The sequence below is a fragment of the Anomalospiza imberbis genome, chromosome 1 (assembly GCF_031753505.1).
Source record: "Anomalospiza imberbis isolate Cuckoo-Finch-1a 21T00152 chromosome 1, ASM3175350v1, whole genome shotgun sequence".
In the NCBI taxonomy this organism is placed as follows: domain Eukaryota; kingdom Metazoa; phylum Chordata; class Aves; order Passeriformes; family Viduidae; genus Anomalospiza; species Anomalospiza imberbis.
Genome location: NC_089681.1, coordinates 8,213,644 through 8,285,732, shown reverse-complemented (window position 1 = coordinate 8,285,732; position 72,089 = coordinate 8,213,644). Strand labels below are relative to the sequence as shown.

Sequence of the window (72,089 nt, the reverse complement as noted above, 5' to 3'; positions counted from 1 at the left end):
ATGGCCTTTGGTCATGATGATGTTTGCTCCTTCTAGTTTTCCAGCTGCCCAGGGAAGACCCTTTGATTTCAGCACTGGCTAAAACTCAGTGAACCTCAGCTGAGAGCTCACTGCCCTCAAGGACAATTAAGACAGTTTTGCATCAGGATTCCTGACAAATCTACTCACTCTTTGAGAGGCTGGGGTGTGACTGGGTGTGGAGAATGCAGTGTTCCACAGCACAGATTTTGATCATTACAAAAGCTATTATTTTCTTTGTTTAAGGAGACCTACTTTTCTTTCCTGTTGTTATTCCTCATATATTCTGCTATCATGGCCTGAGAGGCAATGCCTCAGGACTTTATCTTTCCTGCTTCTTACACAATCACTCTACGGGCAGTCTGGTGAGCACAAGTCAATCTAACTGACAGTATCTTCTAGGCCTCTGATGGGAGTCAGATGGGACTGGATATTTTTAAATATTACAGCTGTTTTTCAAAGCTGACTAAGGAACTCTGTAAGTCAGATCCCACTAACCTGTAGGGAATTTGGATGCCCGGTTCCCATTATGGCTTTGGAAAACCCACCCAACATCTGTGCAATGGTCAGTGCTCATTTAGGAGCCTTTTCCCTTTCATGATGAGTGGATGGCCACAGACAAAAGCACCAATGCAATTAGCAGCAGTTCATTGACTCTCAAGGGGAGAATTTAGCTTGTTATTTAGCTTCCCTGGTTCAGAATGAGATCTTTAGCAAGACAGACCAAAAAAGCTTCCTTATTTTTGTTTCATGCGAATAAGACAGCGGCCAGTTTTCAGGGGCAGACAGCATTTTCATGACCATTATTAGCATACAGGTACTGTCTCACACAGAGAAGTAATGCACACCTCCAAAGGGACTCACATAGCCCTGTTTTAAATTCAGGAAAGAATTCAGACGAGTCACAATCAGTTTACTGCAGCATTTTATACATCCCACTGAAAGCAGTGATCTGCTCTTCATGTGTCAGCTTAAGTGAAATGAGAGCCCAAGTTCAAGAGCAAGCTCAATGTTCTTCTACATTATGCAATCACAATTGCTCAGATACATCAATTTTAAATAACAGAAGGATGATTTTTCATAGAAAAGTCTTTTGTTTAAAAGATTTTGGCTGGATACCTCAAAAACAGGATACCTAGGTAAGACAAGGCTTTATTCTGGCTCTGGAGAGTTTACTCAGTACTTGTATCCTAAAACATAAGGAATACAAGCATGAATTGATAGCTGCTCTTTGGAGTGGCAATTCAAAAGTCAGTGGTTGGATGCTGGCTACCCGGGAGATTCAGCTCTAACCTAAAGGCCATGTTAAGGTGAAAGATCACTCAAATAACTAAGGACTGGCTGCTTGGTTTATCATAGGAAGAGGCCGAAGCAGCATCATTTATATTCATCATCTCAGATCAGCCTAAAGTGCAAAGAAATTTATGATGGGTGTTCATTCAAAATGCTACCTTGTAGCAGAGTAAGGTGTAGGGCAGTTGCACAAATCAGATCCTGTTTCTACAGGGTGTAGATCAGCCTGGGGTGGTGACCAACAGCACTTAGTTCAGAAGTAGTAGGATGTTTCCAGCAATATTCACCACAGGGGAAGGATGGACCTCAACCTGACTCTTCCTTTCATCCCAAAAGGAAGCAGTCGCTTCCCACCATGTGCTGAAGAGAGCTCTGTGTCATCTCCCCATTCTCTCCAAATTCACAAAGCTATTTAGGCACCTAATTTAGCACCTTGGGAGCTAGCTAAGCTTAACGCCTGCAGTCCTACCCTTCATTATTGTCTGTAACTCCTAGAAGACGTGGGTATGGAATAAGACTTTCAAGAACAGCCAGAGCTGTGCCTGACAGCCTGGTTTCTGTGACTCCAAAGCTCTGTTTTTTCACAGTTTCTGTTGCTGCCTCCCGGGCTGTCAGAACTTGTGGCTGTGAGATGAAGGTTGAATCACTTGGACATGATGATGCAAGGGCTGCACACCCACCCAAGGGACTCCTTAAGGGACTCTTCAAGGACAAGCACTCTCAGGAGACAGGCTCCCATGTCTGTTAAAACTTCACCCTGAGAAACTGTTTCTGGCCCAGCCAACACAGTCAAAAACCCTGTAGCAAGCCTGACTGCTTTCAAAGACAGCAGCTGGCTGGCAGGAGAGAAGGCAAACTCTGACAGACGTGTTTGCTTCAGATCACTTACATGGCAGTTTGCTCCTTTCACGCCTGGTAATAAACACCTCAGCAAGGGCTGAGGCTCTTGAATTTGGCAGAAAAGCCGTGGGCCTGCCTTTCAGTTGATGTCAAAAATGTCATCAGAGCCAGAGGCTGCAAGCTGCACTGATTCAGAGCAGTGGCACTCAGAGTGGTGATTGTGTTTATGAGGGAATGGATTATTCCTTTGCCAAGATGCCACAAGTGCTTCAAAAGGAGCACTCTCTCTGAGAAGCCATTTTTCATCAAGCCCCTCCCCACAACCTTCCACCCTGGAGTCCAGCTGCAGATTTACACCCTTTTTATCACCTTTTCTGGAATATTTTAGTATGCTAAAAATAGATTCCTTGGGCTATGCTTAGCTCACAGTAAGGCCATTGTCTCACAGACTGGAGCTCAATGAAGCTTGGTGGAAGACTAGAAAGCTAAATTTTGAGTATGATTCCCAGGGATCAGGTGCTTGGGATCTGCCCAGACAAATCAAACATACTCCTTTAATCCACCACCTATTTTTTTGCTTTGCTTTGTTTCTTATTTTGAATTTGCCTTTCCTGTTATTATTCTCATTCCTTTCCATTGCATGCAGTTCTCCATAGCTGACCAGGCTGTTCTGGTGGAGGACCTCATACTCCCCCCTTTATGTGTACCTGTCAGTGACCCAAAGCTGGTGACAGTGGTTTAGCTTCATTTCAGCACCAATTAAAGGCTGGCTGTTCCAATGTAAGCCCCCAAAGACATCTTCATGGGTTTCTTTTATCGTTTGCTTGAATCCTCTTTTTCTGTCACCTCGTGAGGGCTGCAGGATGGGGCTGGAGTGGAAGGGCAGGTAGATTTTAAGGTGCAGCAATGTAAGAAATTACCCTCAGGAAAAGGTAAACTAGAGGAGACCACGTTCCTACCCTGCTCATGATGCTGCCATAGGTCAGGTTTGTGTGAGAAAAATGTCTTGTTTGTGAGGACACTGGAAATGGGATAGTTATTCCAGACAGGTCCTTCTGCTCTAATCAGTTTACACTAGTGGATGAGCAGTCCTATTGCTTGTGAAACTCCAAAAAAGGAGCACTTTTCATCTATAGTGGTGATGCTTTTGCCAGCACAGAGGTGTATCAAGAATTCCACATTCCCCAACTGATTTTGGTTTCATCACAGCCCCTGAGCTAACAGGAAATACTGTCCTGGAAGAGTCCTGTTCCTTATCCAAAGCCCTCCCTGGGCTGCTGAGCCTGAGCTTGCCAGCACTCAGCCTCTTTCCTGCCCACTCTTGCTCTTGCCCCCTGCAGCTGCTTTTGCTCTTCCCTTTAACCCCTAATTATTTATTTCTACTCTATCCCATTTCTTCTCACTGTCTATATTGGTTTCAGACAACTCTTCTCCCTCACCTTCAAGCTGAGCCTCTGATGCAAAGCCAACAGCTGGGGTGCACTGCAGAGTTCCAGCCAGGTATTTGCTCTCCAGGTGAGAATCCTCACTTAGCAAGGACTCCAGTCCCTGCCCATTCTGGTTTCTGTGCTGTGATTCTGTCCTTAAATGCAGCAAACCCTAACAGAATTTTTTACCTGCTGTGAGTAGAAGCTTGTTGTGCTTCTGCTATAGGGAACTCAGACCTATTCTACTTCCACTTTTCCTGGGATTTACTTAACATTTCATGATGACTGAGAATAAAAAAATAAAATAGAGGGAGGAAGAAAATTTAAAATAATATAGTGTTTTAATCTTAAAAGGTACCTGGGGACTTAGTTTAGTGCTGATTAAAGGAATGGAGCTCTGCAGAAAGCAGATGATTCACAGCCCCTAAGAGGAACATTTAGGAGTAGTAGATAAAATCTAATGGTAATAGTATAAAAGAAAAAAATAATAAATTCAAACTGCACTGCAGTGCTGCCTGAGACATGTCTTTCATTCCCACTAAACATTTGCATGCAACCACCACAGTAAATAGGTCTGTGAATGAAAGTCTGCTGAGATAAAAGAACCTGCATAACAGCTGACATCAAAAGAAAAGTCTTTTTTTTTGCCTAATACATTGGAGACATTGTTTCCAACAAAAACAATTCATCCGAGTGAAATACTGGCCGCTTGTACTGCAGCCAGATCAGGAACACTTCCTGCAACTGGCCAAGAAAATGTCTGGCCCTGGAAGCAGCCTGAAGTTCTTAGTACTTTGAAAAAAACAGAAAGACAAATAGAGCTGAGGTCTTCTCCCACTGAAGTTCTTAGTACTTTGAAAAAAACAGAAACACAAATAGAGCTGAGGTCTTCTCCCACTGAAGCCCACAGCTAAAATCTCACTGGCTTCAAATCTGTCTTCCCCGATGAGAGCAATGGACAGGGAAGAGCAAAACAAACCTGCTGACACTGCGAGACCACCAAGCCCCAGCCTTAGAAAGGGGAGTGCTGCAGGGCTGAGCCTGGTCCATGGATAATTTAGAAACAGCTGGGGCAAAACTCCGACCTCCCCACAACACCCTGTGGGCTGCACTGCAGACAGAACCAGGACAAGAGGTAAAAGCATCAAATATCAGATCATGATCTTTGATTGCTAACTTAGGTGTTGAGTTTTTGCTAGAAGGACCAGAGATTTGCAGGGACAATGAGAGGGGGACAGATGTCCCCACTCAGAGCACATGTCAGAGCACCAGCTGGTGCTGCTGAGGAGAAGGAGGAGAAGGAGGGCCAGGGTTAAGCAGGGTGAACAGCTGAACACAAAATGCTCCCTGTCTGTGCAAGTCTCCTTCCAGAGGTGTGCATCATGAGGCAAACCAGAGACTCAATGCAACTGAAATATTGCTATGATTACACAGGGAGGTAGGAATAATTAGCTATTTGCCAAGTCTTCCTCTAAGTGCAATGTGCAACAGCCATGTTCCATGCTACTTGTTAGTAACTTTTAAACAAAAGTCCAAGGCAGACTATTTTCAGCAATTCTTGGGCAGGAACGGTGTGCTAGTCTCTGTTAGGAAACAGTACATTTTTTATATACACACATACCCACAATATTTTGTCACCCTACTAAGATACACTGTTAATTGGCCCTCATGACTGTGAAGACTTTACACAATTTTTAAATGCCCAGCTAACAGCCCAGAAACAGGACTTTCTGAAAGCTTTCTCTTCTGCATCATCATCTCCTCATCTTTCACAATGCCAGACCATCAAATTTACTCTCATATATTTGTTTTGCCCTGGTGGCTGCAGCCTTCACTGGGCACTGTTCTTTCTGGCTGTGGTCTGAACCTGTAGAGTCAGTGGCATGTGAAGGGCATTAATTTTTATTACAGCTCTGGGTCAATCCCTGCAGACAGGCAGCAAATATGATGAATACAGAAATAAGTTGCAGATGCTGAGAGCTGCATCAAGACCTCTTATCTTAAATTCCCAAAGTACAGAGTACCATTCGTAGCTGAAGGGAAACTTTAAAAGCATTTAGCAGTGTCAGGTTTCTCTGTCAGTCTTCTAGACAGCACCACTCTACTTGCTTATGCCTGCAGAAATTGCAGATATCACAGAGTTTCATAAATCCACAGCAAAATCCCGGTGAAGGAACTGGGAGGCTCTGCACCAGTACTGGGGTGAGCTGATGAGGGCTATGAAGCCATATATCTTTCCACAGAGATCTGATGAGTTTTCTTGTTATTCCAGAGTCTTCTTGTGAACAATTATTAATTATTTAATTATTAATTATTAAATGAATGTGTTAAGTTACTTAAAAATAATCAACAGAGTAGTGACTAAAGCCTGGACAGACAAGGTTGTTGGCAGTCTCAAAAAAGCATGTATCATCTCAGGTATTAATGGCCAAAACTGTCAGGAGAATTTAAAACTTTCCAAATTGTCATCCAGTAGCTGGTGAGTCAGACACAGCCTTCAGATGAAGAGCTGAAGTTTTCTTTCATTTTTCTTCTCTGCTGAAGGAATCCAGACATTCAAAACTCTGAAAGGGCTCAAGCTACCATTCAGGGTTCCTTTGGGATAAAAGGTTGATCCTCAGTGAAGAAAAATGAAGTGTTGATAGAACCAACTGCTGCATAAAATGCAGAAAAAGGAAAAATAGGAAGGATATGGCAATGTATTCCTTCTTGCATAAGGCCTTGGCTGTCTGGGGTGATTTTGTTGTGGAGGATGCAGTCACTTCCACCACAAAGACCAAGGCAGAAATTTGCAGTCTTCAGGATATTAGTTTGAAATAGTAGAGTACTTTCTATATTCAGTTCCAAAGAGCAAGAAGCACACTAGGGAATTAAGTTTCTGTTTTCTTTTTCTCTTTAATTGACCGAAGAAAAATGTCTGTCCAACAAACAGGAGTCCCTGTATCATTTGCTTTTGTGAGCTACTCAATGGCCCTCATTTCATCATCCCTCAAGAAATCAACATCAGTCTGGGGCCAGGTGTTTCACTACTACTCCAAATGTCTGTGACTTCAATCCTTTCTGATCTTCATCGACAGAGTAATTTGAAATGTTTTATCCTGACCAAAAAACATTTATCTTGTCTCTTTCTGTGTTCCCTGATATTATTTATTGTCTCTCAGAACTAATCATTCTGAAAAGGAGGATGATGTGAAGTGATGGTGACAATTCAGGGCCTGGAAACACGGGAGAAATTGCCTGTCTTGCACAGAGGATTCATCAGGGTAGGAAGTCAGAGAGAAGTTCCAGCTTTATTTAATTCACTAATATGGCTGTAGCCACTGTAGATAATGGAAAGAAGTAACTACAGAAAACTACAGTTTCTAATATTTACTAATAACACCTTGTTTTTTCCCCTTATAATTTACAAAATGTCAGGAGTAAGTTGTTCTGGAGCATTTTGAAGGGGATGACCACCCACAGGTGTTGGCTGAGGATGTGCCTCCAGCTCAGTAGGCTCCCCTCCAGGAGAGACAGAGCAGCCTAGGGCATAGTCTGAGGACTTCTTCCAGAGCTGATGCACCTCATGGATTAGGTGTTTCATGGCCTAAAATTCTAATAACCCATTAGCAGCTACTAAGGGATTCTTGTGAAACACCCCAATCTGGCTTCAGGTGTCTCACATGATGTTAAAATGTTCCTGTGAGCAGAGGACTTCCCAGTTCAGTTTGTCTCTCTTTTGGGATGTATTATCAAAATGAAATCCTAATAGTCCCATCTGCTGTATGGACTGCACATGCCAGTCCAAATGTTACCTATCTCCAGTTCCCCCTTCCTTCACTCTCCTGAAGACAGAGATTTGAATATATATTGAGTAAAAATTTGAAGTGACAGGTTTATCAGTATTTGAGTCTTTCAGCTTAGTATTTTTTTTTTTATATAAGAAGTTTTTTTTTTTTCCTTTGAGCTATATCTGAGTGTCTGAGACAGACTAGGAGCTAAGAAAGGGGCAAAGAATTGCAGAAAATACAACTGAAAGATAAATTTCCTGTTCAGGCTTTCTCCTGAAGATCAGTTTTGGAGTTTCTTCTTCAGACTGAAGATTCTCTATTACCCGACTACCCTAGAGATCAGAAACGTCAGCCAGTTTTGAATGTGTGATAACAAGGAGTTCTTATTTCTTTATTTAATCTCTGTTATCTACTGTAATCCCTTTGAGAGGAGCACTGGTTCCACACTGTTCTCACCAGCACAGCAGCCCGACTGCTCTCTGAGCAGCTCCTCTGACCTCTCTCAGCCTGAAGACGTTCCTTGCCACAAGCATCCCAAACACTCTCTCCTCATCCAATGTCATCCAATGTGCTCACATCAGGATTCCTGGCTTGAGGTATTTGGCTCAATCACAGCTGCTAAGATTTCTTGGAAATTCAACCACAGTGTCATAACTCCAAGGCATGTGTTCATTTTTTCTTTCGTGTTGAGATGTGAAAACATGGGTTTCTTGTCTGCTGTGATGGAAATTCCATCGTGCCGATGGCCATGTATTCCTTTTGTTCCCTAATCCCGAAAGTGCTGGATGCCTTGTGGTCTTCTCATGTGATAAAAACAGATGTATTCTCAATTATGCTCAGTGCCTGCATTAATGAAAAGATTTTAATTTCTTCCAGAGTTAACTTTGGATTTTTGCAAGAAGGCATTTTGTTTCTAAGTGTTATTAATTCCAGTGTGACTAATATCACCTGGAAACCTGGAAGCTGAACATTCCATTTACTCCAATTTTTCCCACAGCCAAGTTCAGAGAAACTTTTAGCAAAAAAGCAGTTGACTCTTAGATGTTTCCCCTTGTCATCATGTCAGCAGTGTTGATGGCTGTACCCAGTTACCTCTGGTAACAGGCGAGACACCAGTAATCCCATCCTGGCTGCAAAACCTTTCAGAACCTCATGCTGCTGTCAGATGGATTTGGTTGGGTGAATTGATAAACAGTGCTCAGATTTGTCAGGGCAAAGAATTTTGGAACTGAATAGCAATTACCTTTTTGAGGCTGAAGACAAAATCATCAGCCCTCCTTACTAAAGACTGAAGAATTTTAGGCCAGGGTCTCATTTTGATTTAAAATGTTCCATTCATTACTTCTGTCTGAAATCAATTAATCAATAAAGCATGATCCTACACATGTTTTAGGCATTTTGGATTTGGCTAGGAGGCTCAACAACACTTTTGAAATTGGATACTTTTGAAAACCCTCCTAATGAAAAACCTACCGTCCTTAAACACTTAATGTCTAATCATGCAACCTCAGCTATAATGCATTCTTCCAGGATAAGAAGGAAAATTAAATGGGATTTGTGACTGACTGCAGTGGATTCATTGACCTGTTTAAAAATGCTCTTTTAAAAAGTGTGCAGTTGTGGGGGCTGCAATGTAGGAAGGATATAGGGGTACTAGAGAATATCCAAAGGGCTGTGAGGATGGTGAAGGGTCCGGAGGGGAAGCCATAGGAGGAGCAGCTGAAATCTTGGTTAGTTCAGCCTGAATGAGTCTGAGGGGAGACCTTATTGCAGTCTGAAACTTCCTCAGGAGGAGAAGCAAATCTCTTCTCTGATCTCTTCTCTCTGGACACCAGTGACAAAAGGAATGGCCTGAAGAAAAGTCAGGGGAAGTTTTGGCTGGATATCAAGAACAGTTTTTACCCATAGGGTGGTTGGGCACTGGAATGGGCTCCCCAGGGAAGTGGTCATAGCTCCACATCTGACAGAGTTCAAGAAATGTTTGGACAATGTTCTCAGGCACATGATGGGATTGTCAGGATATTCTGTGCGGGGCCAGGACTTAATTGGCCCTTGTGGGTCCCTTCCAACTCAAGATATGATTCTATGGTTCTTTGAGAAGTGCTTCCACTCCCCAGGGTCCTAGTGAACAGGTCCAGTGATTTATTTCTCTTCTACACCTTTCCAGGAAAACTTGCTGAGGATAGTTTACATGCCACTGCTGACCCATGTGGAAAGACACATTTCTTGTGAATTGACAGACACTATCTTCATTCATTTATGCCGTCTAAGATATTATTTTTTGCATTTAAAAGTTTTAAATAACATAATTTCTATTTATGTGTCAAATATAGAATCTCAGTTATGGGGTCTAAATCATCAAGCAAACTATGGTTTCAGGATGCCTGATAGTTACCAGGTTTCCAAGAAGGCTCAGCTCACTTAGCCATTGCCAAAAAAAACCCAAGAAATTAAACTTTGGACACATTTAAATGACTTTTTAAAGTTATTTTTCATGCATTTTCTCTCCTTCAGAAGCTAGAGTTTTATGGCAATCTCTATTTACAAGTTATGAATGTGAAGTCTGTAGCTATATCTGCATCTTTGAACTATCCTTCATGAGGGGGAGGGGGAAGGGGTCCTGCAGAAAACATGTAGAGAGGAATTACAAGTTTCCCATTTGCAAAAGAAGGACACCTGGCACTTCTTCTTCAAAGCGTTTTCTAAGCTCTGAAGCATAGAATCATTGACATGATGAAAAATATGAAACAAGTGTCTACAAGAATCAGAGTCTGAACTTGGACTTCCTTCAATTTCATATCTCAATTATAAAACAATCTTTATTTTCCAGGCTGTGGTTAGACAAATATACTTTCACAAGGCTCATTTACCATTTTTATTCTTCTTGAATTTACACCCACCTTGTTTGTGGAACAGATTTTGTTTATAATCTCTTTGTCCAGCCAACTTTTTTTCTCCTCTCTCAATGTACACATGGAGGATCTGCTTTCCTGGTGATTCATGAGTTCTGGGACCCACTGCCTGGAGATTGCCACTGGCTGCTGGCCAAGGGCTGTCTTTGAGCTATGTTTGCAAACAAGGGTCAGAGTTCATGTTCATTTTGCAGGACTATAATTAGCACAGCAGGTTTAGACAGGAAACTGCTCCCTCTAGACCCAATTTCAAGGTAATTAAGGTTGAGCTTTTTCACCATGGTACTTCTGAGCTGGACTCTGTCTGTCCCACAGCAAGAATAACATTGGAAGCACCCATTACTGTGTATTGTTGTGGCTTGGCATGAGGAAAGAAAGGACATGTTCTATTAATACCTCAGCATCAGACCAGGGGAGATTGTGGTGAAGATTTTCAGTGGGTTCCTGTTTTCCAAAGATATTGACATGTATATGTACTTCATGCAATCACTTGCATGGGACAAAAAATCAATCCTCAGTTTTAGGAGGTGTTTCCATTGTGGATATACTGCCCTTCCAGTACTGCTCCAGCACTGGACTCTTTTAAGATGACCACGTGTGTTATAAGAGCTAATTTCATAAGTGAAATATTTTAACATCATTATCAGATCCCAGAGGGCCTTAACATCCAAAGTTCAGAAACAGGACAGGAATGAGACAGTGGAATTTGTCCTTGCACAGAGGACACACATTGTTTATGTCCACTTCAATGCTATTTTGGAGCACTTTTTCATGTATAGTGTCTGCTCTGCCCTTTAGCAAAGGTTGGTATTTTCTCAGAACATTTTTTTGCTGAAAGGCACTCCACGACTTGTGAGGGCTCTGTTGAGGGTATATAGAATATAATTAGGGTCACCTACAATAATTAGATTATGCATCTGTTATGCCTGTATTCCAAATAGTGAGCTACATGCTCTCTTCAGTCAATCCCAGGGGAAAATTGTTCTCATACTAAAATAGGTGTTTAAAATAAATTGGCTCAATCTCCAGTCCATGTCTTCTTCTGGTGACTCTGGAATGTCGACACAGGATGATTATCTCAGCTCAGACATCTTAAATTTTATGTAGTCAGATTAATGAACTCTGCCTTGATCTCCATCCCATGACATATTTAGCAAGAGTGGCAGGACCAGACTATCAAACTGGTAAGAATAGACCTGGAAGAAGAACAATGATATCATTAAGACCCATAATTTTTGTTTTCCTTCAAAAGACAGCTTTGAGTTCATGTGATTTTGCAAGGCTTTGTACTTTTAAATAAAAGTACATTTCTAACCCTCATGGTTCGGTTAAAAAGGCAAATTTGTGTAAAAATGTGGCAGGCAAATGACAACAGCTCCAAATTCTGCGTGTGGAGCAATAATAATATCAGATTTGTCCTTTAGTTTTTTAATCAGAAAAATAATCTGTTTACAGTAACATGCTCATCCTCCATGCCACGACTGAGATACTGTGTTTTAAAGATACTGTGATATTAAAGAACAGCACTTGGAGCATGGACAGCAACAAAAACTGCAATCATATCTTCTTTTGTTTTCTGGCTATATGTGATATTTAGCTAAGGGTGATTTTAATCCTAGTTCTTGAGCAAATTTTTGTGATTAATAAATATTCAGTAACAAGAGCTGTGAGATCATGGAGTGGTTTTTTTAGGAAAAAATATATTCACTGCACAGTAAAGAAGACAAAAGAAATACTGAAATCTCTTCTGGAACAACATGTTTATGGAATTAAAGCAAATATAATTACTCACAGATGAATCATTTGCCCAAATAAATACAAATCCAAGAACAATAAATCATAGAATCATATATAAAAACTCTCCATCCTATTCCCTATAAGCAATGATCCAGAAACAAAAATAAAAAGAGGACAAAAAAGGCTTGCCCTTAGTTAGTCTTATAATGAGAAAAAAGGGGAAACTTTTGCTAAAAAAGAGATTGACCCTTGGGTGTTTCCCCTTGTCATCACATCTGATGATTAGATCTTTCATGGTTTCAGTCTATGATGGACTTCTCATCCCATGACTGGGCTTGTGCTTTATTTTGGAAACCATGAGCTTGCTTTGGTTCCAGTAAACCCCCATAGTTTTGTCTCAGAATTTCAAGCTGGCAACAGAGGTTCTACTTTTGAACTTCAAGCCTGTATTTCATTTCAGGATGAAAGATTATTTTAGCCATCATGGGGCTTGAGTTGAGTAAAAACACATTGCCTGCCTTCCCACCTTTGTTAAACACTTCCTAATCATCCATAGGTTAATTTTTTATTACATCCTGCCCTAAGAGAAGAGACATTCTAAACCCCAGAACACAAAATATTTCATCACGGTCTTTGTTGTGTGTTCACTCTGCAGGGACAGAGGGCATCTTGTGTGAGGAGCAGACACTGAACATTTAAAGATGACAACTTACATAAAAGTTACACTCCACACATCAATATTTAGCCAGCGCAGTCCCCTATTCCAGTGTAACAGACATTCCATCATCCCACCAAGCATCCCAACTAGTGCTTTTTTAAATTTATAATTTTTTTAAGGAGAAAAGAGAAGGAAATATTTTGTAATCATGGAAGGACTGTTAACTGTGGAAGAGGAACATAAATTATCTGTGCTGCTGCAGAACAGTCTTAGCTTTTTGTCTTGCGAGACATCTGTGATACATATATGGAGGGGGAATGAGCACATCCATTCCTGGCAAACCAACCTCTCTTTGTCTTATGTCCTGTAAAAATGTGAGCCTCAGCTGACATGAAATAACACTGCCTCATGAAACAACAGGAGATCTTAATAAAGTGTGACCCTCTGGAATTTTTAGTGTCTACTCTAACTTGCCAGCAGTCATCAGGATTAGGAACACCAAGCTGGATTCAGACTGGTTTGTGTGGCTACAGCTGTAGTGTTAAAATAGGGGAATAGACCTAACTGTGCCGTGGTCATACCTAAAGTTTAATTGTCAGCACCAAAGTTGTTCCAGTTTTGTGCCATGCCACCCAGCACTCCCCTTCAGGTGTTAGTAGCAGCCTGTTGATGGCCTAGGGGTAGGCTGGCTTATCTGCCTCGGAAAAGAAATCCACATTAAAGCTCTGGGTTGTTGCTCCTTGTCCCAGTCAGTTTAAAGCATATCTGAATAACTACAGGCTATGTGGTTGTCACTTGATGTAGACATAGCTTACAGACCCCTTGAAAAAGGAAATTATCTTCAAAATTGAAATTAGTTTCTAGACTCAGTAGGTCTGTGGCAGGAAAAGTCACTCACTGAGGAAGTTGCCAGAACCAAGATACCATAACTTGGTTATAATAATTGTTTATTACACTGGATTAACCAAGGGCATAAATTTCTAGCAAAATGTGTACTATCTGTACAAAGATGTCCTTGGTTTTGGGAATCCTCACAGGTATAGTGGTTTTCCCATGAGCAGTCTGTCTACAGCTCAGCAGCTTGGCTGGGTGTGCTTTGAATTTCAGTGGTCTGGAAGTAGAAGGGTTAATCCACTGTGTCTCTCTTAGTCATGTTGTAAGACATGGGAAAAGAAAAACACTGTCTTTGTCAAAACAAATACAATTGTCAATAAAAGCTAAAATAGCAGCAAAGCAAATTTACAAATCCAAACACTTTACATTTACATGGTATTCAATTTGCTATAAACTTGGGTTACTCTCAAAGAAGTGTGTGTATGGTAAATACCAATTTACAATGAGCAGCAGGATGTCAGTGGAGAAACTATAATCTTGGACAAGGCCAGATGAACCAGGCACTAACAAGAAAAGCAAAGGCAATGTTTTAGCTCTTCTTCAACTGTTCTGCTCTGGGATGTTGTTCAACTGTGCTTCTCTGGGATGTGCTGCTCACCAGAGCAATGCCAGACTCAGGCTGGTCATCACGGAATCATAGAGCAGGTTGAGGTGGAAGGGAACAGAAGGATCTCCTTGTTCCGACCCCTCCTGCCTTGGGCAGGGACACCTCCCACCAGGCCAGGTTGCTCAAGGCCCTGCCCAGTCTGGTGCTGAACACCTCCAGGGCTCGGGCATCCACAGCTTCTCTGGACAACCTGTGCCACTGCCTCACCCTTCTTACAGTAAAGAGTTTCTTCATAACATCTAATCAAAATTTGCCCTCTTTCAATTTAAACTGGTTTGAGCTCACACCATATGAAAGCAATTCACACAGGCCAGGGAGAAGTGTACCCTCTGTGTGAGTTCTGAGCATCATATGCACATCATGTCCTGCTTACAGGACTGCACTGGAGCAGCTGAGCTCCTGTGGATGCATTCTCTCTTGATCTCTAGAGAATATTTTTTGCAATGCTCCCCATTACACAAAGGCAAATGTTTGCCAGTTACAGATCTGCTGTCTGCAGACATATGCCCAAATATCTTTATTTACTTTACTGCCTGGACTGAACATCCTCAAGCAGGAAAACAGCTGGCCAAGGTTCCTGCAACTTTCAAAGAAGGCTGGTCACCTGGACAATCCTCATGAATGCATAATGAGCTTCTCTCTGAAAGCTTCTCACTCCTTTTTTACTTTCTCATCCTCTGACAATGTAGGTAGCCTCAAATCAAAGTTAGTTCGGCTAAATGTGGACCTAAGTGATAGTTCAAAGTCACCTAGAAATCTTGTAAGAAAGTCCTGTCTCCTAAGATCTTTGTTTAGTGCTTTATCTTTGTATGTTTTAGTGGTAGAAGGAAAAAAAATCAAGGCCTAACTTAAGAGCTTTGCTAATAACATCACCATATTTAGGCTGCCCTTGAATTATTTGAATGTTATTGTAAAAGCTTGAGTCTATTTCCCAGACTGCAGTATTCAAATAACATTAAAGATCACTCAGAGCTAATGAAATACTTTCTGATTGACCCAAACTGCCTGGGTGGGGAGGGACTCTTCAGTCCCCGAGGGATCTCACTGTAAGCACAGTGCGAGACACATGCTGTAATATTTGAGCAGTGTGGAGTGAATTAGGGGCAAACTGGAAACCTTAATTAGGCATTTTCATTGCAGTCATGGGTTGCAGCCAGGCCTACAATGTTATTTAAACATAAGGTTTGTGGGTTTCTTTTCCATGACCCTTTTCCAAGGGAAATGATGGGATTCAAGTAACAGAGGATGCTTCTTGCAGTGTGTAAAGAGTATGATGCATCTCAAATAGCATTCCCATTACACATGGTGAAAAAAAACAGACTTTTTTTTTGTTGTTTGGATGGCTTTTGGGGATTCCAGGGTTCTATCACCATTTATGGACACTGGTATATTCTATACTACTGGAGGTGGCTGCTTAGTGAAAGATCAAGTGGGTTATTAATGTGTGTTAGACATGGATTAAAACATGTTGTTTGGTTATTTCAACTTTTAAAATGTTTACTATGAGTAATTTGTGAAGAATGAAAAGATTGAAACTCTCTTAAGCCTAGAGAAGTAGACACAGAAGACTCACATGGGAAGACTTCATAAGCTCCATGGACAAGGACATTTCAGGCTGCAGGTATATTAAATATATCTATTATAGCCATTCAAGGGTGAATATGTGCCCAGGGACAAATGGTGCAGAAACCTGGTGCCCACATCATTCAGTGCTGGCAATCTCTGGTTGTCACAGTGCGCAGCAGTTGGCACTGGTGTTTTCCTGGCATCAGGTGCTCTGTGCCTCTGAGGTATCATTGCCAACTTTTGTGCTTTAGCTCTGCTTCAGCTGTTCGAAGCAGTTTGTGGACCACTGAGTGCACCAGGGGTGTTTTGATGGAATGGCCATCAGACTACATGAGCTGCCTGGCAGGAATTCTTGTGTTGGAGGATGTTGGAGGGCAGGTGTGAAGGTTGGAGCTGCGTACATTGCAGACTTACTTGTCCTGTTTATTGGGAAGGGCCTTTGAGCTGAATTGTGCCCCATGAAAGGTTTTGTTTTTCAGGAAGAGACAGTTTACTCCAAAATAAAGTACAAGTTGCAATCAGTATTAAGTCAAAGTGAATGAACAAGGGACTGGACTGGAAGGTGTATTTTTGGTGGTGTTATCTGGCAGAGGGAATGCATCCCCCAGTATTCACTAAGGAAGAGTGGAAACAGACAAGTACCTCACTCAGGATTGGGGTCAACCAATAGGTCATGTGGCTCTTGCTGGTGTCATTCATATTTTTTATTGTGCAAGCTGAAATCATCAAAACATGAACTTAGGTATAAGACTAGTAAGTGGCCTCAGTAAAAAAAAACAGAGAGACAAACACAGAACTTTAGGTTGATAACATGTTGATTGCAACTCTTCAAGAGAATTTCCAATAAAAACATGTTTTCCAGCATCTTCTGAACAAGGCTCATTAAAAAAATTCTAAGGGCAGCAAGGAAATACAGCCATCAGTTTAAGCTTCCTATACAAATGTTCAATCTGTAATTAATTGGAATGATTAAAGAAATCACATTTTATAGTAGTTTCCTATAAACCGTTCCAGAGTAGAAGATCACAGCTGGTGGCACTCAGCCCTTGAAAGATCAGCCAGTGATAGCTTTATGGAGAGGAACATGCCCTGCCAGGAGTAATCCCACCATCTGCAAAGAAATCCTCCGCAGATTTCAGTGGCCTCCTCTGCTCCCTGTGTCTCCTGCACTGCCTTCACAGCTGGTAGGTCAGCAACAGCCTCAGTGGTAATGCAGCATAAGATTTGAGCAACACAAATATTTAACTTAACCTTGTCATGGAACAGAGAGAGTTATAGAGACATTTGTTAGACTTCCGGCACTATTCTAATCTTTCTGAGAAATGCAAGAAGAACCTTTCTGTCTGCTGGTCTTAAAAATTTCACTGCAAGGGAGGCTAGGGTTAAGAGATTTGCCTTTTTCTTTTATTATGTGAAATTCCAGATGTGCTTACCTGAGCTGAACTTTAGTAATAAAACCAGCATTTTTCTATCACAGGTGATTCTCAAGAAAATTCTGTGAGCCTGTTAACAATGCTGGAACATGAATTTGTGGCCACATATATTCATATTCTACACAGCACGTTCTGTGTCAGTAAAACCCCACTGAGAGAAGTACAGACACATAAAAGCAGGAGGCAAAAAAAGATCTCTGTGTAAACTCACCTGTGCCCACCACATCAGGCTGAGCAGCACAGCACTGCTCAACACCTGCAGGCTGTGGCTCAGAGGTTTCCTGCAAGGGCTTCAGACCAGCTCTGTCTCTCCTCTGGAGCTCCCGACACGGCTCGAGCTATGCTGCTGCTGAGTGTGGAGAATGATGCAAAAACATTGTGGGATTCTTCCCTTACCACAAAAAAAGGAGAAATCCATGGGAGCAGCATATTAGAAAACCAAGCAAACAAACAGCAATGTATGAAAAGAAAGCTGCTTTCTTCCTTCAGTAAAAATACCCAAAATTCCTGGGAAACTGCATATTAAAAAAGCAAACAAACAAGAGGAAATATGCAGATGAAAACTTTTTCATTGCTAGTTAAATCTTCAACACTTATGAAGATCAGATTTGTGATTGCATCTGCAGTCTTCACTGAATTTTTCTTAAACACAGATATTTATTATACAGTTTATTTAATGTTATCTGTTAAAGGACAAATGCAGAGAAAAAGTTGAAAGTGGTCACATAATCAGGTGGTGTCAGAGGTCAGCCAGTGGTCTAATTACCCAATAATCAAATCAATACCCTTTGCACTGCTCTGATGTCTTCTGGTAGATGCTTTAACAAAATCACCAATAGATTGCTTGTACTGATTTGTATTTTTTAGTTATTATTTTTGGATGCTCCATGTGTCTGTATGCTGGGAGTCTCCTCCTGAAGTTTCAAACCGTTTTTATCATTTGTTCAGCATTTCTCATAGCAGAAATGGAAACAGTGAGGTTTGCCCATAAAATCAATATCACAACTAAAAATGCATTAAAAGAAAGGAAAGCAAGAGTCATCAGGGTTAGCAGTTGGACTTTATTGATAAAAATGGTGTCAAAACATCAGAAAAGAAAAAAGAAAAACACACTAGTTTTAGTTAGAAGTAAAATTGGCAAGTAAAAGCAATAAGTGAAAGCAATTGAAAAATAAACAATATTACAAATGAAAAGGTTGGGAATGTGTTTTGGGATTTCTCTCTGATTAGGTGGTTGATAAGAGAAGATGGACACTATCCAGAGTTAAAAGGGCCACTGGCAAGAAGAAGGAGGGGTTTTTTAAGTGTATCAGGAACAACTCAAATGCTAGTAACAATGAAGGTGGCGTGCTTCCAGGCTGATTTGGGTGCCAGAAGGGTGACACACTGAGATCACATGAGGATGACAAACCACCTTCTGAGCCTGTAGTGGTTCAGAGAGCAAGAAACAACAGCAGGTCTGGATAACTTGGACTTGGGCATCTTAAAGTGAAGCTGGTGACATGTCTGGTTCCCTGATGCTTCCTTTTAATCTCACAATACTGGGGAAACTACAAATGACTGGGAAAATGTTATTTCTCTGCCAATGTTTGTTGGAGACAAACGAGACAATGCAAAGATAGGCTTGAAGCCAACAAGTGGTTTGTATTAAAAAGAGACATGTTCATAAATCAACAGTAGTGCTCAAGGCTAGGACTATAATTAATGACAGTTTATGACATGTTAATATGAAAATGGCTCTTATTTACCAAAACTGGCACTTTTTATATGGCAGTAAACTGAATAAAGAGACTGCATAGTTTGAACATGCTCTAAATATTTTAGGATTTTAGTACTACATAATTTTCTAAATAAACTACGATAAAATATGCCCTGTACAATACAGAAGCACAAATTTTAATGGATTAAAGAACCACTTAACTGTCAGTTATCAATTTATTTACTTTTTTTAGTGAGTAGATTTTATCAAGCAATAGATCTCTTAGTGGATTTCACATAGATTGGTCCAAACCCAAGTTTTATCAGCAGCTTTGGGGTTGAAACTAGATTTTCGCAATGGCATAAATCTTGTCAGACTCCTACATTTTTCCTGTGCTTAGGCAATAAGAAAGAGATGATAAAACATTTGGTATATTAGGGCCATTCAAAGTAATGCAAGTGAATAAAGATGGCAGCTGAGTCCTAGAAGCACAGACCAAAGCAGATCTAAAGATGATATTGGATGCACAGATGAATTTGAACCTTAAGGATGATGCTGGGGGAAATGACATCATCAGACTTACACAGGGGAGGAAAGTGAATAAGAGAAGGGATGTGATTTCTACCTGGTTTTGTAGCATCAGAGTGTACTGGAGCACTATACCTTGGCCTGATAACTCTGATTTTAAAGGGATGCTGAAAAATTGCAGAGGAAGCAGAGAAAAGCCATAGAAAAAACCCAAAAACAATAGGGTAGCAAGAAAATATCTCACAATGAAATAAGCAAGTTATTAGAAAATTTGGCTTCTGTAAGTTACTAGGTAAGAAGAATGAGATGCTTCTTGGATGCATGGAGAAAACACTGAGAGAAGTTGTGCAGAATACAAAAACTAGAGACAAGCTTAGGGTCGAGGTAAGATCTACCAGTCTCTGCAAAGGCAGACTGATTGTACTGCTGAAACAAGTCAGCAAGAGGAGTGCTGGCTGCTCAGTCTCCTGCTGTTTCCAGGGAAGGCTGGAGGCTTTTCAAGATATTTTTTTAACATGATCTGATTGCAGACAACTGGGTGATATTCTGTGACTTAGAATTAACAGAAGGGTAGTCTTAAATCCTGTAAAAATGTCCCTGCTCTGAGCAGGTATTGCATAATGCATATCTATATATTACTGTACAGAGATTTCAGAGCCCACTTCATTCATATGTGTATCATAGGCATATCTAGGTTTTTAGCACATTCATTTGTGCCATAGGTATACCTTGGTTTTTAACAAAGGATTATGAAGCAGGATCTATGAGTTGCCCAAATTTTCTCTGTTCTTTATGACCTATTTTTCTTCACTTATTGGTAGAAATTAAGCATGTCAAACCTGGCTGCTGGCTCAGACTCCCATGTGTGTATCTGGTGTTGCATATCCATCAATGAGTCATTTCCACCACCTAGCAAATTTCCTCATGGAAAAAAAAAAGAAAACAAACAAATTCAAACCTCCAAACCATTCAGTTCCATGGAAGGGTGACTTCTGCAGATTCTTACAGAAGTCAGTGAGTAGTTTGAGATCAAATAGTGCACATCCCTCTATGTGCCCAAATGAACTCAGGTTCCTGTGTGGTTAAACTTTGAGCCACCTGGTCCAGTGGAAGATGTCCCTGCCCACAGCAGACGGGTTGGAACTTGATGATCTTTGAGGTGCCTTCCAACCCAAACCATTCTGTGATTCTATGATTGTGATTCCATGGACAACCAAGCAGTAATGTGAGGTTGAGGGGATGGTTCACCTTCAGCAGCACACACCTGTGTGTGGATGGATAAACTATTTATGGATAAACTAACTATGAACTCCACTGGCTCAATGGGCTGTGACTGCAGACCAGACAGGTCAGGTGTGCCTCCTACCATGGCAGATGTTATGAATATACTTTTATTTGTCCTACAGATCTTCCCAATTGCTGAGGACTTGATATGAGTACCATAAAGGGCCAAACGGAATGCATTGCTCTGGCCTGTGTCGCAATTACTCTTATTTCATATGGTAAAGGAAAATTGATGTCTCTGCTATTTTAGGATACAGCCAAGCAAATTACTTCAACACATGAATAAACTGCATGCAAAGAACTTCATTCCATAGAAACTTTGACCAAACTGGGGGAAGATGGGTTTATATTTCTACCACTGTAAAATTGTCTCAGATGAAAAAATTATTCTAAACAATTGAACATTCAATCTTGATGCAGCTCTACCTGTCACTTGTTTCTTTTCCCTTTTTGCTCTCATCTGATCCTGGAGTTAAGGAACAGCTCCCAAAATTCTGGCCAACTGCACATGGTAATGTGATGATGTAATATAATTTCTTCTCCGTGGACCATATGTGCTAAGACAAAGACTATGCAGATATGCTGTATTTATAAGATAATGACAATATTTCCTAAAGCAGTATAATTTTTTACTGCTTGTGCTCAGTTTCAAGTCGTTACCACATCTCTCAAGCAGTATTTCCTTAACCTCATGATTAGTAGGGTCAGTGCAAGAAAGTGCTGCAAGGAATTGCTAAATATGAGAGTCATTTATACAAAAAGTCCTTTTTTTTTCCTGTTTACAACAAGAGAATGTGGCAGTCACATAATGTAGAGTTGACCCCAGATCAACATGTGCAGAATGTCAGGGATATTCAGCTCTGCTACATGTACTCAAGCTCACTGGAAAGGCAGCTCTCAATGGGGCACTGCTGCCTGCCAGCAGTGCAGCTGGAGGACGGCTTGCCCTGGACCCCAAATGCAGGGTCACATCTTCCACACAGTGACAAGTCTGAATCCAGGTTCAAGTGCCAGGGGCTGCTGGAAGAAGAGAGTTCTGCTGCTGTGTCCAGTTCTGCTGCTGGTTCCTGTCAGATGTTCTACAGTAGGTATGAAAACTGCACAGCAAACAGAAAGAACAGGCTGAGGATTTGGTGTGCAAATCTCTTCTGAGAGCTTGGCCATTCTTCATGGGCAGGCACAAAGCTGTCTCCAGACACAAATTGTATAAACACTTCCAGTTCATAAAAAGGTGTAAGCAAACATCATCAGCTGTAACCTGCCTCTAACCTTGAGCCCACCTCAGTGGGAAAGGTTGGGCTGTGTGATCTAAAACCCCTTTGAGCATTATGTCTATGATTTTAAGAGTTGTGCCTTTCATACAACAGAAACTGCTCTCTAAATGCTGGATGCTCCAGGGAGCTCCAACTCTTTTATGTTGCTTTGGGGAAGCAGAGCAATTAACTGCTTTAGCTTGCTTTATAGCTGCTTTGTGTCCCCGGGGCACTGCAAAGGGCTTTGATACATTTTCTCCTGCAAAGCCCAGGGCATGCTAATGGTAGGTGTATGAATAGACATTCTCACCTGGGACAAGGCAACAGAAATAACCATGCCCAAGGACCTTCCAGAGACCTCGAGCACACTGAAGGGCACTGAGCTTAGCACTAGCTGAGGAAGCAGGAGTATACATTTTATGGAATTTTCCAAATAATTTGCCAAAAATCTCACTTCCAGCTAAGAATTGGTACAGAAAATGCTGCTGGATGTGCAAGAACTAGCACGTGTGTGGTTTAAGGGATAAGCTGTGGAAAAAACTATATCATTGGGAGCTAGATTTGGGATTTATATGCCATTACAACTCCTTGTTCCATGCTGTAATAATATTTGATTATCCCGCCAGCCTGCAGCCCAAGATCATGAAAAGTTCATGCATAAGAAACATCTGTTTTAGCATTCATGACAATAATTCAAACAGCAGATAATTTACTCCAGCACTTTCTTCATCACACTCCTCCACAGGAACACACAGTGGAAACAGCTATTCCTCAGCAAGTACTTGGGCTTGTTAGTGAGGATGTGTTGCCATTCTGAGCAAAAGAGCAAAATTTTAAGAAAATGTGGGAGAGGATTCATGCACAATGATGTGAATTTGAAACCATTAAATATCCTATTTCTCTTCAAAATTCCCATGCCTCAGTTTGCAAGGAGAGTGTAAAAAAGAGACATCAATAATTGAATACAAAGGGTTGACACCTTCTGCCATTTGATGGCACAACTCTTTCTTAGGCACCTGCTTCTCAATCCAGTGCAATACTGAGGTTTCTCTTTGCTCACAGAAGAGATGATCCTAGCATATTTCTTCTTAGCAACCTCATCCTGGTGGAAGGGATTTGGTAGAGGATCCTGGTTTCCTCCAGTATCCAGCTTGGAGGCAAATCACAGCCTACACTGGACTGGCAATTCCAGGCATCAGACAAATTCTCTATGAGGACATGCAAGAAGTGGAAGCTACGTCAGTTTACTAAAGATGCCTATAAAATAATTGCTGGAGCATACAGGGACAAAATCATAAAGGCCAAAGCACAAAATTAAACACAGCTAGCAAGGGATGTGAAAAATAGCAAAGAGCTTCCTATTAATATTTCAACAGAAGGAGGAAGCTGAAGGAAGAAGCTGGTCCTTCACTTAGTGAGGAAGAAAAGCTGATAATGCCTAGAGGGCTGATGTGGCTAATGGCTTTCACCTTTTGGCCTTCACCAAAACTGCAATGAGCCCATAACTAACATGGTAATACCAGTGAGGGGAGAGGAGCAATTCAACTGTCAGCAGGCAGAAGGCAGGCTAAGGGATTTCATTAAAAACACAGGTTTTTTTTATTATTATTATTATTATTTTTAAATTTTTTTTTTGGTTCAAATTGCAAAACTGGCTAACCACTCCCTTGAAGGATGTGTGAGACCTAGGAGGGAGAGAAAAGGGAAGATTTGGGTCTGATGTTCTGAAGGAAAGGGAAGAGCTAGGGAATTATCAACCAATCTGCATATTGTCAACACCTAGAAAAAATATTGAAACAACATTTTGGAACGCTCTGAAAATCAAATCATGATTAAAAGAACAACAGACTTGACAGATCTTGAAGGAATGTGTAGTACAGAATGTATAGTACAGACAGAGTGTGTACTATAGAAGAGGTTGAAGTTGCTGTGGTGTGATTTCACCTTGTCTGTAGGAAGGCTTCTATTCCCTTCTATTCTATGCCACTATTTCACATGAAATTTGCTCAAGTGAATTGGGAATCTAACCCAGATTCCATCCTGTGGTGTGGATAGCTGTCTGGTAGGAGAGTTATCCTCAGCAGGGTTTATCTGTGCTGCCCTCTTGTCCTGGAAGAAAAGCTGGAGTGGGGCTTTGGAATGAAGGCTGGGGTCTTTCAAAATCTTTCTGTCTTGAACAGCAGCACATACGGGCTACATTGGCTGATGATGCAAATCTAGGTTTGAAAATAAAGGATCCCATGGAGATGCTATGAAGCAATTATTTCATAAAGGCATTGAGGACAACAGCAGGCATGGAGTTGCCTCAGGCTCCTCAGCTGTATCAACCACACTGACAGTTATTTTCTCCAAGGGTGCATTAACAGGATTCATATTATCACACAAAATCTAGCACAGGGGAAGTATAGAGATGGGGAGAAGTAAAGCCCTGCAGGTTACTCATCCTGCCAGGGCAAATCTGAGGATGGCTGCTGATGCTGAGATTTTGTTGCTTTTGTCAACCATTTTATCCCAGCAGATTTCTTATAATTTCCATATAATTTGTGTTGCAGACATCCTCCCTCTTCCACTGCAGTGGTGACCAGACTGGCTCTCCCAGATGTGAACAACAGGGTTGTGGCTGTACAGGTGAGGCCTGTTTTGTCTTGGTAGTCATTGATCTCAGAGAGAGCAACCACTACAGTGGGAATAGGTGCCTTCCTGCAGAAATCGTCTAGGTCATGAAGAAGGAATTGGGAAGTGAACTCTAGGAAAATTAAAGAGTGATTCTCTGTCCAGTCCCAGCACCAGCTCTGTTTGGGGCACCTCAAAGGAAAAGACAGAAGGCTGCACTGGATATATGTATGTTGTCTTTAAACTCATGAAATTCTGCAATGAAGATCAAAGAAAAGATTTTTTTTTCCAGTGTGCCCAAGAAACAGTGGACCTACACTGCAGCAAGAGAGATTTCAGGTAGAGATTGGGCTTAACTCTCTGAGGAGAGGAGACTTGGAACAGGTCACTGCAGAGAAATTAGAGGGAAGGGGCTGTGCTCCCCACAGACAAGGTTAGGCAAGCATCTGTCAGTAAGAGTTTAGTTAATGCAGGCTGTGCCTTGGGGCTGGAGAGACATAAGAGGAGCCCTTTAGTCTCTTCCAGCCCTCTGTCTGTGTACTCAGATGTGTTCTCTTGCTTCCGTCTTCCTCCCGTTTTTCCTCTTCATCTCTGGAGTCAGCTCACTCGAGGCTCAGGACCTAGGCCCTGCTCCAAAAAATCTGGAGTCCTGAGACAGGTGAGAGGTTGTGATGGCTCCCACCTGAAGAGGACCCTTGCCAGAAGCTGTGCTCCATCACTGGTACCCTGATGGAAGCCAGGCCTCTGCATCACCTATGTGGACACTTTCCCTGGGCACATTTCAAGAACCCTGACCCAGCATATGGTGAATAAATAATGCCAAGAGGTTTTTAACACATGAAAGCTTTCCTAACTTGGCCACCTTGCTTGTAATCTCAGCAAATGCTTTAAGCCTCAATTTGGTCAGATGTTTTTTTTCCTGAATTTCCTTTGGGAGGTGACAGAAGATGAAGACAACAGTCCCACCTGTGAAAAGGGTGGTTTTCCTGGGGAAAAACAAACAAACAAACAAACAAACACCAGACATCATGCTGGCCACAATTTTTGCTCAATGTGAGAACTACAGGCTCTGTATACTTTTCTGGTGCTTAAATCCAGGGATAACTAATGCAGCCTAAGAAGCACAGTGTTATGGATCCCCTATGAGGTCTCACATAGTGTCCCAAAATACATCTTCCTTGTCCAAATTTCTTTTGGGAAGCCTGTCCTGGCTGAATATGTGCAGCTCAGCCGTTCCTCAAGGACACAACAACTTCAGGTGAGATTAAAGGGAGATGGACTAAAGCCATATTACGGGGAAAGAAGTACTGCCAGAACCCAGGAAATCCTTTTTTCACTTGATGAAGAAGAAAAACATTTGCTGAATCAAGGTAGACATAACTGCACCAACTTTTTCCCTGAGCACGTGGGGTTGGTGTTTTGATGCAGCCTGATCTTCTTCTTTTCCCTCAGGTTGAATACAAGTCTATATCATGTCTTCTGCTCCAAAAGGGTGACAGGAGAAGAGGAAGAAAAATAAGTACAGAAGGAAACAGTGATCACTGTGTGTGGTGACCTCAGACCAGGAGAAGGTGGAAAGTTTTATCACACTAGGCAGGGATGGAAAAAAGTAGAACTGATCACAAAGATCAGAGCTCAGGGCAGTGATTCTGCTCTGGCACTCCAGGTGTGATACATCTCCTCCTGTGCCCTGGTTCCTTTCCTTGCATTGGGTTTGTTGTGTTGGCAACAGTGTCCAAATGAAATTAGGAAACAAAGTCATAATGCTCCCAATTTTGTAAAACTAACATTGAATGCTAGCAGACATTGTGGTGAACACCTTCCAGGGTATGGAAAAGTAGTTTATTATCTTCATTGTCAGATTTTTAAATGCTTCAAATAAAATTATCAATGGTAATAAAAATGTGTAAATTCTGAATGCTCTCATTTTCGACCTCCTTCTGCTGAGAACAGGTCTAAAATAGCTCATATCCTCAATTTATACATCTTCTTGAGGCAGAACCACTCTATATCTACTAGAAAGTGACTGTATCTTTGCACTTTGAAAGCATCCAGGCAGGAATTTGGAATGGACTTATTATTTTACTTTTCCTAATGTGGTAATGTGAAAATGGATACCTTTGTTTTCAAGTATTTTGCTTTTATAACCAAGATCAAATTAAGAACAAATATTGGCATGGGGTGGGTGAAGAGGAAGTGTAAAGCTCTGCTTGCAAGAAATAAAAAATAAAAATGTGACAACTTAAGAGCATGTGGACCATATGTGCCTAAAGTAGCAGTATTTTTGTGACCATTACATCAGTAAAAGCCACTTTCCCCACAGATTTGTGTCTGGTGGCTGACTGCAAACTCCAGCTGAAGCTGTTTTCCTGCAGACTGAGGGGTCTCAGCTGTGTGTCTTCTCTGGCTCTAATAGTATGTGAATAAACACCTCACTTTTCCCAGAAGTGTGATACTCCAGTGGCCTCTTTTATCTTCCTCGGTGCCTCCTTTCACAAAGTGCAGGGATGCCATCATCAGTGAGATACCCATCTTTCTGACAACATTTGGCTTGGTTTTGCCCAAAAGGCTCAAAAATTACTGCAAAGGCACACAGACAGACAGACATGAACACACACAAAGTGATTGCATAAGCTCCATTTCCCCAGGAAACACAGACTGAAAGCAGCTCTGTTGAAAGGAAAACGTTTACTAACCAAATACCATAAGAAACTTTGAATAAAATGTTACCAGAGTTAGAATGCAGAATTTGGATACTTGGGCCATGGAGGAAAAATATTTTGTTGTCAAATATTTCATGTTTCAAACAGGTTTGATCGCTTGGGAATTTATCCACAGCTTTTCCAAACATCTCAAAAGGTTTCATTCTTATTTTCTTTAATAAGAAAACAGTATGATTTGTCTGCATTTATTAAAAAATATTTGAAAAACAACACTTGGGCTGGAAGAGCAGACCTACTTTCCAACAAAAAAACAAGGCCATCTCAGACAGGAGATGGTTCTGTTTTATAGACTTAATTTACTTCTTGTACATTTAAGGCAATTTCATGGGCTTGTTTTGTTGGGTTTTTTCCCAAATATATGTGTAATCTAACCCAATCTTGGAAATTCACAGACATATCTACAGTGCTGGGAAGCCCCAGTACATGACTGAAAAGTTCAAAATCTATTCTTCCCTAGAATGGAATTTCCAGGAGAACAGAAGAGATTTCCCTCCTCATGTAACCAATTCCATCCCAGAGACTGCAGAATATTGCAGCACTAGTAGAAATTTAAAAAGGGCCAGATTAATGTATAATTTCACAGTTCTGTGGTCACTGATCTAGACAATAGAATTGTCAGCATGTGGACATTATCTGCAGGGGGTGGCATCATTTTTTGGAGCATATCATAAAATTGCTTGTCCAGGAGACCATGATATGAAGCTGACAAACCTACCAAGGGAGCAAGCTGTGCCATTTCAGGAATGTGTGCAATATTTGTTAGGATTCTTTATCCCTTCATAGTTTGTTACCCTATATATTTTCCTCTCTTTTAATGGACATCAAGAAAAGCATCTGCAGGAGGCAAGCCCAAAGATTAATTCCTCCCCTGCACTTCCTGCATTTGTTCAAATAGTTGAACTAATATTTATGAATAATGCATTGCATCCATGAATGCCACAAATCAATGCAACTCCAAGTACTTCATACTTAAACCAGCTGAGGCCCAGATTCAATATGTATTATTGAGACAGCTTCTTTTAATTGTTAGTAAACATTATGTAAATATTACTTTCCAGAAGACTACTTTTTTACAGCAAGAAATTTTTAAGAGTTAGTTTATATTTCTGGCAGTTTCCTCATTCTTTATGGACTTTACACTTTGGAGCTTGGTATCTTATTTGTGTGATGGTTTTGTGTTTGATTTTTTAAAAATTATTGTTATTAATTTTTATTTAAAGTTCCCTTTGAAAGCTTTAATTATGCAATTGATGGGAGTTTGAGTGCAGATATTCAGACAGACAATTACTCAGGAAAAACACTGGATACCCTAGGGTACTGTTGCTGTTGTTACAAATGTCTGGTAGTGGTTCAAAACCATTAGAGTATGTGTTTTGCCCACATAAATGTCCATCAGGCAATTATGAGAATTTATGAATGGATGAACACAGTAGTGAAACCATTGCTATTGAGGGCAATGTAGAAAATACAATGTTGCTGTCATCAGTAACTGAAAATCTAATATAACACAGATTTGAAAATTGATATAAAGTTCTATAATCTTTTATATGGGAAACTACAGTATTTTAATGACTTGTTTCTTAGCTACTGTCATTGGTGCCTGTACATTTTTGCTCACAGTGGAACTGCTCATTTGCTGTCAGCCAGATTAGTACTGCTGAAATCAAAGGAGTCACACAGATTGACACCAGCTGAAGACCTGTCCTAATAAATCTGACTTTATTTATGGGGAATGAAACCACAGTCATGTCTCCTCAAAGGCAATAGTCCTGCTCAAATGGTGAGAATACATTATTTTGGCTGCATGAATGAATTAAATATTGAATGTTCCATTTTTCGGACTTGGCTCTGCCTCACCTAAATCAGTGAAGCTGATTTATGCCAGCTCTTTGGAGAAATGACCAGTTGGTCCTGGAGTGCTGACAGTCAGGCTGGTTTACCTGGACCAGCTGATTCTCTGTTTAGCAGCTGGATGTGTGATCAGCCCCACAAATATTCTGGCACAAGGAGTTCAAGCCACACAGCATGGTGCATACATACTCAGTAATGGAAACCTGGGCTGAGCAACATTCCAAGGTAAATCCCTTCATCTAGCATTCTCTGAAGGACTGAGGGAATTCAGTGCTGGATTTACCACCTTAGGTCCTGGTACCTTCTGCATCAGGGGGACAAGAGGCTGAGCAGGAGCAGAGGAGCACTTGGCTCTGTATCCAGTGTGATTTCTGTCCATCTTCTTTTTTGGAAAGAATCTTTAGACAGCAAAAGAGTGAGTCTTCCTGTAGTAATGCAGCTTCTTTCACTCAGGTGTCAGGTCTCATCTGCAAAGGCCAGCAGTTCTGAAAATGAGATATTCACCTGTGCTGAAGTGGGGCTGGCTGAGTGTTCAGATGCTCGATGATATTTAGAGTCAGCTAAAACAGATGTTTACATTCTCTTGTTTGTAAAGCTTCTTTGATATTTCAAAGGCCCAGGCTGATGTCATTCTCCTTCCTGTCACCTAAGCAGAGTCAATAACAGCAACAATAATTGATGGTGCAGTTTGACTTCTCCACCTCCCTTTCCATTCCAGTATTTGCTTCTTGAATCATAGCCTTTCTCCTGATTGAAAGGGATGTCACTGTCATCACAGAGAAAAGCAGAAGAAAAAACACCCTGATAGGAAACTAACACAGCTAGTGGTTTGGATCATTTAAAAGTCAGATTGATGACTCAGCCCTTGCCTTCAATGAGTCAGGAAAGTCCAAGGTGTTTTTTTTTCCCTGGACTTGTAGGTAGACTCTGATCTCACCTATTTACAAAGGAAAGCAGCTACAGACAAGGAGCTATTCTTGCCATGAATTTGCAAGAGAAAACAGCACCCATCCTCCCTGAGCCCTTTTTCTGCTCTTAGTAGTCCCTGTATTCTTTGGCTGGCTACAGCCTCCAGTAAAAGCATCAGACAAATCCAACAGCATAAAATAAATCAATCAATTTCCCAGTTTATTTGTTCTAAGAAGACTGTAAAATGAAGTCAAATTGAGAAACCTGTTTATGTGGCCGAGAGGCATAAGGGATGTATTGAGGAAAAAAATATATTAAAGCATTAGCCTGACAGAATCAGAGCTAGCTTGAACTGGGACATGCTGCCTGTTTCCTGTTCACTGTGGATGGCTGTAGAGTGATGGATAGTGGCATTTGCAGATATAATGTCCATGGAAAGGTAAAGGTAAAGAGATAAAAGTCATAAAACTATTACATTCAAGTTCCCAAAAACCAATTTGACACTGGGAATTAAAAGCAATGTGGCTTTCTTGTTTGATTAAAGAGAAGAGTCAGCAGTGATTTATGGAACCTTTGCATATTTATATGCTGGAAGAAAGTGCTGAATTCTCATCAGCCAAGCAGACATTGGCAGAAAGATGAAACCAGCAAACTCAGACTGAAATATGGTACAAATGTTTAATAGTGAATTTAACTAAACTCATCAAAACATAAGGTGGATTTTCCGTCATTTGAAGATCTTAAATTGAAGTCTTTGAATCAGACAGAGAAGTGTCTTTAGAGCCTTCATTTACTGGGGTCAGTACAAGACTCCCCAGGATCAAGCCAGAGTGACACAGGATTACAGTGATCTCTTTTAGCATTGTCACCTTTTGAGGGACCCGAAAGCTCACAGAAGCCCAGGTTTGGGCTGCTGCTATCAAAGAGCTCACCAAGACCCAAAATGTCCCTGTAATTTTGGATTTAATGAAATAACATTACACCCAGACACACCTGTAAGTACCCCAGTGTGCCATATCCACACAGGAATCGCTATCAGAAGGCTGCTCATCCACCTGGATGTCTCAGCACCCCTGCCCTGGGGCTGCAGGGCCAGTCCTTGAGCCCTGTCTCATCCAAGCTAAGACAGAGTGTCTGGTTTATGATCACATGACAAACTCACACACGCCAGCTGAGGTGGGCTGTGGAGCTTCAAACAGCCAGATGTCCACATCTCAACAATTCCATCCTTGCTGACACACTTGACCACAGCATTTGCTAAGGAATTCGCTGAGGCAATGAAATATGCTGAGGAAATAGAGAGGGAGATAACCAAATGTTTTTTGGGAAAAAACCCAAACCAAAACAATGCCATTTTTATGTCATTTTTAAAGTGCTCTTTCCCTTGATGTTGTAGTCTGATACCACAGTAGCTTTGAACTTTTGTTCCTCCTTCATTTGGAAAGTTATTTTTACTAGACCTGTTATCATGGCTCCTTCATCTCCAAGTCAGCAATCACAATTTGTATGAAATATTAGCTACCAGATTTACATCTGAGCCTTTTACCCTATGCTAACCAAAATAGTTTAACTTTTTTTTAAAAAAAGAGGCCTTTTCATCCAGGTCAGAGGAATTGAACTCTCAAAATGCTACTTTCACTTCACAAATATTAGAGATTTGGACCCCAAAGTCTGGCACTCAGTAGTGTCCATATGCAGGTGAACACCACCTGGGTGACACCAAGATCACAAGGTTAGTGCTACATTCCCTGGCAGAATATCAAGAGTGTACAAGGAAGGATGTGCTGGTGACAGCAGGGTGAGAGAGAAATACTGAAATAGAAAAAAGCTGGAATGAACAAACAGAGGAGGAAGTGACGAAAAATCGGGAGGGAGAATAGACATAGTTCTGGAGGAACCTGACAGAAAACATAATCCTGAGCCTGGTCTTCAGGGTTGTGAGTCCTGGGAAGGGCCTGTGGTAGGGGTGAAGGTGCTGGAGGAGGAAGACAGCTCGTGGAACTTCCTTCAATTTGATTTAATTCTGTTTGAATCATCTCTCAGAGCAGCTGTCTGTCTAGACTGTCACACAAACAAACTGATCTTTTAGAGCTCCCCGGTCCAGCTGGTGTGAAACCATTACTCTGCCCATGTCACATCTCACAGCACGAAGGGATAGAAGCTTCTGTGTGACCAGAAGTGACCGGAACAGACTTCTCACCCTCCCCACCCCACCCTCTGTCAGCCCCAGCCTCGAGCATTCAGCTGTGTCAAGTCTGCAGAGCAAACAGCCCCAGACACCCAGGAGGGCTGGGATAGAACGACAGAATAGTTTGGGTAGGAAGGGTAAAAGGTAAAGATCAGCTAGTTCCAACCCCCCCTCTGCAGGCAGGGACAACTTCTACTGGACCAGGTTGCTCAGAGCCCCATCCAAGACCAGAGCCCCTGGTCTCCAACACTTCCAGGGACAAGGAATTCACAGTTTCTCAGGAGAACTTGCTCCAGTCTCTCACAATTCTTACAGGGAAGAATTTCTTCCTAATATCTAATCTAAATCTAACCTTTTTCAGCATAAAAATATTTCTCCTTGTCCAGTCATTACATGAAGGCCAAAGGACCCTCCCCTGCTATCTTGGAGTCCCTTTACATTCTGGAAGGTGCTATAAGGTCTTCTTGGTGCCTTCTCCAGCTTGAACAACTCCAACTCTCTCAGCCCTTCCTCACAGGAGAGGTATCCCATCCCTCTGATCATCTTAGTAGCCACCTCTGGACTCACTCCAACAGCTCCACATTCTTCTTATGTTGGATGGCTGCTTAGGATGAGGGGCTGGGAGTGGCTCATCCCAACCCAACCTGGCACACCTGAGTTCCAGGTGGTAAGCAAAACTGAGAAGTAAAGGAAACATCTCAGTTCTAGTTTGGCCATCAGAATGATTCACCCACCCATCACTGCCCAGCCTGTCACAACAAGAAGAAAGGTTTGCCTACTTTTAAATTTACCTTGACACTAATTTTAGCCCATGAATAAACTCTTGCATTTAAGACCAGTGAAGCTGTTTAAAAGAGTTTTTCCTTCCCTTTGCTAGCATTCATTTTCCTTATAATATTCTACTTCAGTTTAAGGATGAGAGAGACTTCAAATTCTTTCAAATTCAGATTTACCTATACCTGTGCCTAAGTAAAAGGAGAAACATACATCACACATTTCTCAGCTAAAATCAGGGCATACATTAGCAGGCACACAGGTGATCAGAGAGTTTGGGGTGATGTTCAAGTTCAAGTTGGGGTGATGTTTGGAGTTCAAGGTGGGGTTTGCACTCCCATGCACCTGGACAATATTTGTCATGCCCACTGCTGGCACAGGATAGAAGTGTAACTGGGCCCAGGGCTGATGCACACTCCTAAACACAGAAATCATGGAAGAGATGTGCAGCATGGCAGGGGATCGTATGATCTAGGGTTGCTCTGTAAAGAGAGGAGTCCCAAAGGAGTCGTCAGACTACTTCCCACAGGGTGTGCAGGACATATGTCCTTTTGCTCTTCAAATGAAGTCACTGTTTTAAAAAATCAAATACATCAAACATCTGTGAATAATTGTATACGTGTCATATCATTGATTGTAACCAGTACAGTCAGATCAAACATTTCTTGCTGTACTAGCTACATTGCCAGAGTCTGAATGCCTTCAGCAACATGAGGGATGAGCTCCGAGCCTTTTGGAGCTGAGCTAAAATCGCAGCGTGCTGGATCCCGGCGCTGCAGCTTTCCCTTTAAGAGCCCTTTGGCTCACGGCGATGCACTGAAATGCAGGAGGTGGGACAACACCACACACAAAAATGAAGAAGTGAAGGCAGGAAAAGTTTCTCCAGAGGAAAAATGCAGGGCTTGTCCTTCACCGTGACGTCAGGTCTGTCTTTAATAAAATCCCCAAAGAGCCAAGAGAAAAAGGCAGAGTGCCTAGGCTGGGTTGCCAGTTCAGGATTGCTCTGCATTCCCCAAAGTGGTGTTCTTGTTCAAAACGGCTCTAAATCTGGGTTCAATCAAATGTATTTAATCCCGGCTTCCAGGGATGAGGTGGCTTTTGCCCTGGATTCTAGCAGCAAGCAGCATTTTGCAGGTGAGTTTGGAAACTGCCGGGAAGAGCTGTCTTCTGCAAACACACTGGGGATTTAATGCAGGGTGGGCTGGGAGAGCCGAGTGTGCTGCGTGTGGGAGGGAAGGCACTGCAAGATTTGGGGAGGTGGGAGGTGGGAGAGCAGGAAGAGAAAGGAGAGTTGAGAGGAAAGGGAGTGGAAAGGAAAGGAAAGGAAAGGAAAGGAAAGGAAAGGAAAGGAAAGGAAAGGAAAGGAAAGGAAAGGAAAGGAAAGGAAAGGAAAGGAAAGGAAAGGAAAGGAAAGGAAAGGAAAGGAAAGGAAAGGAAAGGAAAGGAAAGGAAAGGAAAGGAAAGGAAAGGAAAGGAAAGGTGAAAGGAAAGATGAAAGGGGAAAGGAAAGGATGCAGAAGCGTCTCAGAGTTGAGCTCTTCTCAGCATCCAGGTGGATCAACACAGAAAACTGTAGGGTTTTTTTTTTTTTTTTTTCTTCTCATTGTCATTATTTGTGCCATGGAGCAAAAGAAGGATGAGGAGATTCCCCTCAGCAGCACGGTTGAGGCTGTCAGGGACCGGTATGGAGGGGAAAAAGGGCAGGTTCCCGACGGGCGGCGGTGCCCAGGAGTGCCGGTACCGGGGCGGGGCGAAGCCGTGACGGAACCGGGAGCGGGACCGGGAGCGGGTCCCGGAGGTGCCGCTCCCGCCGGTGGAGCCGCTCCCGCCGCTGCCTCGGGGCCGCCGAGGGAGGAGGATTTGATCCCCCTCCCGATCTCTTGGAGCGGCTGCTCCAGCAGCTGCAGCCGCTTTCCTCCCTCTCCGCTTTGGAAAACCGGTCCGGGGAAGCCGCTTGTTTCCCAAAGGTGCCCGAGTTTTGCTTTGCCTTTCCCGGCGCTTGCCGCAGCTCGGGTAGAATTCCCGGGCGAGAGGGCTGGACTGAGAGCAGCCGTGGGGAGCGTGAGGCTCCGACGGGAGAAGCGGCGCCTGTCCTCGGAGGGTGAGCGGTGCCCTGTCCCCTGTCCCCTGTCCCCCATCCCCGGCGGATCAGGGAGCCTTGGGGACCCCGGGAGTGAGCGGGATGTTAAAGACCCGTTTGGGCTACCCAGCTCGAGGTGGGGTGTTCCCGGAGCCAGACACGTGTCAGCGGTGTCTGAGCATCCCTGTGCTCGGAGCGGGCTGGCAGCGACTGCTCTGCGCAGGCAGGGGCTGGTTCGTGTTTTGTGAGACCCTAATCCAGGAAAGCAGCACGCGTGGTGCGGCACACCAGGCACACCTGTGTGACAGCAGATGGCACAGAGATAAGTCCTGCGTGGATGCTGATAACAGGACCTCTTCTGTAAAATAAAACACACTACAAAACCGACAGCAAACAAACGGCACCTCTTGCGCTCCTGCGGAAAGTTGGTTCTTACTACAGCTGATTTTTGTTCAGCGAGGAAAAAGTCAAAGGCGGGAGGTGCCCCCTGTCCCCCCCTCCCCCCCCCCCCCCAAACGCTGTCACTAGGAGAGATCTGTGCAAACCTTATCAATTGTGCGGTGGTTGTCCTGGGTTCCCTTGGTATCAAAGATTTTTGTAAAAAACCTGCTGCGGCATGAAAAATCTCTGTGAGTGTGTCAATACATGCAGGCACATGCGCTTGCTGAGGGGGTAGGCAAGTGAATGCAATCCAGATACTCCTAGCAGCATGTTTGGTCTAAAGAGTATTTAGAAAGAGTTCAAAACAGTTTTTTTAAAATAGCCTAAAAAGTCTCCTGGGTCTCAACAGCTCAGATCCAGCTCAGGATGGCCATTGAGCAGAGCAGGTGAAGCTGCTCCTTGGAGCATTCAGGGACACTGTCACCTCCTGAACACACCCATGGGGCTGGAACTTGGAAGGCTGTGCTTTAGAAACCACGGAGTGGGGATCATTTCTCCTCAGTAATGAACTGGCTTTCTCTGACCCACTCCATGCCTGAACTGGGATGTGATGGGAGGCTGCTAGGCTGAGGAAAAGCAAGTTTCTGTTTGTCATATACAAAGGAGTGGGGAAACAGGGATGAGAAAAGCGTACAGCAAGGATCAGTGAGAGGGGATGGGAGAGCATCGATGAGGGAGTATTAGCCTATGTAGTATTGAAAGGACTTTTGGGATCAGAGAATTCTTAGTTTGGCCTGATTAAGGGTGCTGTATGAAGAAACAAGGAATATTGCAATCATTTTGGGATATTGTGAATATTTAGCTGGCATGGCCATCCTGCTCATGAGATATTTTAGTTAAGTCATCAGTCACAACAAATGAGTACTGGTAAAGGTCCAACACTGCCCCACCTCATCATCCATAGTTTCTGTCTTTGCTGGCATAACCACAAGATCTTTCTAACTCTGCAGAGACATCAATGGAGTGCTAGCACCAGGCAGGTTCCTGTGCACATTGTGCAAAACCCAGTGGTCTCCCTGGAGACTTGTCACTCTTCACATATAGGAAGAACTATGGACAGAAAAAGATGTTCCACTGGGAAAGAAGAGGGTTCTCTGGGTTAGATATAATATTGTTCCAGGGAGAAAGGCAGAGGAGATAATATAGGAAGGTCAGGCAGGTCTCAAAGGCATCTCAGAAGGCAGCTCTCAGGTTCTGCATCTCCTGCTACTGTTTGAAACTACAAGCAATTATTCAGTTCTTAAAGAATTTTATCAACAGGGGTTTTTATTAAGGCAAAACTGCACAGGTGATGGGCTTGTGAAGAAAAAAAAATAACTGAATATAGCTGGAATTTTAGGCATAAGTTTTGAAAAATTTTTTGAAATCCTTTTTTTTTTGTTTGTTTGTTTTTTTACAAAGCTATAAGGACAGAGACCATGGGAGCCTAAGTCCCTTCAACCAGGCTGAGATTCCTCAGTGCCTGAGTCATTTCTGCAGCAAGGGCTTTAAAACTGGATGTGTTGGCTCCTTTCAGTGTTGCACATTAAAGAGCCAGAGCCAGCATCTTCAGTCTGTAGTCCTGATGACTCAGAAGTTTGAGACCACTTATTCAGAAAGGACAAAATGTCCTAAACCAGGGTGATGATTAAAGAAACTATTCTGCACTTTGTAGAAAATTCGTAAAGGAGCTTATGTAGGAAGAACAGCATTGGAGGTTTCTAAAACATTTGAAGTGAAGGAATGGGTGCTATGTGGATCTGACAATCTAAAATAAAAAATAATAGGGTGAATGCAAACTTGCAGGCTTCTCAAATAGAGAAAGAAAGCAAAGAATCAAGTTGTTCTTCATCACATCTACTAGTAGGCAGGTATTGATTTATCTGATGTGATGGCAGTCATAGTACACAAACGCAAAACTTTTGGCTTTGATGGGTGGGAAGGAGGAGAGAGATGCTCAAAAATGGTTTTATTTGACACCATCTCATTTGTGGACACCTACTTCAGTACACAGTAACTGATAATGACGCAGGCTCAGGGCTGCCTCAGGCTGTGTGCTAAGAACCACAATGTGTTCTTTTTCTTTCTTTTATGAGATTTATTTTACAGATATAAAGCCAAGAATTTAATCTTTAAAATATTTGGATTTGGAAGCAGGAAAAACTTTTAAAATTTCTTTGGGCTCTTCCAGGAAAAAACTTATTTTCACCAAACATAAACAAAAAACCAAACCAAAGCAAAGCAAGAACACAAAGAAAAGAAAAGGTGACACCTTTATTCTTCCCTGTAAAATCCCCACGGCTCTCCAGGGAGGGTGAGCTGAGGTTTAACAGAAGCACCTGTTAAGTGCTTCTTAACGGAATGCTCCTGGTTTGCACCATGGCTAATGATGCACAGATAATCTCAGGCAGCACAGGTTCAAAGTCGCTGTGCCTTGTCCTTCTAACCTTCCCACTATTCCCTCTTGCTTGGCAACATCTGGTTACCAGAGTTAGACTGGATACACTTCTCTGTAGAGGGGCTCTTATCCTACATTTCCATAAATTGTAGATGACAATTAAATTGCTCTGGTTATAGCAGCTGAAGATTCAGCTATGGAAATTGACATTTGAGGCTTGAATTTGGCAGACACAGCTCCCATGGGTATGGCTGCATTGTGCACAGGGCCTTCCCAAAGCTGATCTTTCATTTGGCAGACCCTCATCACACATCCACTTGCAGAGTGAAATCATTGCTAAGGCAACATCCTGAAGGTAGCACTGAATGTTCTTCACATGGATCAGAGGCCCACACCCAAGTCTGTTTCTGATGAAGATGCTTCCTATGTACCCCCCCCCCACACACACACAGAGACACACACACACAGAAGTAGGACCTGATATATTTTCTTTCATACTTTTTCCTGTAAGCTTCTGAATTTGCTTTGGTAGTGTGAAACAGTATCTTTTCCAGCATTGACCACCACAGAGCTGTGGACAGGAATTGGTTTCCTCACCCTCCTCACAGTTATGCCACTGCCTGTTTATGTCCCCTGGGACAGGTCCTGTCCCCATTCCACACTGCAGCAGTCCTGCCCTCAGGTGAGGCTTCTCCAGAAGGCACTAGATAAAAGTGATAGCTATGGATTTTAGCAAAAGTGTGAGATTTATATGATGATTCTGTGTGTCTGTCCTTTCGAGGACTCAAGCATGTTTAGTTTCTCCTGCCTTCCCCAGGTGCTATGCTCAAAAATTTCAGAAGTCCTCTATACCCATATGGGACATTTGTCTTTGTTCTTCAGAAGCTCTGGGCTCCCATGTTAGGATGTTAAGAGTTGCTTTAGCATCTTGCCAGGGCTCAGCTTACTGAGAACTGCTCCTTTTGGATGTCTCAGTGTCCCAGAGGGGTCTTGAGCATTCCTGTCTGGACAGCCCTGGCTCTCATGCATGAGTGGAATTGAAGCTGTTTTTAAACCCAAGAAATGTATGTGAACCTTGGCAGCTGTGGCCTGGCAAAAGCTGGACACCCACAGCTTCAGCTGAAGATACATTTGAATATTGAACCTGACAGTGCCTCATGATGTGGGCCAGAAAGCAGGGTGAGATTTTACTCAATCTTTCAGATTTGTTAGTAGGAGGTTTGGGTAGGTATCCTGGATTAATTTATTCCTCCTGCTTCCCCCTTTGCTTTCATATGATATAATTCAAGCATCCTCTTTCTTATGGTCCTTGTCTTAAAAGCACAAGTTTCCCTTTCTGTTGAGTAGAAACATTGACTGGTAGTTGATAGGCCTAAAGAAAAGCTACTCATTTGTTTCCTTTGTTGTGATGTCCACCAAGTTGGACTGGACTTCCAGCACCCAATTTCCCCATCATTCCCTCTTCACATGTTGTGCCACCCAGGGTTTTCTGCACCCTGAGGTGAGATCTCTTCAGCTTCCCATTGCTTCAGGAGATCACAGATCTGATTTTTGCAGTTGTGCTGCAGGGTCAAGGGACTCTGCTGCTTTAGGAGCTCTGTGCAGGTATTCTCCAGTGCTGCTCTGAGTTTCCTAGCTATGGGTGAGGATCACGGGTTCTACAGCCTGGTGGTTTCCCAGCTTTGGGATGTACCTCTGCTGGTGCTCTGTTATTTACTTGCATCCATACTGAAACATTATGTGTGTTCTGGCATCCTGGGTGAAGCTTCTGGAGTCCTTTTAATCCCTTGTATTTTCTCATAGTCTGCTGCTGGGCTTTGTAATCTTTGCATCTGGGCGAGGTGTGGGAAAGTAAAAGGAAAAAAAGGCATTTTTACCTCTGTGGGTGCCAACCACTGACTCTGTCCCACAAGTAAATATTCTTGTGGTTGGGGAAGGAAAGGAGAGCCTTAAGGCTGAAATAGCTGTGGAAGAAGATAGCACTTTGTGACACAACTCAAATAATGAATTTCTAATACTTGGGTTGGTAATGCATTCCACGACTCTGTGGTCATCTCAGTTCCTCTTCTCTTTCTCAATAGCTCCCACGTTGTTCTTCTGTTTTATTAGTCTGGGTCTGTCATTCCACTTAACCTATAAAGCAAACAAGAGATGAGCAAGTTGGAAGGCCAAGTTTCATGAAATCCAGGATGGCGAGCAATGAGCCCAAAAGGAAACCTGAGAGGTATTTGCAGAAATAATTGTGGGCTCATCCACGGAGGGTTATGAGTCACCTGGATCCTGATGTTGCTGGACACCTGCACAGTTAAGCCTTTGCTGTCACAGAGCAATTCCAGCACTGCAAAAGGACTTTATCCTATGACTTTGCATTGCAAATTCACAATAATTCCTAGGAAAAAAAATTCTCATGCTTGGTGAGGGGAAGGTGCAGCAAGATCTCTTCATCCAGCATGAAACAAACTCCTACTCATCTTAAAGTAAACTTACCCTTTCCCTTCCAAACATATTAAAATAATCTCCAGTGAAAGGCTTCCAAGAAGATATGACGGATTGGTTTTATTATTACATCTCTAACATGTAACTGTGTAGCTTGACTCAGTTGGTATTTACATTAGATTCAGAAATATGAAAATATCATGTGTACTCATAGAATTATAGAATGGTTTGGGTTGGACAGGACCTTTAAAGGTTATACTGTCCAACCCTGCTGCAACTCAGCCAGAGCTGTTCAGAGCCCTCCAACCTGACTGTCAGTGTTTTCAGGGATGGAGCATCCACCACCTGTCTGGGCACCCAGTGCCAGTGTTCAACCACCCTTCCAAAAATCTTCCTTAAGTCTAACCCAAACTGACCCTCCTTCAGTTTAAACCCATTACCCCTTGCACCCTTGCAGTATCTGTGTATAAGGAAAAGAACACAGTAAAGTCAGGGGTAGTAAGCAACTTTGTAATTTTGTACAATGACTGACAGAAAATCAGCTGTATGCCACCAGGAACAGTGCAGCCCACACAGGCTTCACAGGTTTGACCAAAATTGCTCTGAATGACTCACTGACTATCATTATTAAACATTTGATTTTATTTTCATTAGAAGGTAGCAATAATATGTAGCTGCATGAACTGTTGCACTTTCCCTTTTCTAGAATTTGTAAATGCAGCTCACATTTTAATTTCTGAGTGGCTTAAAGTTTTTGATTCTTTCCATGCTCCACCAATTTTCCACACTATGATCAGGCTTTTCTTTTTGTTGTTTTCTTACTGAAGCTTTTGAGTTACAAGTGATTGCAGGAAGGGTAGGGGATTGTTTTTTCTCTTGCTGAAGTTTCCTCTTCTCCACACAGATATCCTTGGCCTGTGAAAGAAGAACATAGAGTAAAAAATGGAGCATGGCTTTGCTGGAACACAGTTTGATGCCTTTTGAGGACAACACTAATCACCCAAAGCAATGACTCTGGTGAACTTGTTTTATCCATGTAGGGATAAAACTGGGTGAACAATAATATATCTTGCACTGGGTGAACAATAATATACCAGGGCTCTGCAGAGAGACTGGGAACTCCCCCAGAAAGTGCCATGACTATTCTATAGCATCTCCTGGCTGTGCTCTACACCCCTGTGCCATCATCACTACCATGCCTGATGTGTCCTTGGCATTCTCATAGCTGTGGGCACATGAGGTCACTCTGTAGCTGAGGTTTTGGACTTGCAAGTCCTCCTTTCTGTTTTTTTCAAGTCCACCAGTATATTACTAGGTTTATGTGATGACCAAGCAGGCTATAGCTCACATTTATGATCACCCACTTCTATCAGCTGTGACAAAGGGAACTCTGTATCTGGCTGATAAGGAGGCAGAGACATTGAAATCCATATGTGGAGAATTAAGTTCTCCTCTGAATGGCTGGCACATGTTCCTGGCTGCCCCCAGGCTACCAGTTCCTTGGGTTGAGACTAACAGCTGGGTCATTTTAGCTGTTTAGCAAGGAAGACAAACCACAAAAACTGCAGCCAGTGCTAAGGATCTGCAAATGAATTACACTATGAAACTCTTTGGTTACATTTTAATGAGAGGGGAAAAAAAAGGGTAGAAAACAATAATTAGGAAAATAGCCAGATTTCATTAACTAGTTTGGCCATTCAGCAGGTGATTTATTGATAAGTACTGCTGGCAATATTTCCTGCAAGATCTTGGACTTACAGGACTGGATCATACCCACAGCATCTGTGAGTGGGCTGATAAACATTGAAGTAAGAGAATGAAGGCAAATTCATTTGGCTCCTTTCTGTGAGTTTTATTTCCACATTTGACCCTCGTAGTTAAATATAAAATGACATCCCTGCTATTTAACACTGCAGTTCATTTATGGAGAGTGTTCACTATTAATTTTCACTGTTCTGGTAGAGTCCCAAGGGCACATTTTTAAAATTACATTTATTCTATAAGGCCCAGCAGTCCTTGAGCCTGACAAAGGGGTCATAAGTAGTGGAATCTGGGAGGTTGCTTGACTTATATTTCCAGATTTTGCATCACAACCTGTGCTGTTTTTTCTCAGTGCACTGGGGTTCCCCACAGAGGTAGTGTGATCTTGCTTACGAAGGCTGGTGAATTCCTTGCCCACCAAAGCTGCCTGGCTGTGGGTGAGCTCCCAGATTTGCGGTGGAACAATGTATTACATACCTAGTTTCAGGCTCAAACAAGATATTTCTGCTTTTTAAAGATGATATGCTTAATTCTTTGTGGTTTCCGTGTGTGTGTGTATATAGGGAATATATGCAACCCCCACTCCCTTTGTATTTTTTTGGTTTGTGTCAGTTTTTCCATACATATCATACAGAGAGTCTGCTTGCACTTGAGAAGATATTTGTGCCATGTTTTTCACTGTTTCTCCCTGTCCCAGCTATATTAAAATGCTTGCCAGAGTATCATCTGGGAGTCAGGAGTATTTGATTAGAGGAGTGAATGGATACTACAGCAGCAAAGTTGAGATTCCTTCAAAAACTCTGCATCCTCGATAACTGTGACATTTTATAGAGCAATTATTAAATAATTGAATTTGTTTCATTCCCATGTGACTATAGGACTATAAAGGGGTTGATCGTGGTTTCATTGCTCACCCTCTGACATACAAGAGAAACCTCCTTAGAAAAACTGCCTCTGCAGTGGGAGCTGACAGGATATAAATATCCTGGCTTAACACCTCCCGCCCCCTCCCCATCCGCTCCTCGAATGTGGTTTTCCTGGTCCAAATGGTGTCCGTGGAGCAGCCTTGGCCCAGGGGGGGATGCTCGGGAGAAGCAGGGTTCTGCTGGGGAGCACCATTTGTGCACCAACACTGCCCTCGCGTGTCGGGGCTGTGGGAGACCAAAATGTTAGTAACCACATAATTAGCAATTCATCTTCATCCTCCGAGAGACAGACCACACAGCTGGTGTCCTCCTCCATGGGTGGAAGCAGCAGCGTTAACTGTTTAAGGGCTGAGGAGTTGCCACTTTCCAGGCTGCCATCGTTTGGGATGGGGAAGTGGCAGCAATACCCTGGCCTGAGCAAAGTTCTATTTTGTTCTGCTTTGTTTTGTTCTGTGTGATGACATTCATAGTGTCAGCAGGTCTCTGGATCACAAACAGGAATTTTGTCACCGGCTTGGTTTAGCCCTGGGCCCCAGCAGTATCAGAGCTGCCTGCAAGCAAGAGGGAATAGTGTGAAAGACCCATTTCATCACTCTGCACAGATCCATCAAGCTATAAACTGCTGATCACCACTGATGCGTGGGATTTGAAGGTGTGGGAGAGGTGAAAGAGTTCTGCCCTTTTGCAGGCATCAGGTGCATGTGAGGGTTGAAATCCAAACACTAAGAAACTGGCTTTGCTGAGCTGACAGCACCTGAGAGGCAGCTCCGTGGAACAATTTCTTTTTTGCATCCAGTAAGAACTCAGTGACTTAGTTTATTAGCTGTGTGTAGGAGGAGGGATCATGGTATGGTCACAGTGTAGGAACAAGAAATCTAACTGCTATTTCTGGCTCTGCCACTGATAGCCTGTCTGCCTGTGGGACAGTCATTTCTCCCCGGGAGCCCCAGATTAAAACAGCATCATTTAATAATATCACCTTCATGAAAGTTGCTTCTTTCCACCCTGAGTAATCCCTCCTAGAAACAGAATGTGACACGCTCTTCTTGCTTGTGCATGTGGTGTGTGTGCATTCTGAGTTGGAGAGGTGATACCTTTAAGTATATCAGCCTTCATATTTAATTCTTGCATCAGATTTTTAGGTTTATTCTCTGGCATCTCTTTTTACCAAAGCTCTGAATTCCAGTTCTCTTTCCACTGACATTGGGATTGAAAGGATTAATTCTCCAGCTCAATTCATCCTTTTTCTAGATTTATAATTTCACTCCTTTTCTTTTTTTTCTTAGTGAATTTGTGCCAGGAAGTGTTCTCTTTTCCTTACTTGTAGTTCCCACTGTATTTAATTCAAAAGTTATAGTTTTGCCCCCAAAGTCTTGTAAAAGTCAAGGCCTCTCTCTATTTTCTTCCACATTTGCAATGTGTCAGCTTTTGTTAGGGGTGGTAGGGAAGGTACAGCTGCTTTTTGGGTCTTTCTGTTGTGTATTAAAAGAGAATCTGAGCTTCAAGTATATCTGGAATAAATTCTGTAGTGCAAAGCCCAGACTGGCTCAAGAGCTGGCTCTGACTTTTTCTAAGCCCCCTCATTCCCACTGCACAAATTTGCTCTTTTGGCTGTTTCTGGGCCAGATCTTCAGGAACAGCCTGTTCTCCCTGTTCAGGGACTCATCACCCCGTTGCCTTCTCTTTCGTGGCACATGGAACAAGAAGCTGCCCATAGCCATCACTCTGCTGACTGTTCCCCCAGAGCAGTTCTCACTAAAAAGAAAAAAATATCCCTTAGAAAAAATTGTTTGGATCAGCCCATCTCCAAGGCCTCACATGGGAGACTTCTCCAGGTGATCTTGTCTCCAAGCTCGCTTTGGCTGTGTCCCCCTGCTGGCTTCTCATCCTTGATGCTCCGCTCAGCTGCTGCTCTGGGCAGCCAAAACGTGGCTGAGAGAACCCCGTGGTGTTCTCCTGTCAGCACCAGGGACTCTGCCTCCCAGGGCCACAGTGTGGGGCTGCCAAGGCAGATGAACCCCAGTCAGTGACCCCGGGGCCTGGGCACCCACAGCCCCAGTGACCTCCCCTTGACGTGGGCTCCAGGGTAGGAGCAAACGCCTGATTCAGAGCTGTCACAATGCACTGGCCCTGGGAGCTGACCACCTTTATAACCACCTTATAACCACCTTATAACCACCTTTACAACCAGATTTATCCAAGCCTTGCATGCCAAATATTCTCAGCCAAGTGCTGCTGATTTTCAGAAAGGAAAAGAATTCTTTTCCTAGCCACGAGTTAGCAGCCAAGAGAAGGAACTTTCCCGTGCCAGGTCTGTTGAATTTTAAATGTGAGCTCTATGGAAATCCAGACCAACACAGACCAGATGTGGTGAAATTGTCCATGACAAAGTAAGGAAACTTTACAAATCTGAGAGAACATCAAGGTGAAAATTTTGAATCTGAATTCAAGGTTTTCTTTAAAGAATGTTATCAAGTAGCCAAACTATTAAAAAGAGATTTCCCTTAAACCTGAAATGCAGAGAGGATCTCAGAGCATCTGTTGATGGGAACTTCCTCATGAACCCCAGTTCAGTGCTGAGAAAACGCTGTTGTGGAACAAAACCATTCTTTTATTCCCTTCTCACGAACATTGAATAAATCTTTCTGAGATATTTGAATAGCAGACATTCCGAATGCTCTTTATGTTATGAATATACCTGCTGCCTCCTGGCAGTTGCCCTGGGTTTTCAGCCTCTGCCTGTGGAAACCCATGGTGCTTTTTGGTATTTTTTAAATCTCAAAATATTTTGTGATCATCTTATTTCCCTTTGATGCTATTAAAGTCTAAGACAGTGTTTGTTTTTACTTTTTGGTTGGTTTTGGGGGGTTTTTTGTTTGTTTGTTTTTTGGGATTTTTTTGGGTCAATCTGTGTGGATTATTTGATGCTATTAAAATCTATGGCATGAAATAATACATCACCATTTCCCCTGAGTTGAGTAATTACCTGAAATAAAACCCCCAAACAAACAGGATATGGATCTAAATCCCTCTTAATGATTGAAAATAAGGTAAAAATATGGCAGAGTGACTGTGAAACCCAGGCATACTCTCTCCACAGCCACTACCAAGCAGGCAGTATCTGTTTTCTCTTCTGACCTGAGGGGTTAATGGTTGTGGGCTTTGTCAACATGGGGGGTGAGACTCTGGTCCCTAAATGTCAGCCTTAAACTCCCCCCAACCACCATGCAGTTTGTAGCAGACTTGAAATCATTAGTTCTTGGCTTGCAAAATGAGTGCATTTGGAAAAATAAAATGTTTTCCTTCTCATTTTGCATCAGTCTCTTTGTAACAGGTTGGCTTGCTTGTGTGTCTGTGGTTTGTTTTTTCTAATGAAAGAGACTGAGTAGGAAGGACACTCCAAGTGCCATGTAACAAAATTTGCAGGTTTTTTACTCACCTTCTGATAAAAATGCAAATACATTTCCTGCAATTTTTGTAGAGTTGTGATGAACTTTATCAGAAATGGGGGGTGGAGGAAGAGGGGAAACAGGAAGAAAAGTCCTTTTGTATTACAGTTAAAAGTCTGAATTCCACTGTTTTCTTGGAAAGCTAAGGGGAGCTCTGGGTAGGGTCAGGAACCTGATCTACACCAATATTCTAACATCTCTTTATTTTACTCTACTTTGTGTCTGAGTTTTATATTGAAACCAATGAGAGTTGGACACTCCTCTGGGGCTGGGAGCTTGGCTGAAGGAATTGAGAAATGCAAAATTGAAATTATAACTTCTTAAGAGTATTCAACCATGGAGAGTTGAGGAGAGAGGAGAAAAGTGGCCTGAAGACCAGGCAAAATGTGGGGGTGTATGCTGAGAGATGGACAGCCATGGAGGTCTGGTCCACAGCACTTTGGCTGCTTCTGGCTCAGCTCGACCCAAGGCCTGTCAGTCATCCTCATGTCAGAAAATTCCCATCATGTGAGACTTCCTTGAGCCTTGAATAGGCTCTATGTCTTCATGGTGGGCTGGAAAATGGATGCTACTGCTGATAAGTGCTGTGCCAGCACACTGGAACCTGCCCTCTCCCCTCCCCGTCCTTTGTTGCTGCAGAGTGTGCACACTTGAGGTCTTTCTTTTTTGTGTTAAATCTCCACTGTTAATCTCCTTGGTAGGTTTGAGAAAGAAAAGGACAAGTTTAAAAATGCACTTCTGACTCCAGATTCCACTTCCTGTTGATACAGCTGTGTTTCCTACTGGATGGCTCTGTAAACACAGAGTTTAACCCTTCAGATCTTGCAGTTGTGTTGCTTTAGCATCACCAGTTTCTCCCCTTAAAGGAAATTTCTACCTTCTCTGTCCAGACCATCCTTTTTTTTCCTCCTCCTTTTTGCACATCCCCACACATTACACATCCTGCTGTAGCTTAACACTTCATTCAAAAGGAACAGCCCTTGTAGCAGCTCTGGGTTTCCCACCTCTCCCTGTCCATACCGGTATCTTCATAAGGAACTCTCGGGATCTCCCTCACCTGCATTCATTCCCTTCTCCCTGGCAGCTGCATGTTCCTCCATGGTCTGGGCAGCTCACAATCTTCAGAGTTTGTTCCTTGTAGCAAAAGAATTGTTTCCATTCTGCTCTGCAGACACAGAGAGGTTAAAGCTGAGCTCAAACAGCAAAGTCATGCCGACTCTTCCAATGTAGAGTTTATGTACTCTACCTTTGGCTGCATTAAAATCAGGCATTTTACATAGAATTGTCAAGACTCCTGTGAGGTCAGTGCAATGATCCCCTCTGCATTTAGCAGAGGGAGGCCCAGGGTTTGCACCCAGCAGTTGTGAATGCAGCTCCTTGCTCAGAGAAGCTGAGGAGAGTGGGTGGGTTTTGACACATTTCACCAGTGCCAAAGATTCCAGTGATCTACTGAGTGTCTCACAAGTGTGGTTACTGCTAATGACCAAACCTGAAATCTTCTACAGCACTGCACAGAGCTGGTGACTTGCTCCAGTACATTTTTGGAGCCAATACTCTCATAAATTTGACTACCAGGGAGATTTATTTGTGGACTAGATCAAATTAATTTGTTTGTGCAAATTATCTTTTATTAGCATAAATATTCCTTTAAGTCATTGATATTTTAGTCATGCTGTTCTGCCTGTCATTTATCCTTTGCAGTGACTATGAGAAGTGAACAAGATGCATCCAATGTGCAATTACCACATGGCTTTGTAGTCTACATTAGAAAAGGAACTTCTCTTTTACAGACTTATTTATAACTATGTCTTACTGCATGGGCATCTCCAGGTCCCAATCAAAATTGATTTCCTCCATTTCTCCTCCTCTCTCCAGCTCTGACTCTCCAGCTGAAAGATTTTGTGTTGTTCAGCCTGGAAAAGAGAAAGCTTCATGGTGGAGTCATTGTAGCCTTCCATTACTTATAAAAGCAGCTTATAAAAAAGAGAGACAAAGACTTTTACATGGGCAGATAGTGACAGGACAAGGGGCAACAGTTTTAAATCAGAAGATATTTACATCAGATATTAGGAAGAAATCCTTTACTGTGAGGGTGGTAAAGCACTGACACAGTTGCCCATAGAAGTTTTGGACACACCGCCTCCGGAAGTGTCCAAGGCCAGGCTGGATGGGGCTCTGAGCAACCTGCTCTACTGGATTCCTGCCTTTCCTGGGGGAAATCTGATCAGATACCCTCTCGGATGTGTAAGGAAAATAGTAGCTACTAGATTCACAGAGAAGAGAAATGTTTATTTTATACCTTCAATGGGATAAATTGACCCTCAAATGACTGTGTGCCTCAAAACTTTTCCCTCCTGATGGGCTTGTCTTGAAAGCAGATTTTCTTTTCCTTTCTTAATGAAAAGTGGAGATTGGTTTGCTTGTGGCTGGGCTTGTAGCTTACATGAAATTTATGACAGCACTAAGAAAATTAATAATATGTAAAAACAATTTGTGGTTTTTTTACATGTCTTACTAGATGATCTCTTGGAAATGCAGCACTGATGTTGATTTCTAGCATGATCCCCAGATAGGTTAAAGTCTGTCATGAAGAACTCATCTGTCTCAGATTGGTGCCAGCTTTAAGGGGCAATTTTCATTCTAGATGGCATTCAATCTGTGGGCTTCCGATGTCCTTTTTCACATGTCTTAATTCAGGTACTGTACAGCATTTCACACCTGACCACCACTGAGACTGAGTTGAGCAGCTGGGTACGAATGTCACTTGATCTGTTTTCCTAGATTTCGAAGAAAGAGGATGCTTCTTTCCAACATTGTCTGTTTTGGTAGACTACATACTACCTGTGCAGGCTTGTCACTTGCAACAGATAATAAAAACTGAGCACAGGGTTGCCCTGGATCTGGTACATCTGGTGATGTACAGATACACTGAGTATCTGAAATTTAGTCTCTTCCTTTCTGCTTACAAAACCTGTACTTCAATCTACTTCAGTGTCTCAATTACCATCTAGAAAAATTAACAAATTACAGATTTTTTTGGTGTTCCTTTCCATCCTCATAGCTTTAGGCCTAATGCTCTTTGATATAATAATTGGGAAGGGTCATTGTGTACATGTTTTGGCACATAATGTCTGTGCTCCACATGTTGACCTAGTAAATTTCTTCAGATAGGCTAGGCTTGTTCCAGGGGTTTAGGGAGATAAGTTCAGCAAAGCTTGGGAAAAGCAGGCCTGTAGCTAATCACTGTGCTCCTGCTAAATGATCTCACCATAAAATTGGCAAGGTTGTTTGTGCTGATCTCAGTTTAGCTTCTAATATGAGCTTACAGCAATTCATCATTTCTCTAGCTTATGGACCACCCTGTGTCTGGCTTGCTGCCTACCTGCTGTGCATGTGCTCAGACTCCCTTCTAGCCATGGTCTTCTGTACATTTGATCTCATGCAGTGCTTGCAGCTACATTTATAGTGAATTTACTGGTTTTATTTAAAACTCTTAAGTCTGTGTTTGCATGTGTGTGTGTTGTTGTTTTGTAGATTTCTGCTTTTCAAGTCAGAAGAAAAAATGATCAGAAAGCTTGTATTAGCATTCTGCTGCTTGCTCCTCTTTTTAGGCATCACTGCTGCAAAGGACACCAGATTTCCTTTGGAGAACCTTTTCTGCACATTCTAAAGCACAGTGACAAAATACATAATTAAATCTGTTGGGGGGATTTTAAGAGGCAGTTGTTTGACATTGGCACCCTGTGATATGGCTAAAAGCTTGATACCAGCTTTAGGAAGTAAACAGATTAGGAAGATAATGTCTCCCTAGGGAATTCTCTACTTCAGTTCCTCTAGGATGTGATTTAAAGCAGCATCTGCTCTGTGCTGTGTATCGTTTTATACTTTCCTCAGATCCCTGAAATGAAGATTGTTTAGATGTGTGTCTTGAGTGAATAAATTCACACTGTAGTATAAAGAATTGTCATGATAATTCTGTCTGGGATTTTGAAAGAGGCAGAAGGGACTTTATATGGTGTCCCACCCTTCTAAGAAAGGGGAACACCCAAGATTCATAGGTGCTCATGTTGACAAACAATGACAAAAGTCCGTGAAGTTGACAAAGTTTTATTGATAAATTACTCACTTTGCATGGAAATTGGTGTAAGCTAGTCCCTGTTCTCCTAGTGTAAGCACACAGCAGTGGGGTTTGGATAAAGGAATAGGATGATAGAGCAAAGAGAGAGAGATGGATTGGATTAAAGAAGGGGAGAGAGAGGAGGGAAGAGAGACATCACCAGTCCTTATCAGATCCATCTGATAGGGTGTCCAGGTTCCTGGGGCACACACCCCAGGGCTTCATGGGGGTACTATTTAATTGATAAGTCTTCCCTGCCCTGGAAATAAGTTTCTAATTTTCTATGGAAATTATTTAGCATGCACAGGCACTCTGTTCTTCACTTTTCTGGAAATGGGTTGGAGGGTTTTGAGGGTATTTAGCGGTCTTGATTCCTCCTGAGCCTGTTCCTCAGCTTCATCCCTGCCCTTGTGCTGTACTGGGTTGTGTTAATCTTCAGGAACCAGAACAAAAACATTTATCCCAGAAATGTACTGCCTCTACCTGCCTATGATCCCTTCTCCAGCCACAGCCTGTTCTTTCTCACAGTGTGTTATTTCCAACGCCCTTGGTTGGCTTTACAGCTGTTTGGCTGTTGGTGTTTGTGACATCCACATTAGCCCCTTATCTTCTGTGATTCCATGACTTACATGACAGTGAGGGCAGAAAACCTAACCCTTGGAAGCAGCATAGGCCATGGTGCTGTTTCTGTCCTGCTGTCAGTGTGATCAGATGCCTTCAGAGGGTGATGGGTGAAAAGTAGAAGGTGTTCAGTTCCCCTCTTCCTCTTTGTGACAACCTGGGCACTTCAGTTACCTCATGTTCATGGCTTGTCCCTCACCCTGCCTTAACCATGTCATCTGACTTTAACTCACAGGGAAGTTTTGTGATTTGTCTTCTGTGTGAGTCTTTCTTTCCTCTGCACCCTCAGTGTGATGACAACACTCATTCACTTCCCAGGTGTCTTAGCACTGCCATGATCCTGTTTTCTGGGATTTCCAGATGCCTGCTGCTTGTTCAGATCAGCAGTCAGACCTCTTGCTGTCTGGACACACCTTCAAATCATGTTTCCATTATTTCATTTAAATACTATTCCATTTGACCTTTGGAATTTAATCTGGTTTTTTTCTTAGAGGACCTCATGGTAGGGGATATCAGCTGGATTTTTCACAATACAGATGTGAAAGTATCACAAGCTGAGCTGAGTTGTGGTGGAGACCATGGTGCAAGCCTTGTCCTTGCAAGCACAGCACAGCAATCACGTGGATGGAGTTTGTCACTGCTGGTACTTAGAATTGCACTCTTGCCATTATTCTTTTCCCCTGCTTGGTGTAAGATAAAATTTGATTATACTCCTCTCCCACTCTGTGTTTCACTGCTTTCCTGATTTGGTTTTCTAGAAAGAGCCACAGGCACTAGTTAAAGTCTGGTTGGATATTTGGATTTCATGATTCTGTGAAGAGAAGCTGCTTTCCTCATAGAAGTATGGCCAGACCACACCCAGATCAGGCAACTATCCACTGAGCTGTGGATGCCTTTGCTTCAAATGTACAAATGCTGCTTTACTGATACTTTTGCACGCACAGAACCAGCTCACTTCAGATGCTACAAGAGGCTTGTGCCGTGATTTTGCCTGGCAAAGGGTGAGATAACACATACCACTTCAAGCTGGACCATAATGTTCTGCAATGAGACTCAGGATTAGTTTCTACATATTCCTCAAGTATGCAAAAGTCTGGCATCTTCTATGGGCCCTAAGGATGTTGCTGACCTCTGTCTTCTATCTGCACTCTCTGTCTGGCAGATCTCATAATGTACTATGAGCCACAGTTACCAAAATATGCCACACTTGGCACAAAACACCCTTTTGTGATGGGACTCTATATCTGGAAATGTTGCTGTTTATTCAGACAAGTTGTCGGCTTCATCTGTTTTTTACTTAACCACAGGGATGTAGCAGTGCAAAGACTGCTCATCTTTCATTGAGAGTCTTGAGGTGGCTTTGATATAATGATACAACACTGTATTAAATGGCAGCTATGTTTTTTGGATGAAGCCAGGCATGCCATGTGTTCCAAAGGGGCTATTAAAGTAGCAGTAGCAGCAGCTTCTTTTTCCTTCCACCTACAAATCCAGATTTATGGTATGTTTCCTGTTATCAAATGAAATAATAATCTGTCAAATAGCTTTTGTTTGGCTGGGCTTATGAGAGGAGATGGGATGGTCCTGAAAAATAGAATTGTTTTGTCTGCATTATATGCACCATTTAACAAATAGATCAATTTTTATTCCCCGAGCCAGAAGCAGACTTTAGGTGGCACAATGCAGAACTGAATTGGGGAAGATGCTCTGTGGGTGGTTTGGGTTTGGGGACATTTTCATGTGTGGATTTGGCAAGGTGTGCATGCACAGGCTGCCAGGAATGCTAGTTGTCCTTGCCCTTTGGAGGTCTGAGTGCAACATGTGAGGATGGATAATCCAGGGCCTTCCTGGACGGCCTGTCCTGGTGGTGCTAGTAAAGAAGTTGTGTTCAGAACAGAACCTCTGCTAATAAAGCAGTTGTGTTCAGAACCTCCCCAACTATATTTTGTGGCTTCTGACCATTGTTTCACCCTTTGCTACCACTGGGAAGAGTGGACTGAGAGCAGCCCAGCTCCCTCAGTGTCTTCTCCTTTTGGTCTCTGACCATCTTGGTTGCCATGCTCTAGACTGCAAATTCCCATATAGACCACTTGAAGTGAGGGTTCAAGACTGTAGTCCAGGAAGTCAATTGTTCTATTTATTTCTCACCAAAAACAGATTCTTTTCCGTATTGGATCTAAATAAACTTATTAACATAAAAATTGCAAAATGAGAGCACTTAATATGGATTTCAAGGAGGAAGAAACTTTGATAGTTGAAAATAAGCTGACCAACTCAGAAATTCACAGCTAGAGAGAAATAGTTATGGAAACTTGATATGGAGGGAAAATTACTATTTAAGGGAAGTAGGGATGCATGACTTCATCAGTTAATTAGCAACTCCAGAGAAGAGCAGATATTAGGTCATGTAAATTGTTTCAGATTAGAGAATTTAAATGGTGTTGAAATTTAAAAATGAAAAGTTGTTTTAAGTCAAAATTCCCTGCATTGGAACTGAAATAGAAAACCGAGGGTACTTGAAAATGCAGATTTATATTTTTATTTAAAAAAATCATGAAAACCAAGATAATATTGAGTAAATTAACGAAACCTGCACTGTTCTTGCCATGGGGAAAAGACACCACAACCAAACAAACAAATAAGTGGAGCTTTTTAGTTTTTCTTTACTTTTTATTCACAGCATGGAAGAATGTCCCCAAGAGGGTAAGAAGATGAAAAGTATCTTCCTTTTGATTTCACAGCCATGACTGAAAAGGAGATAAGCAAATGCAGAACAATGGCAGAGGTTTTACTTTACACTTGTAAAGTAAAACCTTTGCCAAAGCAGTCTGCTCCTGTCTGGCAGCTGGAACTGATACTGGTTTTGCTACCCAGCTTTTGGCTGATAGAGCCATATCTTGTACTGTACAGTTTTAGGATGGTTTCAAACTCTGTGATCTTGGATGGTCCACATGCATTTTCCCTTTCCTAAAACTGAAGTCTGTCTGCTTGTACCCTGTGGGGACTTTTCTCATTGCTCCTCCAGATGTTCCCTGTTACTTTCCAAACTCCAGTTCAAGCTTGTTTCACGGGATGAGCTCATTGCAGCACAAGACATTAAAATGCTCTTAGAGCACAGAAATTGTGCTGTTTAATATCTCTGTTAGAGTCAGCGGTGGCTGTGTCAATTTGTTAATGATGCCCAAACATTTTTAGGTCACCCTATTCTAAGTGCTTCTACTGGGAAAACAGTTATAAAACATCAGGTTGCTTTCTAACAGGGAAGTTTTTTCCCTCTGAATACTCAATAGAAAAATATGAAGAAAAGGAGAGGTCACACTGAGTTTGCCAGTATAAGCAATTTTTGGCAAAGAGATGAATGTATGTAATCTTTACTCTGTAATTGTCTAAACGGAGTTAGAAAAAACTATTCCAAACATCTGTCTACATTCTTCCCACAGATACATTTCCCAAAATAAAGTTACGGGAAGCTGATTGCTCATCATTCATGGATCCACAGACATATAATGGTTGGCTCACTGGGGATATTTTATTTTTTTAGGCTATTGGGTGTTTTGCTTCATGCAGAATGTTCTTTTCTGCTCAGCCTACCATACACAGCAAGAATAAATCCAGCTGGCACCTGACATCTTTAAAATTGTCTTAGATCTTCTGGGTTTGGAGTCTGTTATTTCATAATGTGTCCAGGAGATTTCATGTCTGGGATCAATTTTAATGAGGTACCTAGACCCTCATGCATGGGGAAGCTGAGCCCTGCATAATCATATTTTCCTCTGACCATTAAATTACATGTCCTGCAGAATCAGATTTATATCTCTGTCCTGATGCTACTTGTCTGTAGCATTAGCTTGTGACAGTTTATGAGCATTCATGGGGACTTAGGGATTTGTTGCAAGAGTTTAACAGCAAGGAAGTCCTGATGGTACTGTGATTACTGCTGATCTCCCTGTAAGAACTGGCTCTCTGTTAACCCATCTGTTTTGGGTATAATAATAATGCAAATATTCAGAAATATTCAGCACAGAAGTTTCAGCTGAGAAAAATCAAGAACAAATGTCTACCCTGAGGGCCTGATTTAAGCCCACGGATGTTAGCCAGGTCCTGTTTTACATTGCCATCTCTCTGACAAGCATTATGAGTTTTTAACTTCTGTCAGTTCTGGAATGAAACTAAGCATTCTCAATGCTTGCCCAGAAATACAACTGAGGGATTGAAGGGTATATGGCTTTATTTAATGGATTGTTTATATTTCATTTTGTCTTTTCATTTTTTGCTTATTTATTGAGCTCCAGATGCTGTGTTCCCCTGGGAATGTGCTATATCAGGTTAGTGTGAGAAACTCTGGGAATGTGCATGAGTCTCCTGGCGTGTCTTTAAAATAATTTTGGATAATGGGTATACTTAGGGTGGTTCTTGGAACTGGAGTTGACTCTACAGGCATTTCTGCTTGTGCTGTCTCAACAGTTCAGCCAGTAGGTGGAACCAGGGGAAAGCAGATGTGTGTTATGTACAAATGCTCAGCCCTTCCCTAGGAGATGCATCCCAAAGTGTCTGCATAAAACTGTGTTTTCAGCTTCAGTGTTCTTGTTTTGAACAGTCAGACTCCAAATCTGGTCTTACTTCTAAACAGTGACAGGATGACGTTGTCAGACCTTGTAGTACAGAGAATGTTTTAATAAAATTTCTCACTAATCATTTTCACTTGTGAGTATGTCAGAGATAGAGAATGGGATAATCCAGATCACATTGTATCCCTCCATCAACAACATCTGGCATTTCCTCAGAAAGACAGTATCAGAAATGTAGGTTAAAACTATTTCTTTAATGTGTTCTACTGTGAGAAATTAAATGTAGTCCACCCAACAACATGTATCCTGCAAAACACAGCTTGGGTAGCTCTGACTGAAATAAAAAGTTCTCCTTTGAGACTAAATTGCCACCAAGGAGAAAACAGTGGAAGCTGATAAAGTGCTAAGGTTTCTGCTGCTATGGAACCACCTCTCCAGCTCTCTTGGCAGCCAAAACAATCCAATTTAGAAGTCACCATCCTGTCTATAAACATTTCCCATCAATAAACTGGAAGGGAAGAACAGGGATAGCTTCTCCCTACCTTCACCCAGCTGATGAGAAAAATACTTGACAGAAAAGGGTTTTAAGAGTAAGGTCTTGCAGCACTGAAACAGTGAAATCAATACACATGAATATATTTTTAAACATCTGTAAAACTGGAAGCAAAGAGGTATATTGGGATGCTTTGCTGCTTTAAAGCAAAGGTAGAGGCTTCTCATGTATTATGTAAAAATGCTGCAATAAGTCTGCCTAGCTTGTAGTTTGGGCTATATACACTGGTTTCAACACCATAGTTTGGTTCTTCCAGTTTTCAAAACTAAAACATAATTGCAGTATTTTTCAACAGATTGAAAATATATGTTGCCAGCAGGAAGAATGTGCTGCTGAAATGCTGCTATCCATTTCATATCTTGAAACTTGGTAGTAAAACTCCCAGCTATTAAAAATACTGAGTTTGTGGCTATGGCAGACAGTGGGTAATTTTTTTTTTTTTATTTTCTGCTTCTCTTCTCTTGAATGTGAAGACAGAAATTAGCTGGGAATTGTTGCTAGCAATCTGCTCTGCAGATGCAAAAAGAAAGTAATTTTGGAGCTTGCCAAGCATAAATCAGGAGTGACTTTAATAGAGAATTATCAGGCATAGCAGGGTGAGAAAGGCTTCATCTTGTTTTAATGAGGATGGGCTTGTATCTCCAGAAGCAGAAAAATTAGAACTCATGAATAATTTTGGTGGAATATTTTCTCCTTGGCACCCAAGATAACAAATCTGCAGACTCCAAGATTAAAGAATAATTAAATGAAACAGGTTAATTACCAGTACTTCAGAAAATTAATTTCCTAACAGGCATATTCTTTTATCTTTCTGATATTTTAAAATAAGCTTGTCAAATCCCCACTACTGTGACTTTTCATTTTTTCTTTGCTATTTTCTCTTTCTTAATCTGAAATCTTATTTCAGATTTCTTACAAAATCATTGTCCTCCTCTGCATTATATTGACCCTAAATACATGAGTCCTGAAACCATCAATTACATGGGTGGATTTTTTTGTTCGTTTGTTTGGTGTTTTTTTCTAGTGAAGGATGGCCATTGGGGAAGGCTCTTACAGTGTGATTTCCTGTTGATAGTACTTGTGGAAAACATTAGTCATGACGATTTAACTGACATACTCATTAAAATGGAAGGGTCTATTTTCTAAAATGTTTTGGGACATTGAAGCAGTAGGGCTGAGTGACTTTTCCAAAGAGACTTAGGTATTCCAGTGATGACAGCTGACCATGGAAATGGGAAATCAAATACTTTTATACATCTACAGAATGGTTTTTCCCTCAGTGAAGACTGTCCACACTGATTATCTGAAGATGCTCATGTGCACTATCCATCCAGTGGACTCAGCCACACCACTGGACAATTCAGCCAGCACATCTAAGACCCACAACAGTTCCTCACTGTAAGGACACTGGAAAGGCTTCCCTGGCCAGCTCAGGTGTCAGACATAGAGGAAGGGCTGTTGAATAATTTACTCTAAACTCTCGTCTCTCACAAGCCACCAAATGTCTCCCAGCTATTCTGTGTTTTACAAGAATTCAGCCTCAGCCCTTCACGTATTAGCTAAACCACATGAGCATGAGGAGCTCCTCTTTGCTACGTGTGCTGGCTCACAGACATGTTCATATCTGCACAGGGAGAAGCTGCTTGCTCATGCTGACAATAGAAACAAGGGACAGTGAAGGGATTTACTTACAGGGTTGGGCTGTGGCAATGAGCTCTCTGAATAGCTGTGTGGCTTTTGTCTGTACATCTGGATCTGATTATTAAGCACTTTTTTAAATGATCAGCAACAAAGTAAATAGGTTTATTGCACTTGAGGAGGCCTCTCTTCTCAAGTGGCAAATGATTGCACCTACTCAAATGATTGTGAGTGGAATGAAAAATCCTAGATTAAAAGGGTCAGGGCTTTTCATCAATCTGAATGTTCCTCTTTTAACAACTCTGACAGCTTCAAGGAGCCTTAAAGTGGGAGTAAATGATATTGGTATGTTTTAGTTTAAACAAGAGTTTAAAGGTGTTTTTAAGCCTACTTTAGGGCCAAGTGTTTGTAAAGGGGGCCTTAATGGAATTGGGAATTATGCCCAGAGCAAACACATTGTCTATTTGGCAGTGATTAGCAATGTGTTCATAATTTAGTGTTCTAAATATAGGATAACCAGTTTCCAAGATATTTAAATACACCTTCAGATACAGCAGTAGCAGGCTTAGAAATGTAATTTAATAAAATCTGAGCATGCTAACAAAGAAACTGTAAAATACAGTAAAGGGACTTTGCAGAGATATCCTGATGGGTAGCTCACTAGCTGTGGGGTCTTTTCCCACAAACTCTTGGGTGAGGCATTTTTTTCATGGAGAGTTTTTGGAAAGCCTTTTGTTGGAGACATCTCAAACTGCAAAGAGAAAAAAACACTGGGTATATAAAGTACAGTACAGGGAAAGGAGCAATGGAGGGAATTGCCTTAGCAATTTCTAGAGTCTGACTTTCCTTCTTTGAAGTTTTTAGGGTTACACACTTATTTTTTGCAGCACTAGAAAGGGCTTCTAGACCACATGTGCCCCAGCAGCTCCTTCTGCTGTTGACACCATGTGAATAACTCCATTTGTTTCTATGCCTGAGATACTGAGCCCTGCTTGGTCCACATGTACAGCACAGGTTTTCTTTGCAGTGATCCCCTTAGAAAAATGAAATCTTTGCTTTGTCACTTGCCCATTTTGCACCCTTCCTGCACCACAAGCATGGCTGGTGCTGTTAAATGTCATCCAGAATTTGTTGTCTAGGCATTTGAGAGCTCAGAATGCAATGAGCCTCTACCTTCCTTGGGTTTTGATATGAACTACGGCATCCCAGTACTCCATGATCTCAGTAATAGTGACCTGGAATAGCATCACTGTGTTACATGAAATTCCTTTCCTACCTTGATTAACCTTGAGCAGTTTTTTTATCTGATTATCAAATTTTGAATTGACTTGCTGGTTTGTTGAAGTTTTTTTTTTTTTTTACTCATGAGACCTGAGGGGATTTTAACTGAAGTGCAAGCAGCACATGTTTCTCTGTAACGCTCTCCAAGCTGTGTTTCTTTGTTTGCAGGCCACTGGCCAGACCTCCCTCACCATGACCAGCACTGTCCCAGCCACGACAGAGACCTACACACGGACTCAATACTGCAGGTGGCCCTGCGAGTGCCCCAAGTCCCCACCCCGGTGCGCGGTTGGCGTCAGCCTGGTCACAGACGGCTGTGACTGCTGCAAGACATGCGCCAAGCAGCGAGGAGAGAGCTGCACGGAGGCCGACACCTGTGACTTCCACAGGGGCTTGTACTGTGACTACAGTGGAGACAGACCTAGGTACGAAATAGGAGTATGTGCACGTAAGTGATGTACATATATTTTTGACTTAGATATATGCTGGCAGCTCCTGTCAGTCTGAGCAGGGGTTGAGATTTATCTCATTTTAGATACCTGGCTTCATGCTTATCAGCTCCTCCGTGCATCATCTTCCATTCCCTTGTAGCTGTCTTTGTTCTTAGGGCAGTTGGCTGGATGAGAAATGACATCTGAATTCCTGCCTTTTGATTTGGCTGCAGCCAAGAGCAAAGACCAACCAGCATTTGCGTAAATAGATTATTCTGTACTCCCTGTACTGGGAGGAGGTGCTGTAGTAGGTTGGGGATGAAGGAAGGATAGGCAGGCAGCTGTATTTAAAGACAAGCAATATGGGCCCCTACATGAAAACCATGACATTAAGGAGACACTTCTGGCTAATTCCCCATAGTGGATACCTCAGAAGGATAGCACATGGTCTGTAGAATACCCTGTCAAGATGGCCAGGAATGAATCATTGCCTATCAGAGCTTGTCAGCTACAAATTGAGGTTTGAGCCCTAATTTTACAATGGTTACAATCACATTAGCTGTTAATGAGGAAGAAGGATTTCTTCCCATCTCTGATAGCAAACTCTTGGTTCTGTGACACTGGAATGTTTTTCAAGAATAAGCACAAAAGAGAAATTAGGCAAGTTTTATGTATTAAGAGTATATCCACTTGTTCTGAGTTTCAGAACATGAGTGGACTCTGATCCTCCCATAAAAGTCATAAATTATTGAAAATTATTACTCTAGGAATGATTAAAAGCTAAAGGATCATCAGCACATCCACACATATTGCTGATCGGAAAGGCTGCTTTTAGTAAGTTATTAGAACATATGGTCATGGCTTTAGGTTCATAAACAGGAAAAAACCATTCAAATGGAGGGGCTTCTGGACTGGAACATGAAAACAAGTGATTTAAGAGAAAATGTAAAGGTGAAAGGAAACCTGGAGGAGAGCTGACTGTGAGACGGAGTGATAGAATAACTGATCCACAGAAGAGGAAAAAGCTCGCAAACTGTGGACTTCAATAAACTTAGAATATGAGCAGAGGTTACACAAGGGACAGGTTTGAGGAGTTAAGAGGTTCAGGGTAAGATGGCAGATTCTCACAGAAGTGATACTAGGCATTGCTCTTCCTCAGCAGAAGGGTGGGAAGTCTAGTAAGAAATGACCTTGGATTTGCAGTGGCTCAGGCACAAACAAACAAACAAAAAAAAAAAAAAAAAAAAAAAAAAAAACACAACAACAAAAAAAGTGTGGTCTAACCAGATTTTTTGTAGGATACAGGCAAAATAACAACAAGAGAAGTTAGGTGCTTAGAGCTGTAAGCCTAAACAGTGATTTTCAAGATTAGAAAAGATTAAGGTTAATAAAAGAGGATATGAGATCATTTAAATGTATTGTCTGGAGTGTGTGTAGAACATTCATGAGAGGTCTGCAAGAGCAGGTTAGACAAACATTGTCAAGAATGACATCGTTACAGCTGGCCCTGTGCTGGGAGAGGAAAACAGGCTGGATGTTGTCTCAAAGCTATCAGGCTTCCTAGGCCTCTTTAAAGGCCCTCATGTTGCTTTGCATTTGTTTATTTATTTCAGTGGTTGTTTTCTTAGTTGGATATACTTTAGTTTTTGAAGTCCCCCCACACACCACAGGCACTTGGTGTGCCAGTGGCAGCAGCACTTGCAGAAGGAAGACTGACCCCCAGCTTCTCCAGCGAGCTCTGGAGGGATTCCCAGGCTGCGCTTTCACTTCCCTACTACCATGACAATATGTGACATTTATGGTTATGTGGCATTTATGGTTATTTGGTGAGTAGCATTACGGTGTGCACAGGTGAAGGGAACCAGAGGAAGGTCTTTCCATGGTTAGGATGCAAGGCAGATTGTCTCTGGCTGCCAGAGAAACCTGTTACCTTTCCCTCGTTTTCAGCACCCAGGGAAGGGTACAGGATAGGGTCTGCTGATGTGTTCTTTTTGTACCTGGGCCACATAGAGGCTGCATCACCCAGCTCTGAGCTGTATCACCAGCATCTTCTGTCCTGACCTGGTGACTGAAAGCTCCTGTGAGTGGGAATCCTGTGCTGGGTGTTGAGGACTAACTGTTGTGAGGAATTGGATTTGTATATGGATGCTTTTGGCTAGATCTAGAGAATCCAGGGTATGAAGGGCTACAGAAACAATATAATTTATGGAAACTAAAGACCCTGAAAGAGTTAGGAATATGTGTTGAGAAAGGGAGTGAGGTCAAACTGGGGGAAATTCAGGCTGTATCTGGACTGCCATGATGAGGTGTGCCCCAGGATCTAATCTCACAGACATCAAATAGGAACCTGGTGGGAGTCACTGCAGCTCTCCTTTTGTTGTTGGCTTTTCTCTACAGCAAAGCAGAGGCAGCAGGTGCTGAGCACAGGCCCAGGGGGTGAGACAGCTCTTGTGCATGTGGGGCAGGGAATAGGGATGTGCCTCCAAATTGCTTTATTTTGATGCAGACTCAGTGAGGTTCTTCATGAAGACATACAACAGCCCCTTTGTCTGTATTTGGGGATGTTCTCATGGTGATCCTCTTGGTTTATGAGACCTGCAGGAGACTAAATTAACATAATCCAGGAGAAATATGCTCGTAGGAGAACAGGAGATACAGCATCTTTTGAACTGCCATAATGTGTGTGCATACTTAGAAGTCTCTCTGAATTCTCAAGCCCAGCTCCAGCACTGAGTAATTGCCCTTTCAGTACAAAGACTTAAGCATTACAAAAATTGGAGCTGAGCATGAGCTGGAGATCTAGATCTGTGCTTGAAATTCCAAGAGCTCTCATTTTTGTGCAGAAGGTATTTGTGCTTGATGTTTTCATTCAGCTCATTCTAAAAATAGGAAGCCTTTTCAGAATTTTAATCCAGCATTTCAGTTTGTGTTTTCCTGAAGCAGCTCCATTTCTGACCAGACTCAAAACAAAAGCGACACAACCAGTGCGTGAGCAGTGCCTCCATGTGACTAAACAAGAGACTAGAGTTTGAATTTTCCATTGAAAGCCACTGCTTCCAAATAAGTGTCTATAATTTGAAACAAAAATGCTGCTCTATGATTCTTGTTCATGAACAATCAAAAGGCTTGACTTTTTAAAGTGATTTTATATAAAAAAAATTATACATCAAATATTTATTTTCATGGCTTTATAACGTGTACTTAATTTTCCAAGAAAACTGCTCTGTGATAACCTGGGTAAGATCCAATTTCCTAAATATAGGAATCCAGTGCCATTTAAGTGCTCCATTTGCTCCCTTGTTTGTTCTCGCCTTTTGCTTCAGATATACACAGGTGTTGTGAACAGTTGTGTCATATGTGCGACTCCATGAAGTCCCCTCAAATGTCTCTGAAAGCCTCAAATTTCACTAAATATCTTTTTTAATTACTTTGATTTCTTCCCCTGTGGGTAATTCCTACCACCATGCTATTAAATGATTTTGGTTTTTTTAAGTAAGAATTTGTGGATAAAACTTGTTTTATTTTCTAACTTATTTTTCCATTGAAGCATTAAAAGTTTCTCTTTTTTTTGCTGTGATTTAGAATGGAAACAGTTTCCTAGAGGATGTGACTACACATGGTGCAGCATCAGGCTGAACACGTGGCTCTGCAGCACTGCCAGCCCAGGGATCAGCTTGGTAAAGGAGCACATCGGAGCTGTTTGTTGCCAGCATTATTTTAATGGTGCTCTGTGTGTTTTTCTCTCTTTTCCTTTCTTTTCAGAGATTGTTGGTGTAGGATGTGTCCTCAATGGAGTCAGGTATAAGAATGGGGAGACATTTCAGCCCAACTGCAAATACAACTGCACGTGCATTAATGGGGCTGTGGGCTGTGTTCCCATGTGCACAAACTCACGTCCTCCACTTGTCTGGTGCCCAAATCCAAAGCTGATTAAGATGGCAGGGAAGTGCTGTGAGCAGTGGGTTTGTGATGACTCCAGGAAAATCAGGAAGACATCTCCGCGCCACATCTCCTCTGCAGGTATGGCAGGAATGAAGTAGATCTCTCCTTTGCCGAGGCAGATGTCTCCTTCGCCATCTGGCAGAGTCTACAAGCAAAGTATCAGTTTGTACTGCCAGACCTGGCAGGTGTCTAACCTTTGTGAGGGAGACACAGCCTCCCACACAGCATGTGCTGAAGGACAGCACAGGCAAACACCAGTGGAACTCACTAACAGCAATATGGATTTGGATGCCCCATCCCTGGTAGTGTTCAAGGCCAGGCTGGATGGAGCCCTAAACAACCTGATCTACTGTGTGCTAACCCTGGCCATGGCAGGGGAGTTCATTGAGATGATCTTTAAGGTCCTTTCTAACACAAACCATTTCACAATTCTATAAATATGATATTCATCAAACATGCTTGTACAATCATTCTGGAATTCTGTGTGCCAAAGCCCCCTTTGAAGGACACGTCTGCTGGAACTTTGAAGATATCAAAATTCCATTTTAATACTTCATTTTCATTTTTTTTTCCTCAGTCTGGACTCTCTGGGAAAGAGAATGGACTCAGTTTAATTTGGGACTGAGGCTTTCTGTCCAGGTTATATTGCTATTGTAGTGCAATTTTAAAGCCCCTGTATATTAGGATAGGACTTAGGAGTCTCAAACTTACACAACACCTTGAAGGCAGTTATTGTGTGGAAATTTTACTGTGAGTTGGGCTAAGTCGTCTTTGTGGTGATACCACTTTTCATCAATTCTGAACTGATGGCATCATTAAGCATTCTGTCCTCACACTCACATTTATAGTAATGATCATGTAACCCACTGAACAGAGGTGGTATCATTTGCCTCAAACATGGTCCCAAATGCTTAAGATGGATTCAACTTACCATATGTCTTAAATTTATTGTCAAAATGCCCTGTGACACACTGTAGTGACATTAGCCACATTAGCTCCATGTTTTGGGCGATCTCACAAAAGTAGAGCTCAAGGAGAGATAGAATTGTTGTAAACAAAGATTTTGGCTCCTTGGTGGTAAGAGCTTTTTCTAAAACCTTGGTCTTTTGTTGCACAAAAAAACCCCTTGGTCTTCATTTGTGAGTTAAAACCACTAGAGTTTAGCTCTCACTTCTCTGTTCCTGATAGCTCTAGAATGTGGGGTGGATCCAAATTCAAAATATCTACTACTGAAACTGGCCTTATGTCCTTATGGCCTGTGTCCCAAAATGGGCAGAACATAGCTTTGCTTTCCTGACTTTTCTCCTGAAAGGAGAAGTCTTATAGAAGTCAGAGTAGCATTCATTACTTTTAATATAATAATCAATATAATAATAAATATAACAGCGAGCAAGCTCAATGCAGCAGTTGGTATCAGAGTTTTGCCTGTGGACTGTCCTGTGAGCTGTCAAGGAGTAGGGACTTTGGCTGAGGCTGGGACAGAACCATAACTGGGGTTGTTGGCTGCTTTCAAAACAGAGCCCACCCTTTCTTCAGATGGCTGCTGAGCTCTCTGAGAGCTATTGAAGCTGTTCTTCCTCCCAGTGAAAGGCTGTGGCTGCTTCCCAAGCCCTCTGCCATCCAGCAGAGACTGTTGACCACTTTCTGCTATGGGGAACCAACTGAATGGGCTCAGAAATAAACCTTCATGGTGAGATTAGATCTCATCCCCTTTCTCCACCCGCTGGCTCAGGCTTCTGTAATTGTTTATATTGTGGCAGCACCTGGGGGTCCCAGACAAGGACCCCCTTGTGTGAGGCTGCGAAGGAGAATAAAGGAATGAGCCCTGGCCCCGAGCGCTTGCAGCGATGGAGAGTCTGACACAAGTAGGTCAGCATAAAGGGGGTGGGATGAGGGAGTTCACAGGAATGCTGAGCCACTTCGCTGTGGTTTAATTATTTGGGTTAGTGGCCTGAATGTGCAATGAGCTGGGCAGAGGGTGTTTAATATGTAAAGCTGCCCGGGCTGAATAATGTGGGGTTAATCTGTGTCGGCAGCATACGAGGGAGAGGACGAAGCCTGGCAGAAGAACTGCATTGTGCACACCTCACCCTGGAGTCCCTGCTCGAAGACCTGTGGGCTGGGCATCTCCACCAGGATTTCCAATGACAACGACCAGTGCCGGCTCCTGAAGGAAAGCCGCCTGTGCAACATGAGGCCCTGTGAGGTGGATATAAGCCAGCACATCAAGGTGGGGACTGTTTCTTTGTGCACCCCTCGAGCTGCATGGACACTGAGTCAGCCTTTGTTTGGCAGCGTGCAGGCCTCATGAGGCTGCATTGTACATGGACTTACTGTGCTGCACAGAGTTCCAAAATATGTCCTGCCTGTGTTGGTATGAAAACCTTTCCCTAAGAGTCTCAGCTCCAGCCAAAAGGTCCTTGCAAGGAAAGTCAAGCCAAACCAAGCCTGCTGTGCTTGATGCTGGCTCAGACAGCCGAGTACTCAGATAGCAGAAAAGCAATGCTGCACGTCTGGTCATGGCTATGAACTCCATTGTGCAAGTATCCTACTTGCACATTTTGGTTTCTTATGTCTAAACATGTAAATCTTTCACACTGCCTAGGTCAGGGCTGTAAAATCTTCCTAATCTACAAATCCCTTTAAACATAGGAATCATAGAATAGAATAATAGAATCCTTAAAGTTGGAAAGGATGTCCAAGATCAGTAAGCCCAAGCTTCGACTGAATACCACCATGCTTGATAAACCCAACTGCAAAGTGCCATGTCTATTTGTTTTTTGAATATTTCCAGAGATGTTGACTCTATCACTTCCCTGGGCAGCTTTTTCAAATGCTTAACCACTCTTTCAGTGAAGAAATTTTTCCTGATATCCAATCTGAAGCTCTCATGGCACAATTTGAGGCCATTTCTCTTTGTCCTATCACTGTTTACCTGGTAGAAGAGGCTGAGCCCCTATCCCCCTGATCTCCCCTTTCTAGCCACAGCCTTTCAGGTAGTTGTAAAGAGCAAGGTGGGTTTTATGTCCTACCTGTATCAGCACTGAATGTTAACCTCTTTGTTTTTATTTTCTTCTCTGATTTAGCCTGGGAAGAAGTGCTTGGCTGTCTACAGGGCAAATGAACCCATGAACTACACCATCTCTGGATGTGTGAGCAAAAGTCCATACAGGCCCAAATACTGTGGTGTCTGCACAGACAACAGGTGCTGCACACCCTACAAGTCCAAGACTATTGAAGTGAGATTCCAGTGCCCAGATGGAACTGAGTTTTCGTGGAAAATTATGTGGATCAATGCTTGTTTTTGCAACCTGAACTGCAGGAACCCCAATGACATCTTTGCTGACTTGGGTCATTACTATGATTACTCTGAAATCGCTAATTAAATTGGCTGAATGCTGGAATTGACCATTTGCTCTGATTTTACAGAGGTTTTAAAATAAAAGGAGAATCTTCATACATTGCCAATGTGCAATTTGGTTTTTTTCCCAAGTTAGGATGTTGATGCCTTGAAAGGCTACCTAGAACAGAGGCTAGACGGTGTTAAAGGAATAAACTATTCATTTAAAGGTATTTATTTAAAGGTCTTTATTAAAAAGGCCTTCAAAGAATACACCCTGGGCAGTACAAAAGTCCAGCCAAGGCTACACCCAAGATGGACAACTGGACATGAGTTTTCACACTTTTATAAGTTTTGGTCCGTTTTCATATTGGGTTAATTGTCCAATTACAGCTTCAGGTTATGAAGTCCCACCCTCCCAGTTTGCTCTCCTCAATTCCCAGTTGTTTGAACTTTTTGTGCCTGAAGCTGCAATGGTGTCCTTGGTTCTCAGGCTGGAAAATAATTGTTTTGCCTAATGAAACTGTGAGGAGAACTTGCTAAGACTTTATATGAAGTTCAGAGTTCTACACTAATTCAGTACAGAATCTGGAAAATATGAAAGCTAAAACTTAAGGCATCAATGTTAAATATCTTTGTTTTGTCACACTGTTTTCGAAGAGGCCTTGAACAAACAAGATTTTTAACTCTAATAGATCTTCATCCATTAACAGAAGCCAGAAATTCCTTTATGAACTGATGCTGGGGCTTAAATGACAGTTCTGTCATTTACTAAGCCAGCAGTTTAATTGCCCATAGAAAAGGACAGTACACTAGTATGACAGCAAAAGTATGGCTGTCATTAGCTTAGACATGAGATTCAGACATCCTTACTGTCATTTCTTGAATGTTATTGTCTAAGCTGGAAAACTGACATACATGTTTTATATTCAACATTAGACACCAGGATTTGATGGTTTTGCAGCTAAAGTCTAACATCTGTCACACTGAAATCAGTCCTAGAATCACCCCTCTGTTATTCTCAGTCAGATTCTACTGCATGGTGAGTTTAATGGGAAAAGCCTAGAACCAACACCAACAAAAAAAAAAAAAAAAAAAAAAAACCAAAAAAAAAAAAAAAAACCACAAAAAAAAACCTGTCATTACCTTTCCAGGTAAGAAATTTATCATCACTGAAGGATGTTAGAGCCAGTTTTTCTCCAATAAATTTTTAGTACAGCAGCCATGCCCCATGGCATGTTTGCTGTTGCTTCACTTGGGAGAGCAGAATTGTGTTTCTGCATGAACAAGAGAACTGTAGTACCCACTTCAAAAATCCCTGGTGGCACAGTAGAACTGCTGAGTGACACATGATCTGGAAATCTGACCAGTACAGGGCTGAACTTGAGATGGTGCCGTTATTTTGCTTTACCTTCAGCAGGCAAATTGTCTGTCTTCATCTTGATAACCCAGCAGAAGCTTGATTAGTTTCTGGTACACATAAATTTTTCTGGCTATGATTAATTAAAAGTTCTTGTGAGTGGCCTGAAAATAATACCATGCCTATATAAAAACATTTAGGAAAAATGCTGTATATCTTCAAAAGCTGTTAACAACAATAGCATCTTAATTTGTATATAAGGATTTGGCCCATATATTCTTTATAGACCTAGGTCATTCCTGAATTTAAAGCTTTATTACTTTTTTGAAACTTCCAAAAATCTCTAGTGGCAGAAAGGAAGGGTGATCCCTGCCCACATGTTCCAGTGCAGGTGCAAAGCCCCTCTTCCCTTTGTTTCTCTGGTGGTAAGGAACCCGAGGCCACCACATTTTGCAAGATTCAACCTCATGACTGCCTTGGCCTGGATGATGTGACAGCAGAATTCATACCTGACCTGTTTGCCTCCAGTCAAGGATGACCTCACCACTTGCAAGAATGAGAATTTTATATTGCAAACTCCATCCCTTTGTTAAAAAAAGTTCCATGTGAACATATGAAAAAGAGGCCATGGCCAAGAATTTGACAATGTATTCCAAAAGGGAAAATGGTGTGTATTAAGAAGTTATAGGGAAGACATACTAGAACCTCTTTTTCACTCAGGTCCCCTAAATATGACTTGGAACACTGTGTTCTAATTCTTGCCCATCTTAAAGTGCCATATAGATGCATGTGTGGATACACATGCATGTATATACACATATAAAAATAAATACATGTATACACATTTATATGTAGATGTATACACACCTACAAAATATTATGTGCAGTCATCAATATAAGTATTGTATATACTATTATATATAAAACCTTATGGAAACATGTCCATGAATATATATGTGTATATTTACATATATATATTCCTATGGTGCATAAAAAGCAGTGCATGTATGATGTGTGTTTATAAGTACAGTCAGTGTTTCTCTGTCTTACATGTACACATAAGAAAGCAAGAAAACAGGACCAGATAATGTGTGAAAAACCGTGTCCCTTAACTGGCTTGCTCCGCTTTGCAATTAGTTAATTCTGTAACCACAGCAATCAAATGCTGCAGTGGCTGTTACACAAGGCTTTCACTGAGAGATAAAAGAAGCTATTGAAAGCTAATGCATGACCAGCAGCTCCAGTGCGTGTCAGTTTTTAGTGAACTGAATGCCTGGAAACCACAGATCTTGCACAACGCACCCAAGATGTTTCTGTCTCCAGCCTGGTTTCCTAAGGAAACGGGGTGTATGCAGCCATACTGTTCATTTGTTTGTCTGTCAGGCAGTCCCTTTGTGGGAAATGTCAAACAAAGCAGGCAGAAGTGTAAAGATCTCAGAAGCATTGCAATTCCTGCAGTAAAACATGAATCAGAGCAGGGCAGGGAAGAGGCCGACCACATTGTCCCTGCCAAGCCCATGCACACCTAGCAGGCAGTCACTGCACCCAACATGTCTGCAGTGTGGCCCAACCACCCCAGCAGCAGCACAAAGGGGTTTTAAACAGATTTGCCAGCTGGAAACCAGTAGCCATGGAGGAGGTAGAGCTGAAAGAATCACAGATGGGCAATAGTGGTTATTACACTGCTGTAAAGGAGTTTTGTGGGGACATTGGACACAAATCTGTAGGAAACCATGCACTGTTAGCTCTACTACTGGTTGTCTGTCCAGTGGCTCTGAATGGGAAAAAGCATCCCTTGTAGCCAATTACCTTGATCTGCAGTGCATTTGACTTCCTTTGTTTCAATGGGTGTTTACAAGCAGATTAGACCTAGGACTAAGGCAACAGTCCAGTTTTAGATTCAGTTTGCTGGCTCCCTCTGCACCTCAGCAAATCATGTATCATTTACAAAAGTACTTTTGTGGTTACTGTTTTAATTAATTGAAGGTCTAGATCCCCAAAGGCTTTCATGCATCCAGCCCTTTGCTTCGCTTTTCCTTGGGATTTCAGAGCCAGAGCAAGGCCCTGCTGTTCATTGCCTCTGTTGAGAGTGAAAACTCCTCCAGCAGGAGCTGATGCTCATTGTACATTTGTGCAACGGGCCCAGGTCTCTGCTGGGACTTGAAAGCAATGCCACCATCCAAGGAAGAACAATTATAGCATTGAGGAGATACCAGGATCAGACCCTTCTGCTGCAATGGGCAAGTGAAAGGCTAAAAAAAGGATGAGAGTGACAATTTTGCAATCCACCTAAGCCAAGACCGTTTGACACACATTCAGTTCATGGCGATCATCCTCTTGGTCCTGTAGGCTGGGTCAAGGATGAAGGGTGGGATTTTGAAGGTCTGGTAATGCTGGTATGAAAGCAGGAACGAAGCTTATTAAAATGCCTTTCCACGGAGTGTTGGCTGGAATTTAAAACATCATTTTGGTGTACATGCAACTGGAAACAGGGTGTAGTACAGTTGCCATGTTTTAGATGTGTTCACTAGGGTTGTGCTGTGTATATGCAATATTCCAGGAAAACCACAACATTTAGAAAGACACAGTAAACTAAACTCTGGGATTTTTTTGTCCCAGCTTTCTTGAAGGAAATTTGAAACAGTTTACTAAACTGATAGAGACAGTGTTCTCACTATTTAGACACACATCTCCATACATTTACGTTCTCAAATTGTGATTTTCCAGTTTTAACATTTCTATAGACTTATTTTTGTAAGCTTCATACACTAAAATATATGAAAAATTAATGGGAAAACCAGATTGGTTTGGCAGTCTGAGTTACTCCAGCTATATAACACATTACTTGTTTGTAAAGCATCATGGTGAGGTTTTTTAAGATGGCACGTTGCTGCTGTGGTTTAAAGATATTAAATAAGTGGCAAATGGTTAATGAATCTGTGACTGACACCTCATTTAAAAGTTTAGACAAGCAAATGAAGGTGAAATATATCTATGACTGACATTTCCTTTTCCCATCTTCTTGCCTGGCCAATGTTCAAGTGGACATTTCCAATCTGACAAAGCTGTGAACTGGAGGACACATAAAAGTAAAGAGCCTGCACTGCAATATGGTAAAAAAAGATGGTCTGGGAGCATTTCCTTAATTTTGAATATTTTGGCAGATTGGAAAACCCAGTTGTTTTCAAACTTACATTTCTTTGCTGGTTGTTTCTGGCTCAACATTTGGGTTTTTTTTCTGCAACATTCTTATTGGATTTGGGACAGAGGTCTAGAGTATTTGAGCAAAGTGGAGTGTATTACTCAACCTGCCTAAGCATGTCTTCATTACTGGCTCTCTTGAGAAGTTGCAGGAGTAACCTGTTTGCAAAAGCCATACACACTGAAATTGTTCAAACAAGGTTATTAAAGACATGGGGAAAAGCATTTAAATTAATTACAAAACTCTGGTTTGTATCCCTTCATTTACATACCTCCAGAGCTAACCCCAGTAAGGATTCTACCTTTTAATTCTAGAAAAAAATACCTGTAGTGTTTTCCCACAAATCAAGCTTGCCTTCTAGCCTGAAGAATGTTACTTGCCTTCATAGGAACTTAAACACTTTGAGTGGCCTCCTGTCCTGGATTGAGATGGGCTGGTTGGGCTTGCTTACGGTGAGAAAGCACCTTCTCCTCATTCTCCGCAGGCTTCTCCTCCAGTGTGCCTCTTTTTTTTTTTTTTTTTTTTAATCTTTTCCTCTTTTTAAATTATTTTTCTCTCTTTGTTTTTTTTTTTTGTTTGTTTTTTTTTT

The 72,089-nt window shown here is 42.0% G+C and overlaps 1 protein-coding gene across 5 annotated transcripts; it reads left to right on the top strand.

Annotated features, from left to right (window-relative positions):
* The first annotated feature begins 33,824 nt into the window (after positions 1 to 33,824).
* CCN4 (cellular communication network factor 4) lies at positions 33,825 to 67,055 on the top strand. Of its 5 annotated transcripts, none has more exons than XM_068180663.1 (6): positions 34,268 to 34,549; positions 59,394 to 59,650; positions 63,419 to 63,455; positions 63,583 to 63,676; positions 65,635 to 65,828; positions 66,685 to 67,055. In XM_068180663.1, exons 1-6 carry the CDS (start codon positions 34,469 to 34,471, stop codon positions 66,982 to 66,984), a joined length of 963 nt encoding a protein of 320 aa, XP_068036764.1. In that variant the 5' UTR covers positions 34,268 to 34,468; the 3' UTR covers positions 66,985 to 67,055. The 5 variants fall into 5 exon arrangements, with proteins under 5 accessions (XP_068036757.1, XP_068036741.1, XP_068036764.1 ...); XM_068180646.1 differs by lacking the exon at positions 34,268 to 34,549 and adding exons at positions 52,168 to 52,186; positions 52,600 to 52,686 and having other exon boundaries at positions 59,394 to 59,673; positions 63,419 to 63,676; XM_068180640.1 differs by lacking the exon at positions 34,268 to 34,549 and adding an exon at positions 33,928 to 34,111 and having other exon boundaries at positions 59,394 to 59,673; positions 63,419 to 63,676.
* Positions 67,056 to 72,089: the final 5,034 nt, after the last annotated feature.

Bases quoted from the DNA above. Each gene is read 5' to 3' on its own strand.
- CCN4 (XM_068180630.1), top strand. From the start codon at position 34,469: ATGAAAGGGGAAAGGAAAGGATGCAGAAGCGTCTCAGAGTTGAGCTCT. The intron at 34,550-59,393 runs GTAGGGTTTTTT...CTTTGTTTGCAG, and splicing joins GTGGATCAACACAGAAAACT to GCCACTGGCCAGACCTCCCT. The intron at 63,677-65,634 runs GTATGGCAGGAA...CTGTGTCGGCAG, and splicing joins GCGCCACATCTCCTCTGCAG to CATACGAGGGAGAGGACGAA.